General features: G+C 46.7%; 1 long non-coding RNA gene across 1 annotated transcript; it reads left to right on the forward strand.

The window, feature by feature from the left end:
- Positions 1-2,710: 2,710 nt before the first annotated feature.
- On the forward strand, positions 2,711-52,736 carry LOC138258638 (uncharacterized). The gene is made up of 2 exons (XR_011198475.1): positions 2,711-2,833; positions 52,336-52,736. It is a non-coding gene; the product is annotated as an uncharacterized lncRNA (long non-coding RNA).
- The last annotated feature ends 19,353 nt before the right edge of the window (positions 52,737-72,089 follow it).

Here is a 72,089-nt window from a genome sequence, read left to right on the forward strand (position 1 = left end):
GAAATCTCTGACTGAAGCTTGGTTACCTTCCTATCCGAATTCTCTATTAGAATGTTCATCAATCTCATAGAACTTGAAATCAGTTCCTGTTCCCAGCTATCCAACAGGTCTGGGTCCAAATCATCAAAAGTGGGGAAGATATGAGATCTTAATCCCCTGGGTATCCTATTCAGTTTAACATAATGTTTCAATGTGGCTCCATCCCACCATTTCGAAACCTCTTTCTTCTTTATTTTTTCAAGTTTAATAAATTTGTCACGTAAGCCTACCTTCACCTGGCGAGTGCCAGAAGAGTTGGATGTCTGAACATTCCCTATTGATTCAGAATTCCCAAATAAATCTGCTGCTAACTTGTCACGATCCATATTTCACAATGTGGGGATAAGTGTAGAAGCCTAAAAATCAAGGTGTTTGGAGCTGCTTGCCCTTATACATAACTAGTAGAACAAACAACAGCAATGGGAAGAAGATTAAAGGGAAAAAGCACTCACAAAATTCACCAAGCTAGTAAACAAATTCAAACAATTTTAAGCACGGTGTTCCTGGCAAGAGGATCTTCCCCCTCCTCCAACATAATCTCAAGAGAGACAACAGCAAGCTCAACAGAAGTCAAGGCACTCGTGAATAAATAATGTGGAGTCAGTAGTCCATGTGTACTGGATTCCAAATCAACTTCCAAATCAAAGTAGACCGTAAAGGTTAGCAAAACTCCAATTTATTCTTGGAATGGAATATTCATCTTTTGTTAGAACAGAAAACAGCCAACACGTGTTTCGTCGTAGGAGAAAGTGATCCCCGCAACTTCCTCAGGGCTGTAAAAGATACCAGAATTCCAATGATCTGAATATTAGATTTACCTGGGAACAGAGCACTACTAATATCACCTTTTTGGACGTGGAACTCTTTATCCACAATGATCGAATTGAGAGTTGCTTTTTCAGAAAAAGTACAGTCTGCAATTCAATACTGCATGCAACAAGTTCACATCCCAGACACCAGATCAACTCGATTCCATATGGTGAAATGGTGTGAGCAAGAAGAAATTGCAGCTTGAATATGGATTTTAAGAATAGCATTGAGGACATGGAAGTTAGGTTCAAATCACGGGGCTATCCGTCATGCATTTTGGACAAAGCACACAGTAGAGCCATGCGCTTAACTAGGGAGGACACCCTTAGACACAAAGCCAGATCTACCAACACCAATTTGCGATGTATAGTCAACTAAACACACACCTCAGCAATTTTACGGAAATGTATGACCAAACACTGGCATGTACTAAAAGCTGATATAAACCTTAAGAGCTTAATTATTTTGGATTCCCCCGACCTTTACTTATCGCAGGGGAAGAACCCTTAAGAACATATTGTGCCCCAGTTATCCAGTTGCACACCAACATGAAGATTGGCTTACAAGTCGTAACAAAGGGTTCTACAAATGTGGACACTGCGGCATGTGCAAATGGACTAGATCAGGGATATCTACCTTTAACAGCCAGGCGGGCGATCAATTCCGCAATACTTCAAATATTACATGCAATAACAGTTATGTTATATATATGATTGTCTGCAAGTGCAGACTTTACTATGTGGGCAGTACTATCAGATCGCTAAGAAATTAGAGTGAGTGAACATTATAGGGCTCTCAGACAGAGGGATGATCGATATTCCATTGTAATACACATGAGTCAGTGACCCAAGCAGGGCCAAACCCAGAGTTTTTAATTTTTTGGCTTTGAGATTGTACATAGAGATCCCCGGGGAGGAAATAGGAATTAGCACTCAGGAAGCGTGAATGCTATTGGATTCTCAAGTTGAGGGCAGTGGAAGCAGGCCTCAATATAAACCATGAAATTGAGTATTTTTGGGTTAACATTGATTTGTCCCTTGTATTGATTATATATGTGACTGGGAGTGAGTTATACAATTATTTCTGTTTCTGCACTGTATGTTGATATAACAGACGAATGCTAATTGTATACTATCGCCAACTTTCCCAGTCAATGCTCTATATGCATCAATGAATCTGTTATTTGTATTGGTTTACTTAAGCTCCTATGAGCAGACCATGGAGTTATATGGATAATCGTCTGACCTCATTCATTTCTGGTATTGCGATGTTGCAATTATCTTAGAATTGATACTGTGTACTGTTGTAATGGACGTTGATTTTTCTTTACACCATTGTTAATTTTCTCCAAATAAGGTGATGTGTACATTTATGGCTTTCTGTGCGGAGGGCAATTCTTGTACATTATGCGGAGCTCTCTGAGTTGGAACTTGCGGTGAATGTCATGACACAAACATGAAAAGGGTAGCCTACTACATGAATGGGTACAATTATTTACTTTATGATGCTAAACAGACGTATTCTTTGATGGTTTTTCTGTCGTTATATAACTTTACCGCTTGTACTTTTCATTTTGGCTGGTGGATGGGGATGTTTAACTTCTCATCACCCATCTGTACTTTTCTGCATTTCATTAACAAAGCGACCTCGGGTCGGCATTCTGTAATTTCGTGCATACAATTGACATTTTATTAGTTTCAACACAACATTACTTCTTCTTTCGTAATGTTGACGAAAGGTCACACTTTATGAATGGGTCTCATAATCCTTACAAGATGGTGCCTGTGATTTTAGTTCCAATACGGGACATGTAACAAATATGGCGACCGGGATTTTGTGAGCGTTGTCCTTTTTTGCTGTTGTTTACTCCGACTGCCACCTTTATAAACGCAAGGCAGAGGGGTGCCGGTTGCGCTACATGCCGACCGGAGTTTTGAAACTTGGCTCCACGACACGCTATCACGTGTCACCTCAATAACGCCAGGTAAGCAAGGGTTTTATTTCCATTGCGATCGCGTTAAAACGCGTGTTGTGGCCATTTTACAGCAGTTTATCCCATAATTCTCAATATATGGTTTCTCTTTCTTTCAGTTAAGGTGGTGTTTACACACACACCCCTTACGAGTTTCTTTTTTGGATTTCCCTACACCGAGCTACTTATTTGGTAGATGTCTGTGTTCATTGGTTTGTTCAATTTTATTAGGGTCACCACCTTGGCTCCTTTTTCATTACTTTTCACATACCACTTTGGTTCTTTCACAGTTCACTAATTATAGGCGGCCTCAGAGGGATTATATTGCTACTCGGTTTCTAGAATCTTTGCATAATATCATATTGAGGTATGTTCCTCTATTCTGGAATTATATGTTGTTTTTTATTGCACGACCTACTTGGAATTTGGTTTTTAATACTTGTTAAGAACCTGGAGTTTAGTTTTGGGTTTTGATATTTCCATGGATTTCTTTCTCTTCACGTGGGTGTCTTGGTTTTCATGCTTTTTCCAATTTAGATTAAATAAATAATAGAATGTCTCTTTGAATTTTGTGATGTAAGTTTATAATTAATCAATAATTTAATTGTGGCCTATGTACTTTTAGATACACACAGGTTGTCACAGGGTCTTTTTGGCATATTAAGTTATTTGATTTCACAAAGTCACGTGGGTTGTTTTTTTTGCTGTATATTAATCTTATTGTAAAAACATTATTTCCTTGTATTATGTATATAATATATTATTTACGTCTTATCTAGAGTCATTTTGGTATCTTTTCCAGCCCTGAGGAAGTCGCGGGGATCAGTTTCTCCTACGACGAAAAACGTGTTGGCTGTTTTCTGTTCTAACAAAAGATGAATATTCCATTCCAAGAATAAATTGGAGTTTTGCTAACCTTTACGGTCTACTTTGATTTGGAAGTTGATTTGGAATCCAGTTCACATGAACTACTGACTCCACATTATTAAATCACGAGTGCCTTGACTTCTGTTGAGCTTGCTGTTGTCTCTCTTGAGATTATGTTGGAGGAGGGGGAAGATCCTCTTGCCAGGAGCACCGTGCTTAAAATTGTTTGAATTTTTTTACTAGCTTGGTGAATTTTGTGAGCGCTTTTTCCCTTTAATCTTCTTCCCATTGCTGTTGTTTGTTCCACAGTATCATTCTCCTTTTAACAATTATAATTTTTAGAACTGTGTGGGTTATCTTCAATATTGCATAATTTCTATTTTTAAACAATAGAAGACATAGCATTTAGGATATACTATCTGGGGCCTCTATGGGGCAGAAGGACTCTTTGCATGCATTTAACTGAACTGTGTTATACTTATCCCTTTGTTTCCACTTCCCTTCCACAACAGATTGATAATGGTGTGCTGCTCAGCGCAGCTAAGAATATTGCTGCGGTTTCTTTTGTGCAGTGTTTGTCTATGTCACACCTTTCCCCAATTCCCCTTTCCCATCCATTTATCGAGCCTGTAACCCTCTTCCTCTGGGCTGTGTGATTTATTGAGGTGTCACTTAATTTTACACCATAAATGAATCACACACTTGCTGGGGCAGGTGTGGTTGAAGCAACACCAACTCACTGCATGACCTTCTGCCTTCTTCTACTGGAGCAATACTCCACACCAGATCAATTAAATCATCATCATTCAGGCCTTGTGTGTGTGTTCTGGAAATGCTTAACCTGGTTCAACCACTTGAAACTGAGCCCACTTCTGACTCCATGATTTAGTTTCCGATGTTTAGTTTTTATATCTCCCCACCATTGCTCAGAAGAAATTGACATTGCTAAATGTTATTATCATATCAGGTCTGATTCTTCTTTGCTGTATGACAAATAGGGGGTTATTCTAACTTTGGAGGAGGTGTTAATCCGTCCCAAAAGTGACGGAAAAGTGACGGATTTACCACCAGCCGTATTACGAGTCCATTATATCCTATGGAACTCGTAATACGGCTGGTGGTATATCCGTCACTTTACCGTCACTTTTGGGACGGATTAACACTCCTCCAAAGTTAGAATAACCCCCATAGTGTCTATTAGAAATGGTGTCTCTGGTTGGCAGTCAGTTTGTACCCTGTCCAAGCAGGGACCCTCACTCTAGTCAGAGCAATGGAGAAACACACTTAGATAACCCCTACTTACCCCCTTTGGTAGCTTGGCACAAGCAGTCAAGCTTATCTCAGAAGCAATGTGTAAAGTATTTGTACAAACACACACAGTAATACAGCGAAAACACTACAAAATGGACACCACACCAGTTTAGAAAAATAGATAATATTTATCTAAATCGAACAAGACCAAAATGACTTACTAGCGCCTGTCCCTGCTGCCACCTGTTCTCCACCTCCAACTACTGCTGTGTCTAGTGCACTAGATCCTACAAAATAAATACAGCCACAATAGATCATTACAGTTCTATCTTCTATCATTCACTGCAAGAATTATGTTGTTTGTTAGAAAAGCAAGGTAGACAAATGATCAACCCCAAACGTTTCACAATGGAGGGGCCGAGTGAGCTAAGTCACTGAAGTGCAATAAAGGGGTGGAATACTTTGGTTAATCCAGGAGAACATCTGATTAAGTCTTGGTTCTTAGTTGGCAAATGCAATGGGCATGAGTAAGTCAAAGAAAACCTTCACGAACATGTGTAGGAAAGCTGACTTGGGCATACAATCTTATCGGTAGGGTACCTGTCCTAAAAATCTGTCATCTTAGTATCAAGTACCAGTCCGCAAGATATATAGTAGTAGAAGGGAAAGCTAAGCTTAAATAGTAACAAAGCAGAAGAAAGCTAATACAGACTGAAGACAGGAGGAAGTCAGGTACAGAAGAAACATGTAAATAGATAAATGCAGGGTTAACAAGAATTTAACAAAGCTTACATAGAATGAAAATAAGTACAAAAAAGTAAATAGGCACAGTTAAGCTAAAAGAAAAATTATATGAAATGAAGAGAGGTAAAAATAAAAATAAAAGTAGGTAAATAAAAGTAATATAACAGGAAGACCTAGTGGGGCCAGCTGATCCGCCAGCATCCGCACTGGTGGTGGCACTGGAAGTACTGGCACCCTCTCCTTCCAGACCCGTTGACGCTGTTGCTCTCTTGTTTCCTTTGGGTGCTGTGGTAAGACATAAAGAAGATAAAAATAAAAGATTAGTGGTACAGTTAATCCCCCCCCAAAATATTCGGACATATACAGTAATGTTGTACTTTCCTATATCAGATTGCCTTGCATGATGGACTCAACTCAAGTTGACCTATTACTTTTACTTTCCTAATTCCTACACCTAAGCCCTACTCCAAATTTCCTAACCTACAAGCCATATTATTGGTTACAAACGTTTGATGCAGGGCAGAGTGCAAGCCTTCTTACAGCACTTTCCTGCGTCAAAAGGAAAGGGCAGGAATGTGCTGTATCTACAATAGATATGGTGCATTCCTGTCCTCCTTTTCACCTGCAGTGGCGCACAGTGGGGTGCCATGAGCCAAAGCAGGCGCCTTGCACCATGATGCAAGGGTGCCTGCATAGAGGGAATGATTGTTCAAGGAAGTGACACCTTCCCATAAAAAATAATTGCAAGAGTAGTTTTCCACCGTAACAACCATGATACGCCTGCCTGTCACAGGGTGAGTCAATGCAGCGACTTGCATTGTGGAACAGCAACACACACAATAATAAATACAAATGAAGAACTATTACTCACCAAGCCCCAACACCTTGACTTCCAGCAGGTCGAGCAGATCCTGTACGTGGTTGATGATGTCCACCCAACTGTGCATCAACTGCTGCTTGGTGTACTGGCTCCCAGTGTGCCAACAAACCAGTCGGCTCACCCTCCCCACAGCAGTCCACGCTCCCAAAGGGAGTACCCCGAAATAGGCCTGCTGTCAGCAAAGAGGGAAGGTGGTGCTGCACAAAAAAAACTAGTCCTGCCACCTCCTCCTTGTTGAAGATGGGGCGAGGCTGCACCCCTTGTTAGCACTACCAACCACAAGGTAGGCGGCTGCTGCTTCCATCATCTGTCATGTGTTGGGTGGGGTGGGGTGAAAAGCTAAGAGAATGAAGGAAGGAAGAAATAGGAAAAATACACAAAAAGACAAAAAGTTAGAAAAAAATGAATTTTTTTTAATAGTAAAAATATAGGTTCAATAAAAATGAAAAAATATAAAATATACATAAATATATAAAAAACTAAAATAAAATAAAAATACAAAAAATATGTAAAAAAATAATAAATAAAAAAATATATTTAGAAAAATATATAAAACAAAATATAGGTTCAAAAACTAAAATATAATATATAAAATATAATAAATACAAAAAATTAAAATAAAATATAAAATAATGTATACAAAAAATATATATATTAAAATATAAAAAATATATTTATATATAAAACATAAAAAAATATATAGGTTAAAAAAAGAGGGTATTCAAATAAATAAAAATGTGGGATGAATAGTTTAGGAGGGTGGAGCATTAAATGGATAAATAAGGGATGGAGCGTGGTGCCATTTGTGCATAAATTTGATCTCAAATGCAATGCGAATGGGCCCTACAGAGAACTCCACCCACTCGTGGAACTCTGTGTTGCACAGATGGGTATTTTTGCAACTTTGCAGATTACTGAGCAGCACACCTCTGTGCACTCCACATACTCCTAGTACTCACCCTCCTGTGGCTGCTGTGCTGCCTTCAAATGCTAGGGTAATGGTAATAAGGGGGGTCATGGTCCGATGTGCACTCTGCCCACATAGGGAGGACAGTCCCAGTTGGGCCTCCACGATCTTCCAGGCCCAGCGTCTCAGGTCCTCCTACCTTTTTCTGCAGAAGGGTGCGCTGCCGGCTGTGGACCCCCAGGGTCCGCACCTTCTTGGCAATAGCTCTCCATATCCTCTTCTTTTGATGGGCATTGACCTGCATGGGTGCAAAAGACAAATCAAGAGATCATGTTCCCAAGTTTCATCACAAATGGTTGAGTCACATACATGTCAGTAACATCAAGCTAGAACTTTCCTATATGTCAATACTCCCCAAGACACATACACGCCAATAAGTACAGGGCCATGACTACAGACATTAATTTCCCAATCTGTAGAATAACCCACCACCCTGCTGAGGCCAAGCAATGACTAAGCAAGCTTACTGATCTCATGTGGGACCTGCTCTGGCAACCTGACTGACATGTGAGCCACCATGAGACACATAGGTGGTCATTATGACATTGGCGGTGACTGTTAAAGTGGCTGCAATACCGCCAACAGGCTGGTGGTAATTACCCCAAATTAAGGCCATGGCGGTGATAACTCCCATAGACAGCCAATGTACCACACCAACTGCCAGGGCGTTAATGCCACGCACCATGGCACTAGATAGCAACAGCCAGGCGGAAGACAAGGTACTGCCCACCATATCATGACACAGCAAACCGCCACGATTTCCGGGGCGGTACCAACGCCATCAAAAGCTTGGGGGAACACATCACAGGAGACCAAAGACTCTCCAACAGAGACACAAAGAAGATCAACACCGCCATGGGACCAGAACTTCAAGTGTTCCCAATGCTCTTCTATGCCATGCTCCACCTGGAACACCAATGCAGACGAAGATGACGATGGTGAGTACAGCCCCCTAGCACACAAGGGAGGAAAAGGAGAGTGACACACACACGCACGACACACACCATTCACACACACACCATACACACAACCAGCTGCAGACGTAAACCAATGGCACAGGACACACGGCATAATAATACAAGGGCTACAGGTTGGCAGTACTGTGATTGTAATTGCATGGCAGCAGCCACCATATGAACCAATTGGAGAACAAAGATAGATGAACAATTGTCCAGAAAGGACCAATGCCCAGTCCAAAGTACAAAAGGCCCACATGGCCACAGGGCACAGTCCGAACCCCAACTTTATCCTGACTAACTCTGCACAAAACTGTGCAGGGGCAACATCTTGGAAGTGGACAGGCACCTCAGGGGGAAGGTGGGGTGGAGGCACCTCAGCTGAAGTCGGGAACTTGCCCAATGGTTCTGGAGGGGGCTCCTTGCCCATTAGCCTATGCTGGGGAGTGCAAGGTCACAGTCTCTGAGGTGGAGAACTTGCCCACTGGTTCTGGAAGGGGCTCCTTGTACATCAGTCCCTGGAGGGTGGCCTACATGCCCTCTGCTGCAGGTGAGGGCTGCTGTGTCTCAGCAGGATATAATCTCCCCGTGCCCGGTGGTGGTGGTGGTGTTGGTACCCTGCCAGCCTCTGAAGGGGGTGAGGGCTGCTGTGTCTCAGCAGTGGATGAGGGCTTCTTCCCTTTCCTGGCTGGTGCAGTGGGATCCCTCCCTTTCCTGGCTGGTGGAGTGGGGTCCTTCCCTTTCCTGGCTGGTGGAGTGGGATCCTCATCTTTCCGGGCTAGTGGACTGGGATCCTCATCTTTCCTGGCTAGTGGACTGGGATCCTTCCCTTTCCTGGCTGGTGGACTGGAATGCTTCACTGTCTTGCCTCCACCACTAGGAGGTGCCTCCACTGTCCCCGTGGACTGTTTGGCTGAGGTGCTGGGCTGGGTATTTGGGACCTCGCTCTTACGGGCAGGACAGGGGGAGAGGGAGGGAAGAGGTCAAGTTGGGCAAAGAAAAGCTTCTTAGGGACAGTGGGGCAGGATGAGGGAGGAGGGATGGGAGTGGAGGTTGCAGGAGTGGTTGTTGGAGGAGTACGTCTACTGGACTTGGGTGCAGGTGCATGGGCAGTGTGCTGATGTGAGATGGATGGCTGATGGGTGTCTGCGTTTGTGTTCTTTAGGAGGGGGGCAGACAGGCTGGGAGAGGACACAGCGGATGCGTGGATGGATGTTGTGGAGGTGTCTGCTGATGAGGTGTGTGTGCTGCTTGGTGTGGTGAAGCTGGTGGTGGCTGTTGGAGCAGTGCATGCAGGTGTGAGTGTGGGTGTGACTGTGAGGGAGGTGGAGGAGGAGGGGGAGACAGTGGATATGATGTGGATGTGTGGGCAACTGTCTGTTGTTTGTGTAAGTGCTTGTGGACTGTAGTGTGATGCCTGGGTTTGAGTGTGCCACTCTTGTGTGATGTCTTGTGTGCATGCTCGTCTGTATGTGTGCATGGGATGGGTTGGGGTTGAGGAGACTGGGACTGGGAAGTGGTAGTTGGAGGGAGGATGGTAGGAACAGGGACAATGGCTGCCATCAGAGACGAGACCAGAGCCTGAATAGATCTCTGTTGGACTGTCAATCCACTGTGAATGCCCTCCAGGAATGCATTGCATTGCTGCATCTGGGATGCCAGCCCCTGGATGGCATTCACAATGGTTTACTGCCCTACAGAGATGGATCTCAGGAGGTCAATAGCCTCCTCACTCAGGGCAGCAGGGCTCTCTGGGGCAGGGCTTGAGGTGACTGGGGCGAAGGAGATGTCCACCCTCCTGGGTGAGCGGACACGGGCAGCTCACTGAGGAGCTACTGGGAGGGCGGTGCTGGTACGGGGGTGGCAGCTTCACCTGCAGCTGGGGTGGTCACAGAGGTGTCCGCCACCACCAGGGAGCTTCCATCGGAGGAGGAATCAGAGTCTGTTTTGTCACCTCCTGTCTCCGGCGTGGTGCTCCCCTCGCCCTTCGTCCCACTGATTCCCTCGGTGTCGGTAGACTCTGCCTCCTGGGTCCTATGGGATGCAGCTCCCTCTGTCACCGGTGCCCCTGCTCCTCCGCCAGATGATGCTAATGTACACATGAACAAGATGACAGAAGTAGAAAGATGAGGAAGGAGAGAAAGGGAACACTGGGTCAATTACAGCACCAAGACCACAGTTGGCATACACAGTACCATCACACACAGGGCTCAGGATTGAACACTATGCATTGCACTGGCATTCAATTGGCTATATGCCACGGCAAGATGAGGGCCAAACACCGCCCACTGCACCCCTCCTGGGACCCATAAAGCCCTGACTGACATGGAATGCAACCGAGCTAGGTTACCTGCATTTGCCATACACCATTACCCTTGAGCTGGATCACGCTGCCATGTCTATCCTGGCATTAAGGGGCACCCACTAACTCACACCCACCCCCCGGATCCCATGCCACCTACCAATTATTGTAGTAATGCCCACTGTACTCAACTCCTTATGCTGCTGTGATGCCCTCAAGTGCCCATCCAGCTCTGGGTAGGCCACTGCCAATATGCAGGCCATCAGGGGGGGTCTGGTTCTGAGGGGCACCCCTTCCTCGTTGGGAGGCTATCCCCAGCTGGGCCTCCGTGGTCTTCCATGCCCAGCATCTCAGGTCCTCCCACAGTTTCCTGCAGTGGGTGCTCTTCCTGCTGTAGATCCCCAGGGTCCTCACGTCCTTGGAGATGGCACACCACAATCCCTTCTTTTGATGGGTGCTGACCTGCAGAGGTGACACAGGAGGACAGCATTACACATACAATCCAGCCTGTCACACATATAGCCCACAAATCTCGTTTCCAACTCCATTGGCACACTCATCGCCCAGCGCACACCATGTACACTACCACTAAACATCCTCCCCCACAAATGACACGATGCCTGTACACACATCTCCATGCAACCTTCCCACATGCATCGTGCCCAAGGTGTACTCAGCTGTTGGTCTGGAGGTTCCTACAGCTGTTCATACTGGGGTAGGGCCCCATCCACCAAGCGCTCGAACTCCATCAAAGTGAAGGCAGGGGCCCTTTTCCTGGTCACACAGTCCATGGTAGGTTCCAGACACAGGTCACAGCAGCACACGCAGTGTAGGTGTTGTCCTGTGGAAAGTCAGGAATCAAATGATGTTATAGACAGGAAATGGCAGTCACGTCCGCAGCAGTGTACACCGTCACTGCCGCAGCTTATCCCCTTTGGCCACTGTACTCCATAGACCCCCATATTAGCCAATGAGGAATTGCACGGAGGTGCAAGACTGCCTTCTGCCATGATGCCCAACGACGGCGGAGTTATCTCACTTCCACCTGTCCCTAGATATAGGACAGGTGGTCACCATTTCATGGTGGTGGACAACATTCAGATCTTCCATAACTGCGTCATTGCCGAAAATTGCACATATATTGCCATTTCCACTGTCCCATTACATAAATGCTGAATGCACACTGAGGTGGTGGTTACATTGTTCAAATTGTGACAGTCTACTCACCATTGTGCCCCTTGTGTCCCTTACATACTATTGCGGATGAATAGGAGGAGGAGACAAACCCATGTGTTCAGCCCCCTTGTGGACTTGGCTACACTGGAGGACAGGCACACAATACTCACCTATGGACTGGACAGGGCCACAATCACAGAGCTGTGTGCCCAATTGGAGCTTGACCTGATATTAGCTACCGGTCATCCCACTGGGATCCCCCCTCTTGTGCAGGTTCTATCAGTGCTCCATTTCCTAGCAACTAGTTCTTTCCAAGTGACAGTGGGTGTGGCAGCAGGAATGTCACAGCCAATGTTCTCAATCGTGCTGGCAAGGCTATTGTCTGCCTTGGTGAAACACATGTGCAGCTGCATTGCTTAACGCCAGGTGGAAGATTTGGCCACTGTGAAGGCAGGATTCTATGCAATGGGACATATACCCAACATTATTGGGGCGATTGATGGGACACATATTACGTTTGTACCCCCACCAGAATGAACAGGTGTTCAGGAATCAGAAGAGTTTCCACTCACTCAATGTGCAAATGGTGTGCCTGGCAGACCAGTACATCTCCCACGTCACTGTCAAGTATCCTGCGTCAGTGCATGACACCTTCGTTCTGAGGAATAGCAGCATCCCAAATGTGATGGCCCAACTACAGAGGCACAAGGTGTGACTAATAGGTGAGCCAGAGTCCCCACCCACTGTATGTCAGTGTATGCCTTCAGGTATTATCCCCATGGCATTGTGTAAGGCTAATATTTGATCCTTAATACTCAATAGGTGACTCTGGTTACTCAAATATATTGTGGCTCCTGCCCCCTGTGAGGAATGCCAGGACAGAGGCTGAGAACCATTATAATGATGCACCTGGGCGAACCAGGAGAATAATCGAAAGGACCTTCGGCCTCCTGAAGGCCAGGTTCAGATGCCTGCATTTTACAGGTGAATCCCTGTGCTACTCACCCGAGAAGGTCTGCCAGATAGTAGTGGCATGCTGCATGTTGCACAACCTGGCCCTCAGATGACATGTGCCTTTTCTGCAGGGAGAGGAGACTGGAGATGACCCTGTGGCAGCAGTGGACCCTGAGAACAGTGAGAATGAGGAGGCAGAAGATGAGGATGTGGACAACAGAACATCAGTTATATGTCAATACTTCCAATGACACACAGGTGAAACAGTGGAACTGACCATTACTCTGACTATATATTTGTCTGTGTGGCTGTGGCATGAAGGCATTCACTTCCTTTGCATCTCAACTTACTGTCACCTATGGCTTGTCATTTTACAGATGTTGGTGATATGACAACAGTGTCCTGATGTGTTTACTACAGACAGCTACATGTCATTATTTGTATGCTATCACACTGTTCAGATCATTTGCACTTGATGTGACTGCTCCCATAAATGCACCTATTCAACACATAAAACAGTCTCACTCAAGTTGTGTTTAAGGGTGTTTATTGTAGTGCAAATAATTTGTGGGAAAGGTGCAATGGAAATGGGGTGTTGGTAGAGGAAAGTATTGTTCCAGTCTGTTTGTAGCACAGGTCCAGTGTCCAAGGGGCCATAGGGAGGGGAGCAAAGGTACTTCAAAGTGGACAAGGTGACAGGGTGGGACACAAGGGGGCAATTAGGAGAGTCTCATTTCCTGCCGGTGGTCTTGGCAAGTGTCTATGGCTTCTGCCTGGGTCGCAGGGAACGTTTGCGGGGTGGTTCACCTTCTGCAGGGGGAAGGGTGCTGGTGGCCTGTGGGTCCTGTGGAGGGGCTTTCTGCCCACTAGCTGCAGCGGAAGTGGAGGGCTGGTCAATAGACTGGCTAGTGGTAGGGGCCCGCTGGTGTGCTGTTGATTCCCACATGATGTTGGCCATATCTATCAGAATCCCTGATCATGGTGGTGTTGAGGGCCTGCAAGTCCTCCCTCATCTCCTGATGGTCTTCCTCCTTCAGCCGCTTGTTCGCCTACATGTTGGTAAGGATTTGGCCCATCGTGTCCTGGGATTGCAGGTAGGCCCCCGGGATCTTGGTGAGTGCCTCCTGGAGAGTCGGTTCACCCAGTGTCCCTGTTGACCTGTGCCTGTGTCTCCTGAATGGTGTGCCCACTGCCACTGTGCCCAGGTCCCTGATTGTCTTGGGGGTGAGGTGTAGACTGGGGTCCCTGTACAGGTAGGCACACTGCTGATTGACGTGTCCTGGGGACAGAGACTTGGGGACACTGGGTGGGTGCTGTGGTGTTGGATACTGATGGGGGAGGCTCTGTGGTTGACTGGGAGTGGGCTTGGGTGACCGACTGAGCAGTGGTCCCTAATGGGCGAGGTAGTTCATCAAGATCCAGACGTCCAGAGTTACTGTCATCACTGGGGCATCTTCTGTTGGGGGATTGGTTTGTTGTGGCACCTCCTCTCCACAGACATTTGCTGGGGCCCCTGTGGGGATGTAAGTGATGTATTATGCTTCATGTCTGTGACATATTGCACATCCCTAGCTTCCCCTCTATTGTTGCTGTTGCCCTGCCATCTTTGTTTGTGTATGGTGATGTATTGTGGGATTGTTAGTTCCCCTATGCTGTGCATGCATTTGTGATGGGTGTCCATGCAGGGCTGGGAGGGCTGTCCATACATTGGTATAGCATGCAGGGCTTGGCATTGGGGTTAGTTATATGTGTAGGTGCGGGATAAAGTTGAGTGATGGGAGTGAGGGTGAGGGGATGTGATGGCATGCAGGTATGGGGGTGATAAGTAGCAAATATTGACTCACCAGGGTCCAGTCCTCTGGCAACTCCAGTGAGTCCCTCATGATGCAGGATTTCCAGGACTTGCTCCTCCCATGCTGTGAGCTGCGGGGGAGGAGGTGGGAGTCCACCGCCAGTCCTCTGGATGGTGAGCTGGTGCCTTGCTGCTATGGAACATTCCTTCCCCTGTAGGTTTCATCTCTTCCTGATGTCATCCCTTGTTCTTGGATGCCGTCCCACGGCGTTCACTCTGTCCACGATTCTCCGTCATCGCTCCATCTTCCTGGCAATGGATATCTGCTGTACCTGTGCTCCAAACAGCTGTGGCTCTATCCTGACTATTTCCTCCATCATGACCCGCAACTCCTCATCTGTGAAACAGGGGTGCCTTTGTAAGGACATGGGTGCCGTGTGGTGTGTGTAGGTGTGTGTTGGGTACTGTGTTTGGGTGTGTGAAGTGGGGTGCGTGAAGGATGTATGGGTGTATGTGGTGTGTGTGTCTATTTGTTGCAGTGGTCTTGGTGTCAGTCTTGTGGCAATAATTTGTATTCGTAAAGGGTTGTGGGTAATGTGGGGAGGTGTTTTATAGTGCTGTGGGTGTGTGATTGTGGTGTGTGCATTAGTTTCAGGTGTGTGTTTTTGGTATTGGTCAATGTTGTGTAATTTTGTATTTGGGTGTCCATTCTGAGCACGCCGGTGTGCACCGCCACTGGTTTACCTCCATTGAATGTCCGCCGTGGTGATTCATGGGTCATTATTTGGGGGGTGTTGTTTTGTTGACGTAACTGTATGGGTGTTCCTACTGCTGCTTTAGCACTGACCTTTGGGCTGGCGGATTTGTGTTTGTTGCAGATTTCTGTCGGATTGGTGTGTGTGTCATAATTTGGGAACGGATGTTCACCTTTGCGGCGGTATGTTGTCGGCTGTGTCATGATGAGGGCCATCACACCTCTGTGACTTCTGAAAGGTAAATTCCTAAGGCATGAGCGGACCAACCCATTCATACTCTGTGAGAATGACTCTCTGCATACAGTCCCTACAGGCTACTGGCAGAGGACAAACTTCAACATTACACATGAGTAACAATGAAAAGACTGGCATGGTGGGTACCGAAAGTGTCTAGCTTGTCCATATGTGGACATTTGCAATGACAAATGCAGACTCATGTCCCTGCAGGGGGTGAGGTTCTGTGTTATGTGTCTGTATCACAGAACATGCTTTTGGATTGTTGTGTATGTGAGACAACATGTATGTGCATGGCAGCATGAGCTGAGTATGCATGTTGTATGTGTCTGTTGTGAGTAATGTGAGCCTTGTGTATGTTGCCTCTGAGATTTCTTCACACATCTGTCCATGCTAGACTGCTGTTCCCAAGGCATGTCATCACTCTCTCTGCTCTTCAGATTTCCACACACACCACATGCCAATTAGCTGTTGGCTACATGATGTACTGTCATGCATGAATGTGATAGGAATGTAGGCCCTCATTACGACCCTGGCGGTTGGCAGAAAAGTGGCAGTCTTACCTCCAACAGGCTGGCGGTAAAAAAAAATGGAATTATGACCATGGCGGTTTGACCGCCATGGTCATTCACCACTTCTCCGTTCCGACCGCCAGGGCGGAGACGACCGCTGGGCTGGAGACTTGGGTCTCCAGCCCGGTGGCCATCACAAGACCACCGGCGGTATCACATCCCGGCTGACCGCCATGGATTTCATGGTATTGGGAACCGCCATGAAATCCATGGCGGTAAGCACTATCAGTGCCAGGGAATTCCTTCCCTGACACTGATAGGGGTCTCTCCCCCACACCCCCACGTCCTCCCCCCACTCCCCTCACCCCCCTGCCACCCCCCAAAGGTGGCAGGACCCCCCTCCACACCCCTACCCCCAACATCGCAACCCAGACACACACTATACACGCATGCATACACCACCAACACACATACCCGCACAGATATCAACAAACATGCCAACAGCCACACACACAGTCATACACGCACACCCACATACAGACATACAAGTACACATCCATTCAGACATATAGGCAGATAGACATGCACACATTTCCAAACACAACACACCCCCGCATGCATACACGCACTCACACACCCCCTCTACATACTCACAGGCACACCTCCATGCACGAACACAACACACAACACCCCCCTCCCCTAACGGACGTTCAACTTACCTGTACCGTTGATCCTCCGGGAAGGGAGGGGATCCATGGGGGCTGCTTTGCCACCAGCACCCCGTCAACAGAACACCGCCACGCTGAATCACGGATCGTGATTCGGTGGGCGGTGTTCTGTTGACGGGGTGGTGGAGGTGGAGCAACCTCCACTTCCCCACCGACCGCTAGTATGGCTGCTGGCGGCTCTCCGTTTGGAAAAGGACGGAGGGCTGCCAGCAGTCACAATTCGCCGAGCGGAAAACCGCCTTGCAAAAAGACCCCTGAGGTTGTAATGACCACCGTAGTGCCATGTAGGTTCTGTCTGCTCAGCCTGCAGCGACCATGGCCTGTCACATGGATCTCCCAGTATGAGTCCTAGTCTACTCTGGGGGTGGAGTCACTGTGGCTATGCAACTGTGGCACCATGCCCTTCCTGTACCCCAACAGATCCTGTCATGTAGCCAATTTGAGGCTCTAGTGTAATATTCTGCCCAGATGTGTGTCTCTGACTCATGACAGGTCCCTTACTCCCACAGCCCTGTTGTCACCTTCACACAGGCCGTAATGTCCTGTGCAGGCTTATTGCATAACTGACATTTCCACAGTGCGGACAGTGTTTTGATTCCTGGGAGAGATGATATGTTACTCTGTAGCTTGGCCACATAACAGAAAATAGACAGTAAATGCCTTTGCTTGTTGGATGCCATCCCTGTAGGATGAACACATGTGTCCATAAGCATTTCCTGTGGTACAGATTTAACACAGAACCTCATCCCTTGAAGTGGCACTAGTCTGCATTTGTCACTATTGTGAGTCCGAAGTTGAGTGTACTCCTCCCACAGGAAATGGAAGGTGGCTGAAGAACAGCCAACAGAGTGAATATGTGGCACGCAGAGGAGTTCATTTAGGAAGAGGTCACTTGCTAGTAGTGGTGGGTGCCTTGCCTTCAGCACCTCCTGGATTCTTTGCTGGACTTCCCCGCTTGCATGTGGGATGATCTGCTGCTACAGAGGCAGGGGTCTCTGTGGTGCATTCTTCCCTCTGCAGCTGCTTGATCTCCCGGAGTTCTGCAAGTACCAGGCCCATCACGCCTTGGGACTCCTGACAGACCCCCAAGACTTGGCAGATGGTGTTATGGCAAGGACCATCCCCAGTGGCCTCACCCTGCTGGCCCACAACATCCCTCCCATACACCCTACCCCCATGGGCCTGTGTCCTTGCCACAGGGTGGCCCCTATTAGTGGTTCCAGGGCCATCATTATCTGAGGTGTCGTGCTGCGACTCAGGATCCTGGACTGGGGGCATAAGATGGTTTCCACTGTTCTAGGGACACAGATTAGGGGCAAATTGGTGCCTGTGATGTTCAATCTAACAATCAGTTTTTGTAAAGCGCAACTACTCACCCATGAGGGTCTCAAGGCTCTGGTGGTGGGTCTGGGTCTCATCCAAAGACCCATGTTTTGAGGTTTTTCCTGAAGATGGTGAGAGATGGGCTTTGTCTGAGGTGCGTGGGCAGGTTGTTCCAGCTCCTAGCTGCGAGGCATGTGAAAGCTCTTCCTCTGGCAGTGGTTTTCCAGATGCATTGGATGGTAGCTAGCGCCTGCTGGACAGAGCGGAGGGGTCTGGCAGTGTTATGGAACGAGATGCAAGGGTTCAGGTATGCCGGTCCGATGTTGTGCAGGCCTTGTAGGTGTGGGTGAGTAGTTTGAAGTAGATCACTTCTCTACTGGGAACCAATGGAGCGTCCTCAGGTTTGGGAGATTTGTTCTTGGAGGGGGATGTTTAGGATGAGTCTTGAGGCGGTGTTGGATGATTTGTAGTTTCCTGATGTTCTCTTTTGTGGTGCTGGCATACAGTACGTAGCCGTAGTTGAGCTTGCTAGTCAGTAGGGCGTGGGTGAATTTTTTGCGGCAGTCGACTGGGATCCATTTGAAGATTTTGTGGAGTTGGCAGAGGGTGTGCCAGCAGGAAGAGGTGACTGCGTTTACCTGTAGGGTCATTGATAGGGAAGAGTCAAGGATGATTCCTAGGTTGCGGGGGTGGTCGTAGTCAGAGTGGGTGATGCGCTGAGCGATGTGGGCCACCAGGAGTCGTCCCAGGCTGAGGTGGAGTTTCTGAAGATGATAAGCTTGGTCTTGTCTGAGTGAGCTTGAGGCAGCTCTCCCTCATCCAAGCAGCGACAGCTTTCATCCCAGTGTGAAAGTTCCTCTTAGCTTTGTCCGGGTCTTCAGTGAGGGATATGATGAGTTGTGTGTCATCGGCTGCCAGTGGGGCCATGTATATGTTGAAGAGCGTTGGGCTCAGGGAGGATCCCTCAGGGACTCCGCAGCTGACTTCTGTTGGTTTGGATATGTAGGGTAGGAGCCTGATGCTCTGTGGTCGTCCGGTGAGGAAGGAGTGGATCCATTGCAAGGGTTTTCTGCAGATTCCTGCATCGTGGAGTCTGGTGCATAAGGTGCTGTGGGTGACTGTGTCGAAGGCTGCTGAGAGGTCGAGGAGTATGAGTGCTGCAATGTGTTCGCAGTTGAGGAGTGTGCGGATGTCATTGATGGGTGCAAGAAGAGCTGTCTCTGTGCTATGGCTGCTGCGGAATCCAGACTGAGAGGAATCCAGAGAGTTATTGTCCTTAAGGAATTGGTGCAGCTGTAAGTTTATGGCTTTTTCCAGGACTTTGGCTGGCTAGGGTAGCAGCGAGATGGGTCGGAAGTTCTGGAGCTCTGATGGGTCGGCTGTGTTCTTCAGGAGGAGGCGGACATCGGCGTGTTTCCAGTCTTCGGGGAAGGTGGCTGTTGTGATGGAGCAGTTCAGCATCTTGCGGAGTTTGGGGGCAATGGATGCACTGGCTCTGTTATAGATGTGGTAAGGACAGGTGTCTGTTGGAGCTCCGGAGTGAATGCTATTCATGATGATTTCAGTCTCTTCTGTGGTGAGCGTGGACCAGCTGTGGATAGTTTGGGTGGGCTCTCAGGGCTGGATCGGTCATAGGTTCTGACGCTGGGTGGGTTCTGAGGGAGGAAGCTGTTGTGGATGTTCTTAGTCTTGCAGTGGAAGAAAGTGTCCAGTTTGTCGCAGTGGTCTTGCGATTGGGGGATGTTGGTGGATTTGGAGGGAGTATTGGTGAATTCGTAGATTACCATGAAGAGTTTTCTCATGTTGTGTGGGGAGGTGTTAATACATTCATGGAGTGTGGCTTTTTTTGCGTTCTTGATGCGTTGGTGATGGGTTGCAATAGCGGCTCTGAAAGAGGTAAGGTCTTTGCTGGTTTAGCTGGTTTTCCATTTCTTCTCTAGGCACCTGCAGGTGCGCTTGGATTCTTGGAGTTCAGAGGTGGACCAGGTGTTTTTTTTTGGGACACGCTTAACCAAAGTTGATCGGAGGGGGGCTAAGGAGTTGGTGAATTCAGTGATCCAGATTTGAGGTTGCGTGCAGCGGCATTGGCATCGTCAGTGGGGGTGATTTGGCGAGGGTCGTGTTGAGTTGGTCGTCGGTGATTCTGTTCCATTTATTGTGGGGGGCCCTGGGGATGTGGAGGCGACTGTTGGGTGTGGTGATGGAGAAGTGTATGCATTGATGGTCAGTCCAGTCAGGAGTAGAGGTATTCTTGAAGGTGATCCGGTTGCTTGAGGTAAAAATGTGGTCTAGTGTGTGTCCTGCGGCGTGCATGGGCATTGTGATCAGTTGTTTGAGGCCGAGGGTGGTGAGATTGTCGAGTAGGGAAGTAGTGTTTCGGTCATTACGGTCCTCAGAGTGGAAATTCAAGTTGCCCAGGAGGAGGTATTTGGTGGATGCCATGGCGTGGGGGCCGGCGATGTCTACAATGGCATTGATGAAGGCTGGGTGGGGGCCAGGCGGTCTGTAGACCAGGGTGCTGTGGAGGGAGGAGTTGTGAGTGGCGTGGATCAGGAAGTGTAGGTGTTCCATTGTGGCACAGTGTTCCTACGGCCGGGAGGATCAAGCCTTCCTTAGGAAGTTGTAGCTGTCTGGGATTGCGATGTCGATATCTGGTCCGGAGGTAGGGTTGGTGCAGGTCTCGGTTAGGAAGGCGATGTCTGGATGGGTGGAGTCGATCAAGTCCCAGAGGTCGGTGGTGTGCTTGTGGATGGAGCGTGTATTCAGAATAAAGCAGTCGATGAGGCTGTGGCGGGAGTCAGTGGCCTCAGGTTTGGAGTGTTTCCGGTTGTCTGTTGTGGCTGAAACTGAGGTTGCAGTTCCAGCAGGAAAAAGGTCCATGGGTGTCCTTAGGAAATGCGGTGCAGCAGGAGCTGAGATGTCCTATGTTAAGGTGTGGAGGGTCTTGGCATCGTAATGGAGGGTGGCCAGGGAATGGCTTGTCGGAGATCCAGGGTTCCTGGTGCTGGGCGAGGTCCAGGCCGGACGGGCGCAGACTGGCTTGCCTTTGGCTGCGGCCGCCAGTAAGAAAGGGAGGGAGGTGTGGGTTCTGGTCAGCTGGGAGGCGGGAGGGCCGGAAAAGCAATTTGCGGGGGGCAGAGAGGTGGGGCCTCAGGGGCAGCAGTGGCAAGGGGTAATGCGGGAGGGAGAAAGGGGAAGAGGTAATAAAAAATAATAAGAGCCAGAAAAAGTTAAAAACAAAGTGAAAGATAAAGGCAGGTGTAAAAGGCAGGGGTAAAGAGAGACAGAGAGAGACAGAGGATACTTACTTGCAGGTGGCCACTAGGCCACCAGGGATGAGGAGCAAGCAGGAGCCTGCAGGTGGAGGAGGGCCTTGAACTGAGAGTAAGGCAGACTCTTAGTTCATTCCCTGAGGCAGAGGCGGCAGCAGTAGTAGCAGCAGGAGGTGCTGGGGAGGGCAACAGACCATGGACAGGACGTCAGTGGAGTCGCCCTCTCACAGCGCTGCTGTCGCCATTAAAAAGGGAAGGAAGGTGGAGGGTCCGGTCACCTGGGAGGTGGAAGGGCAGGAAAAGCACTTCACAGGGGCAGAGGGGTGGGGCCATGGGGGAACGCGGGAGGGAGAAGGGGAAAGAGGGAATAAAAAATATTAAGAGCCAGAAAAAATGAAAAATGAAGTAAAAGTAGAAAGGCAGTAGTAAAAGGCACGAGTAAAGAGACACAGAGGATACTTATTTGCAGGTGGCCAGTAGGCCACCAGGGATGAGGTGCAGGCATGAGCCTGCGGGTAGAGGAGGGCCTCAAACTGAAAGTCAGGCAGACTGGTAACCAGGCTGGGAGGTATTGGTGTGGCCACAGTGAGATTCACTGTTGGGGTCTGACCAGGTTGTCCAGATGGGCCTGAACCATCCTCCACATCCAGAGATCCAGGAGTGTCTTCTTCACTGAGGGCTTCATCCATGGGGGTAGTGACAATCCTGTCTGTGGCCTCTCTATGCTCAGTGGCAGCTCGACTTGTTGATGTGAAAGATACAATGTTACAGGTTGTATTGTGATATCTATCGCCAAAGGTTTACAGTGACATTTTGTAAAGTCTGTGTACATAGCTGATTTGCAGGTTATCCTATTGTGACTGGTACCCGCGCTATTGGTTTCATTGACCGGACATTTGTGAAGCATGCTAATTCGAGGTAAGGCAAGCAGCTGCTGCATTTTAACAGGTCATTATCACGTGGGAGGATGGACAGATATTTACATCTTGCCACCAGTGCAGGTAAAACAGTGGATGTGGCTTTGACCATTTTGAGGGCTAGGTGATTGTGATTTAGGCAGACCCAAGACTTTGTGATTCGAGTCTTCATGTGGTCAGTGCTTTGTGAATGTGTCTGCTGCCAATAACATTCTGGTGATGCATCTTGAGGCCTTGGTAATCATTTTTGTTGTACACTAGGTGAGCTGTCTTTCCTGTCCTGAATGGTTTCATCTTGGCTTAGCAGTTCAAGAGGGAGCTAGGTGGCCAGACACATCTGTGAGTTGAGCATGATCTGCATCTTGGTCCCTCTCAGGTGAGTAAACATCTTTTGAGAGTGAGCGGGCAAGTGTTTTTGGACAAGTGACCACTGTTCTGCGATCTGTAGTCACTTGAACAGTGCCCCATGGGTACTGCATTCAGGTCATTACCTCCAGTTCCCAAAACTTGACAATGGTATCCTCCCAAGTAAGTAGACATCAAATGAGAGTTCATAAATAGGTGGCTTTGGGCAACTGAACATTATTTTTGTGGTTGGAGTTAGTGACCTAGGGCCATTTGGGCTTTACATTCAGGTCACTCCCTCTACTTCCCAACAGTTGGAAAATGTTATCCTCCCAGGTGAGTACACTTCATTTGAGAGTTCACTAATGGATGCTTTGGGGCAAGTGCACACTGGGGTGGTGATTGGATTCACAGGGACACGCCCTTCTGGGTGTTACAGTCATGTTACTCCCTGTACTACACAAAGTAAACAAAAGTTATTCTCCCAGGTGAGTTGCGAGTTAACGAACACTGAGCTTGTGTTCGACGTTGCAGAGACAGAGCCTCCTGGCCTTGGCAGTCATGTCACTCCCTCTACTTCATACACTTGATAAATGTCATCCCCCAGGTGTGTGCACTTCATATGTGATTTCCCAAACATGAGTCTTTGGAGAAGAGCACACTTGACTCATGGTTGGAGTGACAGTAAGAGAGCCTCCTGGGAGTTCCAGTCATGTAACTCTCTGTACTACATACACAATACTAATAGTTTCCTCCCAGGTGAGTACACTTCAATAGAGAGTTAAGACACAGGGGTCTTTTGAGGAGAGAACACTGGTCTAGTGTTTGGAGTTAAAGGAACAGTGCCTCCTGGGAGTTGCAGTCCTGACACTTTCACTACTCCCCAATACTTGACAAATGTTATCTTCCCAGATGAGCAAACTTAATTTGGGAATTGAAAATAAGTGGTCTCTGGACAAGAGAACACTGTGCTGGTGTTTGGAGTTACAGATACAGGGCCTGCTGGGAGTTGCAGTCCTGTCACTCTCACTACTCACCATACTTGACAAATGTTATCTTCCCAGGTGAGTAAACTTTATTTGGGAATTGACAAACAGTGGTCTTTGGAGAAGAGAACAGTGTTCTGGTGTTTGGAGTTACAGATACAGTGCCTGCTGGGAGTTGCAGTCCTGTCCCCAATATTTGGGGACACTGGTCTAGTGTTTGGAGTTAAAGGAACAGTGCCTCCTGGGAGTTGCAGTCCTGACACTTTCACTACTCCCCAATACTTGACAAATGTTATCTTCCCAGATGAGCAAAATTAATTTGGGAATTGAAAATAAGTGGTCTCTGGACAAGAGAACACTGTGCTGGTGTTTGGAGTTACAGATACAGGGCCTGCTGGGAGTTGCAGTCCTGTCACTTTCACTACTCGCCATACTTGACAAATGTTATCTTCCCAGGTGAGTAAACTTTATTTGGGAATTGACAAACAGTGGTCTTTGGAGAAGAGAACAGTGTTCTGGTGTTTGGAGTTACAGATACAGGGGGTCATTCCAACCCTGGCGGGATGACCACGGAAGCACCGCCAACAGGCTGGCGGTGCTTCCCTGCCCATTCTGACCGCGGCAGTAAAGCCGCGGTCAGAAAAGGGGATCCGGCGGTTTCCCACCTGATTTCCCCTGTCTGGGCTGAATCTCCATGGCGGCGCTGGAGATTCCGACCCCCTTCCCGCCACCCTGTTTCTGGCGGTTTTTACCGCCAGGAACAGGATGGCGGGAACGGGTGTCGTGGGGCCCCTGGGGGCCCCTGCACTGCCCATGCCACTGGCATGGGCAGTGCAGGGCCCCCCTAACAGGGCCCCAGCATGATTTTCTCTGTCTGCATAGCAGACAGTGAAAATCGCGACAGGTGCAACTGCACCCGTCGCACCCCTGCAACACCGCCGGCTCCATTCGGAGCCGGCTTCTATGTTGCAGTAACTTTCCCGCTGGGCCGGTGGGCGCTCCTTTGGCGGGCGCCCGCCTGCCCAGCGGGAAAGCCAGAATGGCCTCCGCGGTCTTTTGACCGCGGAGCGGCCAAATGGTGGTGACCGCATGCCGGGCGGCTACCGCCGCCAGCCGCGGTCAGAATGACCGCCACAGTGCCTGCTGGGAGTTGCAGTCCTGTCCCCAATATTTGACAAACGTTATCCTCCCAGGTGAGTAAACTTCATTTGGGAATTGACAGTGGTCTTTGAACAAAATAACTGTGCTGGTGTTTGGCATTACAGATAGAGGGGCCTGCTGTGAGTTGTAGTCCTGTCACTCCCACTACTCCACAATACTTGACAAATGTTAACCCGCCAGGTGAGTAAACTTCATTTGGGAATTGAAAAACAGTGTTTTTTGGTCAAGAGAACACTGTGCTGATGTTCACTAACAGATATGTTTGAGCAAGTGACCAATGGTCTGGTGCTTCGAGTTATAGGAACACAGCCTGCTCGGAGTTACACTTATGTCAGTCCCTGTACTACACACACCATACAAATGTAATCCTCACAAGAAAGTACACTACAAATGGGAGTTACCAGACAAGGGTATTTGCTGGTGGTTTGATAAACAGTGACAGTGCCTCCTGGCCTTAGCAGTCATGTCAGTCCATGTTCTGCATAACATTACAATTGACATCCTCTCAGGTGGGTACTATTCAATTTAGAGCTGAGACAAAGGGGTCTTTTGAGGAGAGAACACTGGTCTGGTGTTTGGAGTTAGAGGAACAGTGCCACCTGGGAGTTGCAGTCCTGTCAGTCTCACTACTCCCCAATACATGACAAATTTGATCCCCCCAGGTGAGTAAACATCATATGGGAATTGAGAAACAACGGTCTTTGGACAAAATCAATCAATCAATCAGGGATTTGTAAAGCGCACTACTCACCAGGGTTTCAAGGCGCTGAGGAGGTGAGGGAGGAGAAGACGTGAGGGGGGGAGGTGCTGCTACTGCTCGAACAGCCAGGTCTTGAGAAGTTTCCTGAAGGTAAGGAGGTCTTTGGTCTGGTGCAGGTAGGTGGGAAGAGTGTTCCACGTTTTGGTAGCGAGGTGCGAGAATGATCTATTGCCAATTGTAGTTCTGCGGACGTGTGGGACCGTTGCGAGGGCGAGGTCGGCGGACCAAAGATGCCAAGTCGGGGTGTAGAAGGAGAGTCGTCTGTTGAGGTATTCTGGTCTGGTGTTGTGCAGTGCTTTGTGAGCGTGGGTGAGGAGTTTGAAGGTGATTCTCTTGTTGAGTGGGAGCCAGTGCAGGTTTTTCAGGTGGTCTGTGATGTGGCAGTGGTGGGGGATGTCCAGGATGAGGCGTGCGGAGGTGTTCTGGATGCGCTGCTGCCTCTTCTGGAGTTTGGCTGTGGTTCCTGCGTAGAGGGCATTGCCGTAGTCCAGCTTGCTGCTTATAAGGGCTTGGGTGACTGTTCTTCTGGTTTCAGTGGGTATTCATTTGTAGATCTTTCGGAGCATGCAGAGGGTGTTGGAGAAGGAGGAGAAGATGGTGTTGACTTGCTGGGTCATGGATAGTGAGGGGTTCAAGATGTATCCTAGGTTGCGTGCGTGGTCGGTGGGAGTCTGAGCGGTTCGGAGAGTGGCAGGCCACCAGGAGTCATCCCATGCGGAGGGGGTGGGACCAAAGATGAGGACTTCCGTTTTTTCAGAATTGAGTTTGAGAAAGCTGCTCTTTCTCCATTTGGCGATGGCCTTCATTCCTTCATGGAGGTAGGTCTTGGCAGAGTCCTTGGTAAGGTAGAGGATCAGCTGGGTGTCGTCGGCATATAAGATGATGTTGAGGTTGTGGGATCGGGCGATGTGAGTGGGGCCATGTAGACATTGAAGAGGGTCAGGCTGAGAGACGAACTCTGTTTTACGCCACAGATGATTTTGGTGGCTTCCGAGTGGAATGGGGGGAGGCGGACTCTCTGGGTTCTGCTGGTGAGAAAGGCGGTGACCCAGTCCAGGGCTCTGTCGCGGATTCCAGCATTGCTGAGGCGTGAGCGGAGGGTATGCTGGCAGACAGTGTCAAATGCGGCCGAGAGGTCCAGGAGGATGAAGGCCGTGATTTTGCCGCTGTTCAATATGGTTCTGATGTCGTTTGTGGCGGCGATAAGGGGGGTTTCGGTGCTGTGGTTGCTGCTGAATCCAGATTGGGAAGGGTCCAGGGTGCGGTTCTCCTTTAGGAAGTGGGTTAGTTGTCTGTTGATGGCCAAAAGAACACAGTGCTGGTGTTTGGAGTTACAGATACCATGCAGGGCCTGCTGGTAGTTGCAGTCAGTTCCTCCTCCCTAGTACACACACTTGACCAATGTTCTCCCCCCTGGTGAGTACATTTCAATTGAGAGTTCACTGACAGATGTATTTGGGCAAGTGAACACTGTTGGAGTTAGAGAAACAGGACCTGTTGGGAGTTGTAGACATGTCACTCCCTCTACTTCCCAACACTTGACAAACCGGTATCCTCCCAGGTGAGTAAACTTCATTTGTAAGTTTATAAACATGGGTATTTGGAGAAGGCAACATTGTGATGGTGCTTGTAGTTACAGAAACTGGGCCTTCTGGGAGTTACAGGCTTGTCACTCACTCTAGTACACACACTATACATATGTCATGTCATCCTCCCAGGTAAGTACACTTCATGTGTGACTTCACAAACATGTGTCTTTGGAGAAGAGGAGACTGAGCTGGCTGAGCGGAGTAACAGTAACTACTAATACAAACTAACAGAGCACTCTAGTAAGCAAGTATTAATGGTCAAATTCCATCAAAAATGTATAAAGAAAATTTCAAATTTTGCCTGTCTTTTAATTTCACATACATTGAATAAGAATGGACACATCGATATAGGACAGTGGAGATACATCAATACGCATAGAACCCAAATTTATACTGCATGGAATAAATGATAATTTGTATCCATCCAATTATATCTACTAATACTTGCTTACTAGAGTGCACTGTTACTGCGTGCTAGTAGTATTTATCTAAACAGAATCTTTGTGACTAGAGTTACATATCCGGGCAACAGGTATGTTGTAACGTGTAAGCACGGAAATGTTGTAAACAATTTAGGTACACAAACTGGATGTGCATTACCATAAACCATTGGTGCCTTTCTGTGATAGTGGAGTAACAGTAACAATGCTTCCTGGTCTTGGCAGTCATGTCAGTCCCTGTACTACACAGACTATTCATATGTTCTCCCATATAAGTACACTAAAATTGGGGGCTAACAAACAAGGGTATTTGGTGAAGAGGGCGCTGGGCTGGCTGAGTGGAATAACAGTAACAGCACCTCCTGGCCTTGGCAGAACTGTACTACACCTACTTGACAAATTTTATCCTCCTAGGTGAGTACAATTTGGCGTTGACATACAAGAGTATTTGGAGAAGTGATCACTTGTCTGGTGTTTGGAGTTATAGAACAGTGCCTGCTGGGAGTTGTAGTCATGTCAGACCCTGTACTATACACACTTTACAAATGTCATCTCCCCAAGTGAGTACACTTCAAATGTGAATTGCCAAACAGAGGTCTTTGGACTGGTGGACACTGGGCTGGTGAGTGGAGTGACAGTAAAAGTGGCAAAAGCTGATCTATAAGCATGCATGTCAGAGCATTTTGGTGACATTTTTAGTGTTGTGACTTTACAGACTCCGCTCCCCCAGGTATTCCTCTCAAGTCTTCAGGATGCAGTATGGCCAAGACCTTCTCCTCCCAGGAATAGAGTTGTAAGGGAAGAGTGGGAGTCCCTAGAGACCAGGTAACAGACCTTGCGTCTGAGGTCGTTCCACCTCTTCCTTATGTCCTCCTTTGTGTGCAGGGTGGTGCCTAAAATATTCACTCTGTCGACTATTCTCTCCCACATTTCCATTTTCCTACTAACAGGAGTGTGCTAGACTTGTGCTCCAAACAGTTGTGGCTCTACTCTAATGATTTCATCCACCATGACTCTTAACTCTTCATCAGTGTATCTGGGATTTTTAATAAGTGCCATAATAGAAAACAAATATGGGTAACAGTGACTTACTAAAGGGGGTAGTGCAAAAGGGAGTGTGCTGGGTGTGAAACAAGGTGATGAGGAAAAGGTGGTGCTGTATGATCAAGAATTCGCTCTGACTTCTGTGTGTTGTAGTGTAAATGCAAAGAATTGGGGGTGTGCGAAGGGGTGTGTTGTCCTTTGCAGGTGTGTCCAGTGTGGCAATGTGTGTCGGCTGTGTTGTTTTCAGATCCATCCAATGTGCTGTTGTATATTACTTTGGTGACTGCAGTCCGGCATGGTTCGGACCGCCATTGGCTGACCGCTATGGGCATACATCATTGAGACTTTGGACTTGTAATATGATTAGCTGCTGTGCTGTTGGTGCTGGAGTTTGAACTGCCTGTTTCTGCCTCCCCATGCCGCTGTAGTCTGCCTTTTTTGTTTGGTGGTCCTGCTGGTATAACTCGTAATATAGTGGTCTGTAAGACCGCCAACATGGCGGTCTTTTTGGGAATGCCAAAATGGCGATATGAAGGTCCGACTGCCAAACTCGTAATGAGGCCCTCTAGGTCTTCCTATGACAGTGATGAGGTATTGGGAAGTCATGGTTAGACACACCCGACAGTAATTGTCTCTTAAGTCATGCAATTTGTAGAAAAGCTTGCTTGCAAAGATGGAACTGAATACGCAAATGCAGCAATGGTTTCCAAGGACCCTGCATCCTGCATCAACCACTGAAAAATATCTTGCCTATACTGGAGTTTTGTTTTCAGGATTTTTCTCCAAGGGCTCCTATTCAGCGTGTTCAACAACATAGAGGTTGTTCAGTATGCAGCTTGTAGTCTTGGCCAGTTGGATTACTCATTATCAAAGTCTGAGACTAAAACATCAATCGGTCCTAAAATCTAGCTCTATCAATTTTGAATACATGAGTCAGCCTCTCCTGAGTTCTGTGTCTGTTGAAATCCCCTAGAAAGGAGCTATCCATTTTTTAAAAACTTCCCTAAGGAGTAGAAAGAACTTGTATTTACCTCTGTAGTGGATAAGTACAGATAATTGCATGGTCTGCTGCTTCACGTCCTCACTAGTGCAGAAATGTTGGCCAAGTGGGGTGGAGTTTCACACTGTGGTTGATCTAAAAAAGAATGTGACATATGAAAGAAGTCAGGTAAAGAATGGGATTTTCAGGATGTAAATGTCAAAGGCACTGCATGCAGGTAGAGCAGGATGTCACTTCTGTCTTTCCCACTTTGTTGAGTGTATGCCCTCCACTATTCACTGTGATTTTCTGCATGGTCAACCTGTACCATATATGAGTGGAATATCTCTATTTTTCAATTAGACTCTGACTCCCCTCTCATGTCACGCTGTCCTCAAACAGCAGATATTTCTCCCTTTACATATAGGCAACGGAATATATGGCACCTCCTATATTAACTTTGTAAGGTATCCATGGTGTCTGTATCACAGGTGGTAGCTGAAGTAGCAACAGTTCTTTTGCAATAGGACCTTTTGATGGAATAGTCTTCAGGCCAAAGTGTAACACAGCACAGCTTTAATGATGGATCTCCAAAACATTTATCCAGTGGTGAAACCTGGGCACTTGTAACAGTACAAGTAAACATGCACTTTGCTACAGTTGTGCTACGGTTTATGGATTGGATCCAGTAAGGTGATATACCATATACTCAGGGCTTGTAAATTTTATGGCAAGACCGGAGGCTCCTATTATGCGTTTCTTTTCTTACTTTAATAATAGCAGCAGTCAAGAAATATACTACAATTCCCAGAAGGCAAAGGAACAACAGCCAATGGGAATAAAAACGTAGTCAGAACAGAGTACACCAATCACATGTAAACAAGGGTATTATGACATCACTTGACTGTGAACAGTCCTCTTTTCTTGCTGCTCGCAGTCAAGTTAAGTACCCTTTTATCCTTCTCTCTGTAAAATTTTTTTATTGTCTGATAGTTATTTCGTATTTTCAATAATATATCTTCATGTTTACTCATTAGTGTTTCTGCTGCATTAACGCGCTGTTTTCATAGTTTATTTCCCCTGTTGTCAGCCGGCATGTTGCCGCATTTTATTCAGCGCTCCGCGCGCTCAGTTTAACGAACATTTCCTTTCTGCGCGTGTCACCCGCGCGCTCTGTTTTCATTGCCGTGCTCCCTCAGGCGGCAGTTTGCAGCCCCGCGCTTGAGGAATTCCGGCGCCTCGCATTCCTCTTCACAAATTTGGCATTCTCCTGCGCTCATTGGCCCCAGCGCTCGTTTTTACATTCATTAGGACAGCTTTGCCCTGTATTTTCCGCGTTGCCCCTTACCTGCTTGGAGATATCGAGGCTCCGGTCATTCCTGCTCCTTTCTTCCCTCTCGACTGGCAGGTTTGGCGACGCTCACAGGCGGGGCTTTGGTAGCTTGTTCCTTCCTGGGTTTTCTTCCTGGTTTTTGTTAACCCCTCACTTCCCAGCCCTTTTTATCACCATAAAGGATTCAGACAACTCTCCTTCACATGATGTTGAGGACATCAGGCAGAAATTGTCTGCTTTTATAAAATCCTCTGTCCAACAGGCAGTTTCATCCTCTATGCAAAAAAATTCTAAAAACCTAGAACTTTCTTTTTCTGACATGATATCTAGGTCCATGTCGGCCCAGACTGCGGGGGAATGCAGTCAGCGCCTTTCTCCCATTAAAAATCCCCCAAAATCAAAAAAATTGGTGCAAAAGAAAAGTGAGACCTTCTCACATGTGGCAGAGGACGCGGTTCCTCAAAAGGCTCCCTCCAAGGAGTATAAACATTTGGACATTGGGAAACCTGGTTTAAAACACAAATCCAAGCAAAAGAATGTTATTGCTCCCTTGATAATATCGTCCATCCCCGACACAGATGACGATCTCCCTGACTTGGACTCTAACTACAATGTGTCCTCTAATGGGGATGATGTTTCTCCTTCTCCCCCCCCCCCAAGAAATCCAAACCATCCTCCCTTCAAACTTTCAATATTTTAGACCCCGAAGGTTTCCCGATGTTTGACCCTTCCAACATACTTCACCCCAACTCTACTGAGTGGGTTCCTGCTGACCATGTTGCACAATATGTCTCGGCTAAAATTAATTGTCCCTTAGATAAACAAACTAGAGCTAAATTAAAATCAGAGGGGCATATTTATACTCCGTTTGCGCCGAATTTGCGTCAAAAATCTTGACGCACATTCAGCGCAAACGTTGCCCCATATTTAAACCCTGACGCCCGAGCCAGCGTACAAGGGAAATGGCGCTATGTGCGTCAGTTTCTGGAAGCGGCACCCCGCCCTGCGTTAATGACATACAGGGTAGGCGTTCCCGTCCAAAAACAGGCGCACACAGCGGTGCGTCGTATTTATGCTTCCGTGCAAAAATGTCTCCCGCGCGGCAGGCGGTGCAAAAAAATGACGCAAAGCACGAATATCGTGAAATTTTAACGCCTGGGTCAGGGCAGGCGTTAAAATGGGGCAAACACACAGAACAAATCACAGGGCAAATCAGAACACACAGAACAAACAACAGAGCAGCAGAGCAGCAGAGCAGCAGAGCAGCAACAGGGAGACATGGAGGTGCTTTTTCTTCAGCGTGCACGTAGACGCAGAGCCCTGCAGCAACAACAGCAGCCACAACAACAACAGCAGGGACCCCAAAGACAGCGCAGAAGGCAGGAGAGGGTATTCCGCCCAATAACAACCCTGCATGGCCTCAGGGAACGAGACATCATCCAGAGGTAGCGGTTGAACTGGCAGGCCATTCAGCAGCTGCTGACAAATATTGAACAGCAGTTGGCCCCCACTTTAGTGACTCTCCGCACTATCCCAACCGAAACAAAGCTGCTTGCCGTACTTCACCTGCTGGCAAGTGGCTCGTTTCAGACAACTGGTGCCCTGGTTGGTGGAATATCACAACCATCTTTCTCCGCATTCCTGCCTAAAGTACTGGATGCCATCATTCGCCTGACACCCCGCCACATCTGCTTCCCTAACACACTGCAGATGCAGCAGGAAACTAAACAGGGGTTCTACGCCATCAGTGGCTTCCCGCACGTCCTTGGTGCAATTGACTGCACACACGTACGCCTTGTGCCACCTGCTGCGAGTGAACACCTCTACCACAACAGGAAGCACACACATTCAATCAACGTGCAGGCCATAGTCGATCACCAAGGACTGATCAGCAACATTGTGGCTAAATATCCTGGGAGTGTACATGACGCATTCATCTTCCGTCACTCCACCATCAACCAACACTTCCAGGATGGACGGTATGGCAATGGACTACTTGTTGGTAAGGACAAAAAACAAAGTCATATACACACTGCTCAGAAACCCTCTAGGATAAACAACACATACACCACAATAGCAACACCTAGCCAGGAACACACTGAGGTACTCACATCACTAGCCATGTATCACAAGTCACCATTGAACCTCTCACACATTGGAATTTACTCTACAGCTTAGTGTGAAGACATTAATAACTGTGGTTGCCTAAATGTCACCTTGCAAATTGGAAGTCTCACAATAACCTGTACACTAATACAATGCATACGTTTAAAGGTATGGGATGGCCTGGGTATGTTCATATGAACGTTTCTAATACACTTTCATGTTTCAACTCTACATGGAACTATCATCACACCCCCAGTGAGGACACACGGACACCTGTATCACAAGTCACAATGCAAGGGAGGGCACACTGTACTGGAGAAACCAATACATCCTGCTGACAAACAGTTAGCCAACCAACACTTGCTCAGCCAAGGAAAAAAAATCAATGCAATAGTTTTCACCAACAACCATAGGTTGTCACATTAGTACACAAAATAGTCACAGACAACACAACACAACTACTGCCATCAAAGATACGTACAACAGTGCCTCCTACATATAATTGATACCATTCTGTGTTTCTCTTTCAGCTGATCAGGGGTATGGCATCCAGCCTTGGATAATGACACCATATGGGAACCCAAATACTGCTGCTGAGCGGGCATACAATGACGCCCACAAGAGGACACGCAGCATTGTGGAGCGGACCTTTGGGATCCTAAAGTCAAGGTTCCGCTGCCTTGACATAACTGGCGGTAGCCTACTCTATTCCCCAGAGATGGTCTGTAAGATCATACTCACTTGTGCCATATTACACAATATTTGTGTTAAAAGGAATATTCCCCTTCTTGACCTGGACCCAGACATGCCTGAGAATGACGAAGAGGAGGATGCTGGCCTGCAACAGGAGGGGGAACAACCTAACACGGCAGCAGGAGTGCGTAGGCGCCAACAGCTTGTCAATAATTTTTTTTCTTAATTTAATATAATAACTTGTATTCCACACTTGTAAATAAACACAGATAACCAACACCACATCATGCTTTTGCCTATGCATTTCTGACCACCTTTAGTTTGAAATTGCTGAAGAAGAATGTCGTCTCATTGAGCAAGAATGCTATGACAGTCATCACACCAAAAATTAACATCACAAATGTATGCACAGAGGGTAGGATGTGACATGATACATTACCATACACAGAGCCCAACAGGAGTACAAATGTGGCAATTACACATGCCGGATCCAAACACCTGAAACAGTCTCTCATCCAGCCCAAAATTTGAGATCATTTGAAAGTCACATCACACGTGTTCAGAGACAGGGTGGGACCATCCATGTGTACGTGACCATGTCATCAATGGCTTCTCTCAAGTGTGTGATATGAGCAATACACAATTGGAACAACATCAGCTGCCACTAACTCAGGAGGAGACCTTGAAGTCACAGTGACAACATACACCCAGACAGGTGATAGTGGATCCACATTCCAACACACATGTACACATATGTCATACAATCAACCTAATATTTGAAAGTAGACCATCACAGTTGTGTCCCAGTTTGTACCTAGCAGGAAGAATGTAACATGCCACTTGTAGGAGGCTGGACTGGCTTGTAGTGAGTACCAAGGGGTACTTGCACCTTGCACCAGGCCCAGTTATCCCTTATTAGTGTATAGGGTGTCTAGCAGCTTAGGCTGATAGATAATGGTAGCTTAGCAGAGCAGCTTAGGCTGAACTAGGAGACGTGTGAAGCTACTACAGTACCACTTAGTGTCATATGCACAATATCATAAGAAAACACAATACACAGTTATACTAAAAATAAAGGTACTTTATTTTTATGACAATATGCCAAAGTATCTCAGAGTGTACCCTCAGTGAGAGGATAGGAAATATACACAAGATATATATACACAATACCATAAATATGCAGTATAGTCTTAGAAAACAGTGCAAACAATGTATAGTTACAATAGGATGCAATGGGGACACATAGGGATAGGGGCAACACAAACCATATACTCCAAAAGTGGAATGCGAACCACGAATGGACCCCAAACCTATGTGACCTTGTAGAGGGTCGCTGGGACTATTAGAAAATAGTGAGGGTTAGAAAAATAGCCCACCCCAAGACCCTGAAAAGTGAGTGCAAAGTAAACTATAGTTCCCCAAAGGACAAAGAAGTCGTGATAGGGGAATAAGGCAGGAAAGACACAAACCAACAATGCAACAACGCTGGATTTCCAATCTGGGGTACCTGTGGAACAAGGGGACCAAGTCCAATAGTCACAAGCAAGTCGGAGATGGGCAGATGCCCAGGAAATGCCAGCTGCGGGTGCAAAGAAGCTTCTACTGGACAGAAGAAGCTGCGGTTTTTGCAGGAACGCAAAGGGTTAGAGACTTCCCCTTTGGAGGACGGATCACTCTCGCCTTGTAGAATTGTGCAGAAGTGTTTTCCCGCCGAAAGAACGCCAACAAGCCTTGCTAGCTGCAAATTGTGTGGTTAGCGTTTTTGGATGCTGCTGTGGCCTAGGAGGGACCAGGAGGTCGCAAATTGGACCAGGAGGTAGAGGGGACGTCGAGCAAGACAAGGAGCCCTCTTAGCAGCAGGTAGCACCCGGAGAAGTGCCAGAAACAGGCACTACGAGGATGCATGAAACAGTGCTCACCCGAAGTTGCACAAAGGAGTCCCACGTCGCCGGAGACCAACTTAGAAAGTCGTGCAATGCAGGTTAGAGTGCCGTGGACCCAGGCTTGGCTGTGCACAAAGGATTTCCGCCGGAAGTGCACAGGGGCCGAAGTAGCTGCAAAAGTCGCGGTTCCCAGCAATGCAGTCTAGCGAGGTGAGGCAAGGACTTACCTCCACCAAACTTGGACTGAAGAGTCACTGGACTGTGGGAGTCACTTGGACAGAGTTGCTGGATTCGAGGGACCTCGCTCGTCGTGCTGAGAGGAGACACAAGGGACCGGTAATGCAGCTTTTTGGTGCCTGCGGTTGCAGGGGGACGATTCCGTCGACCCACGGGAGATTTCTTCGGAGCTTCTAGTGCAGAGAGGAGGCAGACTACTACCCACAGCATGCACCACCAGGAAAATGAGAAGGCGGCAGGATCAGCGTTACAGAGTTGCAGTAGTCGTCTTTGCTACTATGTTGCAGTTTTGCAGGCTTCCAGTACGGTCAGCAGTCGATTCCTTGGCAGAAGGTGAAGAGAGAGATGCAGAGGAACTCGGATGAGCTCTTGCATTCGTTATCTAAAGAATCCCAAGAGACAGAGACCCTAAATAGCCAGAAAAGAGGGTTTGGCTACCTAGGAGAGAGGATAGGCTAGCAACACCTGAAGGAGCCTATCACAAGGAGTCTCTGACGTCACCTGGTGGCACTGGCCACTCAGAGCAGTCCAGTGTGCCAGCAGCACCTCTGTTTCTAAGATGGCAGAGGTCTGGAGCACACTGGAGGAGCTCTGGGCACCTCCCAGGGGAGGTACAGGTCAGGGTAGTGGTCACTCCCCTTTCCTTTGTCCAGTTTCGCGCCAGAGCAGGGCTAAGGGGTCCCTGAACCGGTGTAGACTGGCTTGTGCAGAAATGGGCACCAAATGTGCCCATGAAAGCATTTCCAGAGGCTGGGGAAGGCTACTCCTCCCCTGCCTTCACACCATTTTCCAAAGGGAGAGGGTGTAACACCCTCTCTCAGAGGAAGTCCTTTGTTCTGCCATCCTGGGCCAGGCCTGGCTGGACCCCAGGAGGGCAGATGCCTGTCTGAGGGGTTGGCAGCAGCAGCAGCTGCAGTGAAACCCCGGGAAAGGCAGTTTGGCAGTACCAGGGTCTGTGCTACAGACCACTGGGATCATGGGATTGTGCCAACTATGCCAGGATGGTATAGAGGGGGCAATTCCATGATCATAGACATATTACATGGCCATATTCGGAGTTACCATTGTGAAGCTACATATAGGTAGTGACCTATATGTAGTGCACGCGTGTAATGGTGTCCCCGCACTCACAAAGTCCGGGGAATTGGCCCTGAACAATGTGGGGGCACCTTGGCTAGTGCCAGGGTGCCCTCACACTAAGTAACTTAGCACCCAACCTTTACCAGGTAAAGGTTAGACATATAGGTGACTTATAAGTCACTTAAGTGCAGTGTAAAATGGCTGTGAAATAACGTGGACGTCATTTCACTCAGGCTGCAGTGGCAGGCCTGTGTAAGAATTGTCAGAGCTCCCTATGGGTGGCAAAAGAAATGCTGCAGCCCATAGGGATCTCCTGGAACCCCAATACCTTGGGTACCTCAGTACCATATACTAGGGAATTGTAAGGGTGTTCCAGTAAGCCAATGTAAATTGGTAAAATTAGTCACTAGCCTGTTAGTGACAATTTGAAAGAAATGAGAGAGCATAACCACTGAGGTTCTGATTAGCAGAGCCTCAGTGAGACAGTTAGGCATCACACAGGGAACACATACCTATAGGTCACAAACTTATGAGCACTGGGGTCCTGACTAGCAGGGTCCCAGTGACACATAACAAACATACTGAAAACATAGGGTTTTCACTATGAGCACTGGGCCCTGGCAAGCAGGATACCAGTGAGACAGTGAAAACACCCTGACATACACTCACAAACAGGCCCAAAGTGGGGGTAACAAGGCTAGAAAGAGGCTACTTTCTCACACCACTAAACCAGTTTATGCAGAAAGGGACACAGACAACAACAAAATTATTCTCATTATCACATCGGGAACGCTGAGAGTCTTGCAAACATAGTCATTGGAAAATGGTATGCAAGTTTACTCCAATTCATCATTCCAGCAAACGTCAAATGGGCTAATGAGATGAATGAATGGTCAACAGTCATTCATACCATATGGCCTTACATTAGCCTGCTGCTGCAGGTTTGCCATGATATAATAAATATACTCCATGGATACAGTAGCTATTATGGATGGTCAAAACCTAGGGTGCTGGGGGCGTAAGTCCACCTCTACCGCCCCCAAAACATACAAGAATCTTGTACTTGTGAACTAAACACATGCATAAGGCACATGTGTTGGCTACATGTCAAAAGTCCAACACAAATCTGAAACACAAAATCATAATGGGACATGGTTACCCCCATAAAAACTGTAAGTGACTATTGCACTCCCTGTTAGGACTACAGATAAAAGCATCACCATCATAATTGTGGACACATTTTGGAGAAGGAATACATCATGGTATCCCATCCATCATTTCAAAATAGCCATCAGCAATTACCCCAAATATGTTGACAAATATGATCAATACATTAGTTAACGTATCCAAAACATGACAGTGTGAATGCCTTCTATACATACAACAACGTACATGTGTCATATACAAACACAAATGTGTATCACATAACACCGTTTGACCATGACAAATCACCTTTCCAAAGTTAAAAACATGAAGACATAAGGATACATTTTCTCCAAATTCTACGCATACAGCATGGGCGTCATAATTTGTTCACGTACATGAGTGCACAGAATGCAGAGTCAAATAGAAATGTATCCAAAAGTGTCACATATTTAGCCATCAAAGTATAATTTACATAATCCATTTTTTTGACTCAGCATCATGTGCACTACTGTACGTGGAAAAAAATGACGCCCATGATGTATGCGTGGTAAAATTGACGCTACATGGACAATATGTTGGTCATCTCATGTACATTAAAATTTATTAATATTCATATCATATTTTTTGACTCAGCATCATGTGCACTACTGTACGTGGAAAAAAATGACGCCCATGATGTATGCGTGGTAAAATTGACGCTACATGGACAATATGTTGGTCATCTCATGTACATTAAAAATTATTAATATTCATATCATATTTTTTGACTCAGCATCATGTGCACTACTGTACGTGGAAAAAAATGCCGCCCATGATGTATGCGTGGTAAACTTGACGCAACATGGACAATATGTTGGTCATCTCATGTACATTAAAAATTATTAATATTCATATCATAATTTTTGACTCGGCATCATGTGCAATGTAATGCGTAAAAAAAAAATGACGCACAATTGTGTATGCGTGAAAATATGACGCATAACGGGAAAATAAAAACGGCGGCCATTTTATGCAGGAAGTGATGTAATAGGATATCCTGTTTACAAAATCTGTACTGGGAGTTAACTTTCACTTTCACTTTACAGTCTCAGATTTATCTAGACTGTGTGGTTGTGTGAAAGGTGTTGTCCTGTGTTTTACTGCTTTAGTGTCCTGTGTCCCTTGTATTTTGTCTTTTTGTCAATCTATTCTTGTTGTATAACATTGTCTCAGTCTGTTTAGTCTTGTTTTGTCTATTCCTGTGATTGTTTGTATTGTCTGTGGGAGTCTGTTGTGGGTAGCATAGTTTGGGGGTTAGTTGGGCTATTTTTCTCCTTTTTCATTTTCTTTCACACCTCTACCTTTCCCCATTTCCCACTTTTACTTTCTTATTTCATTTGTCCATTTTTCTAGCTGTCAATATGTCAGGTAGGCCTCGCCTGTCCAGGATGGGTGAAGATGAATTGGGGGGGTTCATATGGCTAGTTAGCCATTTCCTCCCACTGATGCTGGAGGCTGGGGGCCGTGTGATACAGGGGTATCACACGGAGGCTAGGAAAATCCGGTGGGAGAAGGTGCGCCATCACCTGGTCCGAGTCTACGGGAGCATGCGAAATGTCCATCAATTGAAGCACCGCTGGGCAGATCTGATCACCAGGGAACAGGACCTGCTGGACCACCTGGGACTCAGGATTGGTGGCCATGTTGGTGAGTACAAATCAATTACATGGGAATAATCGAAATCTGTGTGGGAACATGTGATGATTGTTAGCCAATCTGCTAAATAAGTAGCTGACTGTGTGTAATGCTAGGGAAGCCTAGGCCCATGTTTATACACATATATCCCCATTTTTGCAACACATTTTCACGCAATAACAGCAGCAAATTGCAACATCTATCTGTATTTTGCTAATTAGCCCCCTCTCTGCGTCACAAAATGATGCAAATGATGCGCTACAAAGGTATCCATATGTGCCCTAATGTGTATTTGTTGCAGAATGTGTAGGAAGACCAATGCTACCAGTCCGATGGCTCATTTTTGCAACACATACCAGATGGCTATAGCTGTATGTAATGTAGTGTTGCATTTGTGTCAGACAAGCAACACGTGAACGGCTCTATTTGTACTCTAGTGGTCATAATGGCCAGTGAGTAAGTCATGAAGAAACAACATACCTACATATGTAGACGCCATAGCTAGACAGAAAATTAGAAACACATGATGATGCTATACATGTGTGTTGCCTTCACGTCACATGAAGTTAGTTATGTTGTCCACACATATGTCACATGTGTGTGTGGTTGCTGTGTGTTGAACATGTCCACCTAGCCTGTTTGATTGTGAGTGGTCATGCAGTCCTCATGGAACCAGTTTTGGAATGTCTCTCTGGGATGCACATGCTGAGATGTATGTATAACATTATTGTTGGGGCATACTAATGGAGGGTTAACTTGGACGACACATGACTGTCCTGGCCACTGCATGTGTGTAGTAGGGTGTGTCACTGTAGCAGGAGACTCATCCAATGATAATGTTGAATACAAAGTCATCCATGCAGTATGAGCATGTGGGAAAGTCTATCATTACCATGTCATATTCACACAGTGTCATTGTAACTGAAATTATTTGTCAGTTCACCCAGTCTGAGTATATTCTTCCTTTCATGCTTTACAGGTGGACCAGCCCCGTACACCGTGGGAGAGGTGGCACATTTTGACGACCCCGATACCTACAGTGAGTGTCGCCTGAGTGCTATTTTCACTGTTTGGTAATGAAGCATGATGGATTACTGTGTGTTCAAGAGAATTCATGATTTGATGCGCTCGCCGTTCATTGGCATTGTTGTTTTAGTGTGATATCAAATAGGACTTATGTTTCTGTAAAGCAATACCTAGCCATCTCTCAGATTGAGGGGCTGTAGGTCATTCCAGTTGTGCGGCAATGGGGAATGGGATGACTCATTTGGAATACACTGGTCAATGTTAGACTTGGTCAGGGACTTGCCATGAACTGAGTCTGCATATCAGACTGACAGTCTCCCAGATAGCTTAGGCACATGGCTCTGATGACAAGTGCTTCTTCCTAGTTGAGGATGGACTGTGTACACTGTAGGTCGGATCTTCTGGGGGCATGTACTTCCACAAAGTGAACTAGAAGTGTGTGTGACTTGAGTGCAATGGCCTAGGTGTTCTGTCGAATCATGAGAATGGGTGTTCTACCTCCTCTGTGTGTGTTGTAAAACATGCCTCACTGATAGTATGTCATGTTGGCCTAAGTCATATCATTTTGACATGTGTGGACCTGGGATGTGACAATGTTTGGCTGACTACAACGTGTTGCTAGCCCTTCATAGGTGTTGTGTGTGAAGGCACATACTTGTTGAACTTTCTATACACTCCTGGGTGTGCATTGAACATGGGATTGTTGGTTGTTCTTCCCACACCACCCACAAAGACTGGGATGTTACTGTGAAACAGGGTACCTAGGACTGTAGCAACCAGTATGTTACACGTACTTGACACCTTTTGTGACTTGAGTTAGTACCTAGGGCCAGATGTAGCAAAGTGTGTACACGTTGCAAATGGCATAAATTTCTGTTTGTGAGTTGCAAACGTCTGTTTCCTATTCCGAAATGTATTTGGTGGTCATGAACATATTAGCTAAATGCTTTTCAAAATGCAAAATATAAAGGGGTTTTCCAGACCTACTTGCAACTCACATTGGTAGGCAATCCCATTTGCAACCGAGTACGTGGTTGCAAAGTGAGTCGCAGTTATCATCCACTTGAAGTGGATCGTAACCCACTTGCTAACTGGAAGGGGTCCCCATTGTAATCCTTCACCTTTGTGAGTGGACCAAAATAATCCTGTACAAAACAGCCAGTGGTCTAAGGGACCACTAATTACCGTGAAATATTCCAAGATTGAAGTTGTTGTGATTTTTTACTCATTGCAGCTCATTTTCCTTTCAGGTAAACAGCCTACACTTGGGGCTAAATAAACAGCTTTATTTAAAAGCAGTCACGTCCATGGAGGTCGGCTGTTCCCAGCAGGCCTCCATCCCCGTGAGTGCCCATAGTCGCTAAGGTGGCGCAACTTGGAACCCACATCATTGATGTTCATGAGGTGGGTCTTAGCGACCCCATAGCGACTCGCAGACGGTGTCAGAGACACCGTTCTGCATTGCAAATTGCTAGTTGCATTTTCCAAATTCCTACATCTGGCCCCTAGTGTTGACATTTGATTCTGGCCCATGGGTTCAATCTTAGCACACAACTAATTCCAAATGCCATTGAGTGAGGAGTGTGATTGTTATCACATAGAATGACATATGTAGTGAAGTCAGTATGCAGAAGAGGTGCTGCCATGATGTCAAATGCCTTAGGTATGATTTGGATGAGTAGTTTAGGGTGATGCCATCCATCATGTAGAGACATGGATATGCTAGGTGTGATATGCCCTTATGTATGCATGTTTCACATGTACTTCCTCTGAGCCTTTCCGTGAACTATGTTGTGACAATTGCTGCAACCAATACATTTCTAGTAATGGACAAATGACCCACTGTGGTATTCCACCCAATGCAAATCCAAAGCTAAATATTTGCCTTTTCTCTTCACAGCTGCAAACCTGAGTGCCGCAGATCGCAACCATTTTGAGCGCCGTGCGATGAGATACAGGCACATCCTGCAGGTGCAGTGTGGGTATCGGAGGATGGCCCGCAAGTACCATTCAGATCGGGCCTCCGGGGCGTGGTGGGCCACACCACAGGCTCCCCCTACAGTGCCACCAACAACCACCGACACCACATCCACCAGGTCTGCCCAAGTGGACCCAGCAACGGACCAAGCAACTTCCTCCAGACCTGGACCCAGCCTTGTGGTGGTAGCAGGACTGTCCCGTGGCCACACAACTCCTGCCACAACATCCACCTCCGCCGACCCACAAACCAGCACAGACCCTCCTGTCGACCCAGCTGCCTTCCTGGCATTGTCCCGAAAATTGGACAAGTTGGTTAAAAAGGTGGACAACCTGAGGGAGGACATGAGTTATGTGAAAAAGAAGGTCCACTCCATCAGGCGCACACTACGGAGGGCAAATCTGTAGTACTTTTGCCCTCCTGAACTTTTACCCCTCTCCTCTCACCTCTTTCCTATTTTATACTGTTAGTTGGGTTTTGGGGGTTAGTTATAGGATAAGTATAGGTAATTAGCTTAGTTAGTGTTAGGGAAGAGGGTGGGGGGTCCTTATTCTTTCTATCTTATATTTTTGTGTTGGTGGGTCGGTGGGGGGCAATGTTGGGATTCCTGTTTAAAAAAAAAAAAAAAAAAAAAATTATTAAAAAAATATTACCAAAAAAATATATGTTTGTTTAGGATAGTATAGTATGTGTGTAGGTTAGTAAGTGTTGTCCTGCATGTATCTTGTCTCATAATGGTGGGTGGGGGGTTGATGTTTAGATCGTTTCGTTACATGTGTAGAGTAAGTTTAGCTTAGGTTAGTTAGGGACAGTTGTGGGTTAGTAGTAGTCAGGTTAGATTAGTGTAGGTTTACCTTTCCCTTAGTTGCCTCTTTTATTACTTCATTGAAATAAAAATTTAGTTAACCCTTTACATGATGCGTTAGGTGCTACATTATCATGGCCTTGACATCAGTGTAGCAGAATGTTTTAGTATGACATTTGTGTCCTATGCTCGCTATCCCCAGGATATTGAGGTTTAACATGCCAGCTACCCGTGTGCTAACTTGGTAAGTATCCACCATGTGGGAGACCCACCATTGGAAGTGTGCATTGATCATCAAGGTTTTGGGTTGGCATGTATCCTACTTCACAAAGAGTGCTTCCAGACTTGTTATTGTGGGTAAATAGATAGGTCGGACAGCAGTGTGAAGTTCAGGGAGATCTTTGTAGATGAGGAATTGTTCACACTCTTTTCTTGTTGCTGTCATTGCTGACCTACATCATGTGTGTACTGATTCAGCATGACTTTCCTTCATGGAAGTATACTCCGTAAGGGTGATTGATGCAGTGTAATTTGTTAATGATTCCTTACATTTTACAGCATTATTTCTTATTTAAGTATTGCATGGTGCCTACATTTCTCAGCCACCATTAGTTGTCTAGAATAGCTATAGATGGTGCATCATTCTGTCCAACACAGCATGATTGTGTGTGCTTAGTCCCTTAATCAGTTATTTTCCTCAGTATAGTAAGGCTATGATGCATTCCTGGCCACTGCAGAGATGTTTCAGTATACATGAAATCAGGACAGTAGTATAGAGAATCGACATGGTTGCCACACAGCCAATTTGGAGTTATGTACTGCACAGTTGGAGTGTGAAATAACACAGAGACACAATAGGTGTGCAAGTGATATTTATTTATAGGTGCTGTAGTGCAAACTGTCCATTCACAATGTTAGCTGAGTCCGTGCAGGTGCATTCTTACATAGTGATCCTACAGACGGGGTGTGGATGATGCTCCTGACATGCTGGGGTGATGTCACAGACAGTGCAGAGGAACAGGAATTGCCAAATAGTAGGAGAGAGACATTCACTGGCAATGGGGACAAGTCATACAGTGGATTGCCAAACAGTAATTGAGTGTAGTAGTAGTGAGACTGGCATTTGTCAAAACGTAGGACCTTGGTCAGAGTAGGCCATGGTGCAGGGACTAGGGCTTTCGGGTACTCTTGCGTGTGAATGTTATCTGTTCCATGTCTTCTTCTTCTGATGTGTGTGTTGCCTGGTGTGTCCTTCTTGTTGTTGGTTGTGAAGGGGCAACACACACCTCAGTGTTAGAAGACATGGAAGCAGACATCCCGGGGGCTGCTCCCTGTCGAGTTATGAAGGGCAGTACTGCAGCAAGGAGGGCCTGCTGGTTTTTCAGAATGGCAGCCACATCACGATGGTAGGCAGCCAGGTCGGCCCTGAGGGGTTCTATGTTGCATTCGTGCACACGTTGACTGGCTTGCAGTTGTAGTTGTTGTGTCAACTGGATGACAGCTGTGCAGATTTCCTTCCGTGTTTTTAAAAGTTCCTCCAAGAGCGATGTTCGGGCTTGCATTGCAGCTGCCTGATCAGCAGTTGACAACATGCACGAACGCACCCCCTCAAGGCTAGCTGCCATAGTTTGCATCCCCACCCGCACCTCCTTGGCCAGCTCCCGCTGGACCCCAACGACAGTTCTTTCAAAGCTGGTGCCAGTGTCGTCAGAGTCCTCAGCTGTGTTGGAGCTGGCAGGTCTTACAATTGGGGTGGCGGGTGGTTCTCCTGGGGTGGCTGCTTCTTCTGTGCTCCTCCTTGTGACTGAAGGTGGGGTTTGGAGGCTTTCAAGGACCATTTGAATGGTCTCTTGTGGGAGGTTTATGGGCTCGTCATCCATGTCATCAGGGAACTCATGGACAGGCATATCGGCAGGAGATCCGTGTTCCTCTGCAATGAAACAGGGTACAATTAGTGTGTCTGTGTTGTGACAATTTTGCACTAAGATACAAGCCTTGGTATGCCTTAACTTTGTGCTCTGTGTTTGTCTTGGTATCTGCTGTCCGTCATAGGGCATTGTTGTAGGCCTATGGCCCACCTGTGTGTCGCATGTATGATATGGAGCTATCAGACATGTCTGCCAGATCTCCTCTAGGTGTTGCTTTGTAATTATTTAGGAATAGGCGTCTTTTGGTCCTACTCCTCCCTCGGTGTTTAACTATTGTTATGGAGGGACATTTTGTTGGGTGGGCTCTCATTATCCTACATGTGATTACTGGCTTTCTAGGCAGCAGGATAGCTAATGGTGTGGGGGACTAAGTCTGACCCACTTGTAAATAACTCTGTCACCGTGATATTTCATTTTGCTCAGACTAACTAGCAGTGCCTCTGGTCTCCCACATCAAAGGAATGTTTAGACATCCGAGCGCATGACATCTTTGGAACTTCTCAGGCAAGTCGTGGTCACTCAGATCCTACACTATTATGTCTTTTCCGGTATGTTACCATACACAAATGACAAAGACAGTATTTGTTTAATATGAGGTTTCATTGTACAACTGACTTGTAGAAATTTAGGTGTGAGCCACAATAACCCAAACAATACACACTGTTAGAATTGAAATAGTCCGCAGGAGAGTAATACATTAGTACACAGCTATCATGGTGCCTAACAGTTTCTACTCTCCCTCTGCTTGTTCTATGTATAGCACAGCATGTTAAGTTTGGAGCTTGCCTGTCTGAATCACAGGGGAGACATCATCCCTCATATCAGAGGAATGGGCTGTGATCTGGTTGTGCATCAGCAGCAAGGCAGGCAGCATCTAGTTGTGTTTCTCTGTTTGGAAACTCCCTCTTGCATATCTTGGGACAAGGAAGTGATTTTATAAGTCATATGTCATCGTGATGACAAAGTTTCCCTACGCAGGAATGCCAAACCTTAACCCCTACCACATCTATCAGCAACATACCAGACTGTATCCTTGACTGGGGCACAGAGTGAATATGTTCTGGCAAACTCCAGTGCAGAAGTAGGCAAAACAGTGTGATTTGACTAATTGACAACACCTTAGAACTGGCTATTTGCTAAATTAACTGATAGGAAGGGCAATGAGAATCATTTAGTGCAAAGTGCTCTGAGGCTCTTAGATGTGAGCAAATGAGTATAAGTACATTCAGGGTAAGATGCACAAAGGCCTCCAGCCTGAGGCTAATGCGCAAAGTATACGTTACACTTGCCACAATACACTTTGACTGACTGTGGGTGTTGTGACTGCCCTGCCAGCACACTTGCCTCTCAGGCCCTGCCCCATACACTTTTTATTCACATTGCATGAACTGTACATGTTACGTGGCATTACCTATGCATGTCAATGTTAGGAGGTGGTATGGATGTAAACATTGTTGATGTTTGAAGATGATGTTGGGTCATGTGTGTCTTACTGGATTGGCCTGTTTATCGTATGAATGTCCTATTTGTTTGTCAGACTTTGCAGGTGTGTTTCAGTGACCAGTTGCCTGTGTCCCCTCCTCAATGTTGTTGTCTGAGCAGTATGACATTAGTGATGTAGCCTTGTTAGCCAGGCACGCGAGGGACCGTGACGTATGCAGCATGTGTGTGTCGTTAGTGCTGTGTGGCTCCTATTACTGTTTACTTAGGCTTATGTATGTGTCAGGTATGGACATTCGGCATTTGAGTGTACTGGTGCCTTTGTCTTATTTCTATGAATAGTTGCGGATGTCATCCTCACCCCCTAATTTAGGTATGTATGTTCCATGGGGAGGTTCCTGCCATTTGGTACTATAGCTGCACAGAGATGAGAGGTGTTATTGTCAACTGTTGTGGCAGTTACATTGCAGTTGTTGTTTTGCCTACTGCATTACTGATAGGGACCTAGTTGATGTAGGATAGATTTTGCAATACAAGTGCCTGGCTGTGGATTTGAGGTAGTGGCCTTCCCACCTATCGCTGCTTTCCCTTGGCTCTATTGTTGTCATTACAGGATGTCCCCATGGGACTGTTGTTGTTGCTGTATTTTGTCGTGCCCCAGCTTCGGTCTGTGCTGGGCATGCCCCCCTGCCGTACCCCTTTACCCATGCCACTTCATATATGTGCTGACTTACATGCATTGTGTAGTAGGTATCCCCCCCGCTTACAGTCCCCATTATTGCATTTGAATTCCCCATGCGACTTACCCTGCATGTGCGTTGTGTCGTGGTAGTCTGCGCTGTCCAGTCCTTGAATCCCTGTGACGATCTCCTCCGGGATGACGGCTGCGACCATCTCCTCCATGTGGTACAGGGCCTCCTGTTGTGCTGGACTCCCCCCTCCAGTCTGCATTGCTGCCTTCCTGTTCCTGGCCATTTTCTCTTTTGTCCTACGTTTGCAGTCATGCCAGCGTTTCTTACACTCAGTGACTGTGCAGCGTTCTTCAGCCACACTGTTGATCTTGTCCACTATTTGTTTCCATATGGCCTCTCTCCTACTGAGTGGCAATTTAGAGGAGATGAAAAGTTGGTGCTGGTGTTCCGTCACCTCTTTCACCAGGATTTCCTGCTCCTCTTCACTGAAGCGACACTTTCTTTTTTTTTTTTTAAATGTCCTGGTTCCTGTATGGATCCTCCTGGCTGGTTCCTGGTCTGCTCTCATCCTCCTGGGGTCTGTTGTGGCATCTGGGATCCATTTTGGGTCTCCTCTGCTGACAGGGCAGTTTTCGCGCAAAAATTTACCGCAATAGCGTGACGAAAACCAGCGCTTTCCGAATTGCACTGTCGTAAATCGACCCACAGTGATGTGCGTCGCCTTTACGTTGGTTTCCTTTACGACAGACCGACGCTGTGTGCGTCACGAAATAATGACTCCCACCTGTTGGTTGCGCCGCCGTATGTCAAAGTATAAATTTGACACCCGCATGGCGCTTCGAAATGGCGTTAGACGGCGCTAATTTTTTTGACGCTAAACTGCGTTGGCGCAGTTTTGCGTCAAAAAGTATAAATATGGCCCAGAGTGTCCTCACCCCTCCCTTTCCCGTAATCTCTCAGTTACTCCCTCCATTGACCAACCCCTCTTGACTTTCTTCACGAAATTAGGCAAGGATCCACGCAAAGGAGTGGATAAGGCGTGGGCGTCTTGTCAGGACAATTTGCTTGATATTATGGGTCCTCTAACTCGTATATTTGACATTGAAGAGGCAGCTAGAATTGACGGCTCTTTCATAGACCCTGAAGAGCTTACCCTTTGGGTTCAACTGACATTTTGCCTTTTAGGCAATGCAAATTCTGCTCTTATGCATGAGAGACGCAAGGGTCTACTCCTGAAACTCGACCCTCAACTAATCGACCTGGCGTCTGTCCAACCTAATGGTCACACCGACGGTGCGCTATTTGGAGAGTCTTTTATCAAAGACTTAAGTAAATACGTGGCGACTTTCACGTCGCTGGACAAAGCGCAACAATCGCTAAAAAAGATGTTTGCCCAGCGGGTTTTTGCAAGGGCTGGCAGAGGAAGGACCCGCTTTGCCGGCCGTCCATACTACTACCAAGGTTCCAGGGGATACCACAACGCGTCCTACCAAGAGTATAGGCCGCAATTTTATCCCCAGAGAGCAAGAGGTTTCCGCTCCAGACGCTTCAGGAACTCGAGATCCTCTTCCCTGCCAAGTAAGTCTTATACCTTCTTCTATACCTGTAGGAGGACGTCTACGTTTTTTTCTACCAAAATGGTCGGAGATCACGGCAGATCCCTGGGTTCTTTACACTGTTCAAGGTTATTCCATAGAACTTTACGCAACCCCTGTTCAGACTCAGTTACCCTCCCTTCCACGTTTTTCCTCAGACATGGCATCTCTCATTACCTCAGAAGTACAATCCCTATTACAAAAGCAAGCCATCGCTCCTGCCCTTCCCGATCCAACAGGTTTTACCAGCTCAATTTTCCTGGTTCTAAAGAAAAACAAAAAAATGCGGCCTGTGTAAACCTCAAGGGTTTCAACCATTTTGTAGTCTATCACCATTTCAAGATGGAAACCATCCTCCATCTCAGAGATACTCTTCTTCAACAGGATTGGATGGTATGATTGGATCTTCAAGATGCGTACCTAGTAGTTCCAATCCACCCTCATTTCAGGAAGTTTCTCCAATTTCAATGGTCAGACCAGTACTTTCATTTTACCTCTCTACCCTTCGGTCTCTCTTCCGCCCGTGGTGTTTCACCAAACTCATGAAACCAGTGGTAGCCTTTCTCAGAGCTCAAGGTGTCAGACTGATCATATACCTCGACGATATCCAAATAATGAACCAGTCTCCACAATCCCTATTGTCTCATCTATCCCTCACGTGCTCACTCCTTTCAGATTTAGGTTTTATCATAAACAGAGAAAAAACTATCCTAACCCCTTCACAAATTATAGAATTCTTAGGTTTCCAAATAAACTCAATTTCTGCCATTCTTTTGCTTCCCTCTGCAAAGATCAAGACCATAAAGTCAGAAATTCTTCAAGTCCTAAGCAGTTCTCAGATCTCTCTCAGAACGTTAGCGCAAATTGTGGGTCTTCTCTCATCCTCAATCCAAGCCATTTTTCCAGGCCCTCTTCACTACAGAGCCCTTCAAAGGTTAAAAATTCGTCACTTAAGAAAAGGACTCTCATACGCAGATATTATTCCATTAGACGTCGATTCTCGCACAGAACTTCAGAGTTGGATAGACCATTTAGAGGCCTGGAACGGAAGGAGTATCTTTGCATCAGCCCCAGATCTAGAATTAGAATCAGATGCAAGCCGAACCGGCTGTGGGGCTCGGTGTGGACCAATCTCGACGTGAGGCACATGGTCGTCAGAGGAGTCCAAAATGCACATCAATTGTTTAGAGATGCTTGCCGGTTCCTTTGCGATCAGAAGCCTTGCAAAAAACAGAGTTTGCTATGCCATTCTCCTCAGAATGGGCAACATCTCTGCTGTCCGTTATATAAATCACCTCGGGGGCACAAGATCCAAGCCTCTGGCGGAACTAGCCAAGGGGTTCTGGAAATTTTGCCTTTCAAACCACATTTCGGTTCATGCAGAGTACCTTCCGGGCTCTCAAAATTCGGTAGCACATTGGCATTCTCGTCATCTTCGAGATTCAAGCGATTGGAGATTCCACACTTTAATTTTCCAGATCATTTGGAACAAATGGGGTCCTATACAAATCGATCTTTTTGCATCTTGCCTCAATTCTCAGCTTCCACAATTTTACAGCTGGCGTCAAGATCCATTGGCCTTGGCATCAGATGCCTTTTTACAGGACTGGTCCCTTTCCCTCAATTACGCCTTTCCCCCTTTCCTCATGATCAGCAGGGTGCTGGCCCATATCAGGTGTCAACAAGCCTCTTTAATTCTCATAACTCCCTTTTGGCAATCACAAACGTGGTTCCCGGGCTCTTCTGGAACTTTCAATAGATTTCCCGATTTTGATTCCTTCCTTCCCGGAACTGCTTCTCGACCCGCTAGGCCGATCTCATCCTCTCATCCTGGACAATTTATTAACTCTCTCGGCATGGAAACTCTCTGGCAATCTCAATCTTTCCCGTGCATTTCGACAGAAGCTTCCCAATACATCTCACGGTCCTGGGCCCCAGGCACAAAAAAGGCTTACACGTCAGCCTGGTCTATTTGGCACAGCTGGTGTCTGGGAAAACACATTGATTCCTTTTCAGCGGATTTGATTTATATTATCAACTTCTTAGCGGCTAAAGCCAGCAAAGCAAAAGCCTTCCGTACGATCAACCTATATCGATCAGCTATATCTGCCAATCATACCCTAGTCAATGGAAAACCCGTGGGAGAACATCCTCTGATTTGCCGCTTACTAAAGGGAGTAAAGTTTTCCAATCCTCCTTTGCCTAAATACAGTCAATTATGGGATGTTAACATTGTTTTAAAATTTGTTCTGTCATGGCCTGATAATCTCATGCTTTCATTAAAAATTTTATCTGCAAAGTTGACTATGTTATTGTGTCTTGTTTCTATTAAACCTCTCTCAGATGTTAAAGCTCTTGATATTTCTAATCAACAATTTACACCTAGAGGGGTTTTGTTTACTGTGGTTCGTCGAACCAAAACCAATTTATCCTCAGTCTTTTATCCATATTTTCCTGACCATCCGAAACTATGTGTTGGACAAGGTTTAAAAGCGTACGAATTAAAGACTGCAGATTTAAGATCTTCTTCTCATTCCCAATTATTAATCTCATTTAGGAAACCCCACTCTCCCGTTTCTGCTGCTACCCTAGCTAGATGGGTTAAATGGTTGATGTCTCTGGCGGGCATAGATACTTTTATGTTCGGAGCTCATTCCTCCAGAGGGGCAATGGCTTCTAAAGCGTTCTGGGCAGGCTCCTGTTTAGAAGATATTCTTAAATCTGCAGACTGGTCGAATGATAATGTATTTAAAGTTTTCTACTGCAAACCTATCAATAACGTGTCTCTAAATGTAATTAATATGCTTTAAACTCGCATAATAGGAGCCTCCGGTCTTGCCATAAAATGTAGATTTTCCTAGTCCCATGATGGAAAGTCTTAATTTTATTAAAGACACGGAGGCGAGTATTATCCCTCCACTTTTATTAACTTTGTTCTTTATTTTTTCCCTCCCTTCTTTTCAGCACCGCTAACCTTCCACTTAAGTCTCTGACTTCAGCTTGGTTTTCTTCTCTTCAAACTTCCATGACACCGTTCAAAGCTGGTCTTTCCGCTGGAGCTACTTACCGGAATCCATTTTGGCTACCTTGGATTTTGAACTTTTGTTCCGATGTTTTCTCTTTCATTATGGCAATTCTCATTTTGTTTTCCATTGTTCCATTGTTTAATTTTAACTGACTCTCTCGCAAGAAAAGAGGGCTGTTCGCAGTCAAGTGATGTCATAATACCCTTGTTTACATGTGATTGGTGTACTCTGTTCTGACTACGTTTTTATTCCCATTGGCTGTTGTTCCTTTGCCTTCTGGGAATTGTAGTATATTTCTTGACTGCTGCTATTTATTAAAGTAAGAAAAGAAACGCATAATACTCGCCTCCGTGTCTTTAATAAAATTAAGACTTTACGTCATGGGACTAGGAAAATCTACATTAAATGCTGCTACTGGTCCTGCAGCACTGACTGTGCCACCCAGTTAAGTAGCCCTTTAAAGATGTCTGAAGCCTGCCATTGCAGGGACTGTGTGTGCAGTTTTCACTGCCATTTCGACTTGGCAATTAAAACCTCTTTCCATGCCTTTACCTCTCCTTTTGACATATGTCACCCCTAACGTAAGCCTTAGGTCACCAATAGGGCAGGATGCCATGTAAGTGAAAGGCAGGCCATGTACTTTTAAGTTTTACATGTCCTGGTAGTCAAAAACTTCCAAAGACGTTTTACGGTACTGTGAGGCCTACTCCTCTCATAGACCAATGGTTCAATGACATAGGGCGCGATTACGGTGGCAGTCAGGACCACTGCTGCTCTGAGTACCGCCGTCTCCGCCGGGATCAGTGATCCCGACGGGTTGACGACAGGTGCAGGTGCAGGTCACAATCAGCCAGGGTGAGGCTGTATGCAGCTTGCCCTGCTGATCACGACCTGCTTCTCCGCCATGAAAAGGCTGGCGGAGAACAGGTGCAGGGGGTTACAGGGGGGCAACTTTAGCAGCATTTACTTGGCATGGGCAGTGCAGGGCTCCCTCTGCCTAGCGACACACACTGAAAATATACCATAAAAACTATGATAATTTCACAATTAACATAATGATAAATTAAACAATAATTAATAATAAATTGATAATTCATCATCAATATAGCAATACATTATTGTATAATTACCTTTCCACCCTTTATCCCTACAAACCCAGGAACCTGCACCTGAAATATAACTTAAAACATATCTAAATTACATAATTTACATAATTATCAATTAAATAATTGATAATATTTAAAATTAATTGTTACTTAATTATAATTACCTCCCATGCTTTACCCCTACAAACACCACAACCCACGCCTAAAATATAAATAAAAAAATAATTATACAATTTACACAATAATCAATTACATAATTAATATTATTTAAAATTGAATTATTAACTTATTATAATTAATTAACTTCTAACCCTTTACCCCTACAATCCCCACAACCCGCACCTAAAACATAACTTGAAACATAAATTAATCACACAATGTAGATAATTCATTATCAATTAATACTAATTAAAATGAATTATGAATTACTTATAATTAATGCTTTTCCCACCTTTTACCCCTACGGACCCCACAACCCGCACCTAACACATAACTAAAGAATAAATTAATCACACAATTTACTTATTTAATGATCAATTACGTTACTCATAATATTTAACATTAATTATAATTAATTTACTCCCCACCCTGTACCTCTACAATCCCCACTACCGGCTACGACACCATAAATTACATTTAATAATTACATTAAAAGCAAAAACAAATTTATGAACTATATTAAAAACATTAACAATGATTATACAAACAATTTATAACATAGACAATTAAAAGATATACTAAAATACATAAAGATAATAAAAAAACGATATTCTATACAACAATATTTTTGTAAATGATATTAAGAACATAGATATTTTTAACATCGATATTACTTACCTTATGGAATCGATATTTTTGTCAATGATATTCCTGCATAACAATATTAAGTACCACATTATTAAAAACTCAATATTTTCTCCGAATACCAGACCAGCATTAGGCATTCCTTAATGTACCTTTAAGCTCTAATTCATGATCAGAAAGAAGTAGCTACATCATGTTTCATATAATGGAATGACAACGACAAATCCTCTTTAATGGTAAAGTGCTTACTGCTCTGTGTGTCTTGCAGTCTGTCTCCAATACACGTCTGGGCAAGATGACAGCTACACTTGTGTGTTCCCTGTAGACAGCCACAAACACAGGAAGGGTGGGTGTGACAAAGGACCCATCTGCATTCATTTGCATTCTGATGGGCCTTCCTGGGTAGGAAGGGTAGCGGGGAGCTGAAACACTTCAATAGGGAAGTGCCTGTCCCCACACAAAGGGCTGATTACCCTCTACTGAGCCAGGGCTGGGACGAAAGGGGGACCTGTGCACTTCAAGGAGCTGCTTTGAAGTCACCTCCACTTTAAAGGCATATTTGGGCATTATGTACTGGGTCTCTGGCCCCACCAAATCAGTACAATACTGGATCTGGGAAGAACTCTGCTGGAGTAAGGGCTGCTGTGCTGTAAGGATTGTCACTTTGCTTGGACTGACTGTTCTGAGGATCTGGTTCTCTGCTTTGCTGAGCTGCCCTGCTGCCTGCGGATCTCTCAATTACCTTTTCTGTCTTTCACTAACTTCTATACGTACACTGCATAGAAAGGTGGAGTGGAGGAGGATGTCTCTGCCTCCACTACGTAGACTTACAACTATGTCTCAAGGCTGGAGTTCTGCGCCAACTGTGATAAACAGGAATTCACATAGCAGAAGTGGATGTATGGCCATTTCTGAACCACCCTTGCACCGCATCACAATCCACCTCAAGCCTGCTTTTGAATCTGTATCAGAAATTCTCAAACTAGAGGAGGACTGTGATCAAAATAGAACCCCAAATTTGCCCCAGAGGAAGCATAAGTCATTAGGGAGGAATCTTTGTGAACTATCCTGTGCTGTACGGGGGCCTGAAATACAAAGCTGAACAATGAAGCATGCTTGGAAATTTGGACAGGCATTTTCACGCTTTGCAGTGCAGGGTGATTTACTAGCTATCAAACAAAGGAGTGCTAAAGCAATTAAAGCACCTCTTGCACTGGGCATATCTCAAGGCACAAGATGTGCAGGGGTTATCTTCCCAAGAAAATGTTCACCATCCTTGGCTCAGTCCACTGCACTGAAGGGCCCTTCAAACTGCTTGATTGCTCTTCCATGCTCAGTTGGACATAATCGTGATGGTAAGTGTAGGAGGCTGGCCTGGCTTATAGGGGGTGCCTGATGGTACTTACACCTTGTGCCAGGTCCAGTTATCCCTTATTAGTAGATTAGTAGTGTTCTAGCAGCTTAGGCTGATAGAGGTAGCTATAGCAGAGCAGCTTAGGCTGAACTAGCAGACATGCAAAGCTCCTACTATACCACTTATATCATATAGCACTATATCATAAGAACCACAATACTCAGAGTTACTAAAAATATAGGTACTTTATTTTAGTGAGAATATGCCAAAAGTATCTCAGAGGATATACTCCCTTAGGAAGTAAGTAAAATACACAAAATATACTCACAAACCAAAATCAGGTAAGTAAAACACTTAGAAAAGTAGTGCAAACACTGTAGAACACAATAGAATGCAACAGGAGAAAATAGGCCTAGGTGCAACACAAACCATACACTCCAAAAGTGGAATGCGAACCACGAATGGGCCTCAGGCCTAGTGTAGTGTGTAGAGGGTCGCTGGGAGTGTAAGAAAACACTAAGGGTGTCCAAGATACCCCACCCCAAGATCCTGAAAAGTAGGAGTAAAGTTACCCTACTACCCCAGAAAGACAGTAAAGTTGAGATAGGGGATTCTGCAATAGCAACAACTGACTGCAAAGCACTGAAGACGGATTCCTGGACCTGAGGACCTGTAAAGGAAGGGGACCAAGTCCAAGAGTCACGCAAGTGTCCAGGGGGGCAGGGGCCCACTAAACCCCGGATGAAGGTGCAAAAGGGTTCTGCAACAACGGAAGGTGCCAGGAACTTCTCCTTTGGTCAGAAGATGTCCCATGGTGAGCTAGAGGATGCAGAGTTGTCTCCACGCAGGAAGGCTGCAAACAAGTCTTGCTAGCTGCAAGAGTCAATGTTGAAGGTTTTGGGTGCTGCCAGGGCCCAGGAAGGACCAGGAGGTTGCCCTTTGGAGGAGGAGACAGAGGGGGCGCTCAACAACAGAGAGAGCCCATGCAGAAGCAGGCAGCACCCGCAGAAGCACCTGAACAGGCATTCAGAAGATCTGAGCACGGCAGTCATCTCAGCACAACAAAAGAGGGTACCACGAAGTCAGAGGTCAACTCAGCGAGTTGGGCAATGCAGGACAGAGTGCTGGGGACTTGGGCTGTGCTGTGCACGAAGGAAGTCTTGCAAAAGTGCACAGAAGTCCTAGCAGCTGCAGTTCACGCAGTACACAGGATTACTGTCTGGTGTGGGGAGGCAAGGACTTATCTCCACCAAATTTGGACAGAAGGACCACTGGACTGTTGGGGACACTTGGATCCAGATCCTGTGTTCCAGGGACCACACTCGTCAAGATGAGAGGGGACCCAGAGGACCGGTGATGCAGAAGTTTGGTGCCTGCGTTAGCAGGGGGAAGATTCCATCAACCCACAAGAGATTTCTTCTTGGCTTCCAGTGCAGGGTGAAGGCAGACAGCCCTCAGAGCATGCACCACCAGGAAACAGACGAGAAAGCCGTCACTCCCCTTTCCTTTGTCCAGTTTCGCACCAGAGCAGGGGTGTAGACTGGTTTATGCAAGGAGGGCACCATCTGTGCCCTTCAAAGCATTTCCAGAGGCCAGGAGAGGCTACTCCTCTGAGGCCCTTAACACCTATTTCCAAAGGAAGAGGGTGTAACACCCTCTCTCAGAGGAAATCCTTTGTTCTGCCTTCCTGGGACTGGGCTGCCCAGGCCCCAGGGGGGCAGAAACCTGTCTGAGGGTTGGCAGCAGCGGTAGCTGCAGAGAAAACCCCAGAGAGCTAGTTTGTCAGTACCCGGGGTCCATGCTGGAGCCCCGGGGATGCATAGTATTGTCCCCCCAATACCAAAATGGTATTTGGGGGACAATTCCATGATCCTAGACATGTTACATGGCCATGTTCGAAGTTACCATTGTGACGCTACACATAGGTATTGACCTATGTGTAGTTCACGCGTGTAATGGTGTCCCCGCACTCAGAAAGTCTGGGGAAATTGTCCTGAACAAAGTGGGGGCACCTTGGCTAGTGCCAGGGTGCCCTTACACTAAGTAACTTTGCACTTAACCTTCACTAAGTGAGGGTTAGACATATAGGTGACTTATAAGTTACTTAAGTGCAGTGTAAAATGGCTGTAAAATAACGTGGACGTTATTTCACTCAGGCTGCAGTGGCAGTCCTGTGTAAGAATTGTCTGAGCTCCCTATGGTTGGCAAAAGAAATGCTGCAGCCCATAGGGATCTCCTGGAACCCCAATACCCTGGGTACCTAGATACCATATACTAGGGAATTATAAGGGTGTTCCAGTGTGCCAATCAGAATTGATAAAATTAGTCACTAGCCTGTAGTGACAATTTTAACAGCAGAGAGAGCATAAACACTGAGGTTCTGGTTAGCAGAGCCTCAGTGATACAGTTAGGCACCACACAGGGAACACATACAGGGCACAAACCTATGAGCGCTGGGGTCCTGGCTAGCAGGATCCCAGTGACACATATCAAACACACTGACAACATAGGGTTTCCACTATGAGCTCTGGGGCCCTGGCTAGCAGGATCCCAGTGAGACAGTAAACACACCCTGACATATACTCATAAACAGGCCAAAAGTGGAGGTAACAAGGCTAGAAAGAGGCTACCTTCCTACAGTAAGTCAATGCATAGGCAAAGGATACACTGTTTTCATTGGATTGCAAGAGTTGTTGGGTTATGTCTGCTGTTCAGTGGTTCTTTTCATGTCCATATGCCCATGTCATCTATATGCCATGGTGTTATGCACAAAGTGTAACCAAGAGGACATGCTCAATGTAACTATTGTTGAGATTTGTAACAATTACCTATACCCACGTACTACATGCTGTTTTATTACATATTGGCATACAGAAGGTTGATCATGGCAGACCATGTGTAGGTTTCAAAGGACTGTCAATCCTATCATTCACATATTTGCCAATGACGGGCCTTCAGCACTTTGTTGTGCTAAATCCTCATGGGACAATGCCCATGTCAACTTTTCTTATGTCAGAGATTACCATAGACAGTGTGAACCTTACATCATTGTGACATAATAATATTGAACAAACAATGTACATTTTGAAGTAGCAGTCCAGCAAACAGCCATGCATGCCCACCCGTCACCTTTTGCAAACTGAACCAGCCTTATGCTACATTCATTTGTACCATCATGAGGGAACAACCTCCCTCTCCAGATCAGATCTTCCTCCTCTCTTCTTGAATTCTGCAAAAGGCTGAAGACCTGGCTATTCAATTAACCAACATACTATAGGTAGGGCTTGGCACACACACCTACTCAACGCTATGATACCCTCGCAGGTGATAGTACCCTTTACAAGCACAAATAACATAACATACAAGAGTGATATGGCTTCTGTAAATTGAGCCATCCCATGAGTATATGTGTAGTGCCTGTTAATATATATCTCTGACAAAGGTGTATATTGGAGGTGGAAGAACCATGTGAAAATAATGTCATGTAGCGCCACCCTGGCTGATTCCCTCAGCCCATCGGGATCACTAATCCTGGTGCAGACGGAGGTACCCTAGAGGTCTGTCCGTCAGGGTCTTAATGTGGCCATCGGGCCACCACAGCAGCAGCGGTCTTAAGACCGCCAGTCTTGTAATGAGGCCCTTTTATGTTTCCCTATGACAGTGATGAGGTATTGGGTAGCCATGGTCAAATATACTCCTCAGTAATTGTCCCTTAAATCATGCATTCTGTAGAAAAGCATACATGCAAAGATGAACTGAATACACAAATGCAGCAATGGTTTCCAGGGCCCCTTCATCAGTCATTGAAAAATATCTTGCCTCTGATGAAGGTTTCTTTTCAGGATTTTTCTCCAAGGGCTCCTATTCAGCATATTCAACAGCATAGAGGTTGTTCTGTATGATGCCCAGAGACTTGTCCAGCTGGATTATTCATTGTCAGAGTCTGAGAGTAAAACATCACTCAGCTCTAGATCTAGCTCTATCAATTGTGAATACATGTTAGTCAGACTTTCCTGAGTTCTGTGTCCGTTGAAATCCCTAGATTGGACCTATCCATTTTTTGAAAAATTCATACTCTCTGCTTCTTTGTAAACTGTTTCCATGGTAATGCTGCAACTTCGGGCCTGATTCACAAAGGAAATCTATAATCAGAGAGCTCCATACATGCAGATATTCAGCAACTGCAGATGGAGATTTATGTCCATTAGTAGGAGTAGGTGTCCCCACTCCCTTATACAAATGAGCGGGCCACATATGACTCAAAATATGACCATAAACTCCTAGTAATTTCACATACATATTTTAAGCATACACCAATAAGCATAGTTCTTAGTAGTGTAGGTAGAGATATCAGCCCAAGCTGTATAATTGAAAAGAACAGGAAAACGGTCATCACTTGTGAGAAATCACACAGACACACTCACACACACACACACACACACACACACACACACCACTTTTGGAAAGTGAGAATTTCTCTGTACTTAAATCCTTCTGTGCCTTACACCCTGTCTCCAATCCACATCTGGGCTGGGCTGGTTGACAGCTCCCTTGTGCATTTCACCCAGACAACCCCAAACACAGGATGCTCAGTCACACCTGCACACATCTACATACTGAATGGGTCTTCGTGGGCTGGAAGGATGGAGGGCCTAACACTTATATTTCAAAGGACAGTGGCCTGCCCTCATTAAAAAGACTGCCAAACCCCCTATTGGGACCCTGGCAGACAGGGTTGTACTGAAAGGGGACCTTGTTCACTTCAAAACCGCTCTTTAAAGTCTCCCTCACTTCAAAGGCACTTTTGGGTATATAAACTGGGTCCCTGACCCTACCAAATAAGACACTTCTTGGAACAGACACTCTGCACCAGAACCTGCAACCTGCCAAGAGAAGCTGCCTGGCTGCCCAATGGACTCACCTGGACTGCTTTGCTGTAAAGGACTGCTGCCTTGCTGTTGTCCTGCTGCCTTGTTGGCCTCTGGCTCTGCTGAGAAGTGCTCTCCAAGGGCATGGATTGAGCTTGCCTCCTGAAGTCTTAGGGCCATAAAGACTTCATCTTTGCAAAGAAACTCCTTGTGTGGCAAAAATTGACACACAGCCTGCCGGAATTGACGCAAAGCCTGTCCAGCAGTGAGAATATACCCGCATCACCGAACCGGAACGATGCAGCTCGGCTCCCCAAGTGGAGATCGACGCAGCACCAACCTTGCGACTGGAACTTCGACGCACAGCCCACCGGATTGAGGCATTTCGAGCAGGAACGACGCAACCTGACTTCCTGCAAGAGGAATTGATGCAGCACGAGCCTTGCGGCAGAAATTCCGCTGCATCACACACAGGAGCGATGCAATAGCTGAGACTTCGCCCCACATGCCCAGGATTTCCACGCATCGTCCCTGGGCGTCAAAAGACCCCACATTGCCAAGAGGATTCCAGCCTGTGTGCCAAAATTCAACGCAAAGCCCTTGCCGTGTGAAAAAGAATCGATGCATTGTCTGTGTGCGACCGGAAAACCAACACACACCTATCTTTTTCCATGCATCTCTTCTTCTATCGTCTTTGTGCATGTAATTTTGACACAAACCAGGTACTTTGTGCTTGCAAGAGACAATTGTTGCTTTTAAGAACTAAAGACCATTCTTATCATTACCAAAGTGATATTTCAACCTGTGATTACCAAATCTTGATAGTTTTGACCTTAATATAATCAGATAAATGTCTTATATTTTTCGAAATCTGTGTGGTATCTTTTTGTAGTGTTCTCACTGTGTTATTGCATGATTTATTGCACATTGCCTTCTAAGTTAAGCCTGACTGCTCAGTGCCGAGCTATCAGAGGGTGGGCACAGGATAATTTGGAATGTGTGTGACTTAACTCTGACTAGGATTGTGGCCCCTACTTGGACAAGGGAGTATACCTCTGCTAACTAGAGACCCCATTTCTAATACCACACATTTGGCATGGTAATGTACACTGTATGCATCATGTGCAAATTGTCACAGATATATGTCCCTAAAATCCACAACACACTGAATCAGCAAGCCCCAACGAAATCACCACTAATATCTTACAATTGCATACGCTAATGGCATCAATATAAGACATTAGTCCTTTATATGCTGGAGCGACACAGAAATTAGTAAATACCCATAGAAGGCCCTCAACATGTTGCCCAATAGAAAGCTATGTCACTGTCTCATTTTTGGTCCTGCAAACCCAGATGTCTGTGGATGTATGGTTGTAGCCAACCACATGTGATTTCAAGAAATCTGAAAGTCATTTCATGATGCATGCCAACAGTCAGGTAAAAAGCCTTCCCCACCACACATGTGCAGTGCACTTTGGTACATGATGCAACATCAATGGCCTTGAAGTGCGCATATTGGCTAAAGAAATCTAGTCATACATGTCTTGTCCCTCATTGCTACTGCAGTTGAACATGCCCAATGACATGCAATGACGGCTGAGGGTATGTGTGAGCCAAGAATCATCCCTGTCTGTCGCTCCACATGAAATGTAATCACTTTGCAAATGTCCTATTCAGCACACAGGTTGGGATGCACCTATATGAGAAGGAATACAGGAATCATCCCATGAACACAGGTAGACTATGTATGAAACAACAGTGTACGTTCTTTATCAAAAGAGACAGGGATACATGCCAACATGTAAGCAAAAGGAATGTTTGCAACAGTGATGGCACACAAACCATGCCCATGGACATTCCCCACTTATCGAAGGAAAGAATTGATATGTAGCAGCACCCAAAGAACAATGTATGCTAGGTCACATGTATGATGAGCATCTTCACTTTACAGAGAGTAGTGAGGCCTCAACATCTGCCACAAGCTGAAGACAAGTAGTCTCTGGGTGGCAGATGCCAATATACTTGTTTAACCAGACACATGGTTGAGGACAGTGATCCATCACTTCCTTTCATTTGGCCTGTAACAATGAATGAGTAGTGGTCTGTTGCACAGAATTTACACTCACTACGACAACAAACAGTATTTGATTGATCAATGTACACAGCCATTGGTGGTCCCTGGGGAGCAAAACTTTTGTGCATTGTACACAGTTGTGTCCTAGGTCCCTGCCACTAGGCAAGGCACAACAGTATGCACCACATCGCATATCTGCACAAACAGTCACTCATCTACTGTCTCACAAATGGTACATCCCTAGTCGTCAGGGGGAGAAATCAGAACCAAACGCCTTAACATGGCAATGTGACTGGCAGTGTTATGACCTGTACTCACCCCCTTGTGGCTGCTGTGCTCCCCTGCAATGCCCATCAAGGTGTGGGTACGCCACCGCCAATTTGTATGAAATTAGGGAAGTTCATGATACGACTTGCATCCTGCCGTCATTGGGAGGACAACCTGAGCTGGACCTCTCCTCTCTTCCGGACCCAGCATCTCAGGTCCTCCCACCTCTTGCGACTGGGCGCTCCGCTGGCTGTGGACCCGCAGGGTCTGCACTTTCCGGGCAATGGCTCTCCAGATCTCCTTCTTCTGATAGGTGTTGACCTGCATAGATGCAAAAGACAAATCAAGAGGTTACAATCACAAGTTTGGGCACACATGGTTGAGACACACACCTGTCAGAATCTCTAAACTCAAACTTTTAATTTGGTTAACACACCACAAGTGTCCATAACTACAGGGACATGAATACAGACATGTATATCCATCTTCAGACTAATCCACAACCCTGCTCAGGTCCTACAATGACTAAGGAGGCCTAATAACATCAGGTAGCCCATGCTCCAGCATCATGTACTGTGATGTGAGCCATAATGAAACACTACATGCATGTAGCTTCTGAAGGGTAAAGTCCTGTGACCTGACTGGACCAACACATACACACTCTGTGAGACTGAGTCATACAGTTCCTACAAGCAACTGCCATAGTATAGACTTCACTCTTACACTTGAGTGACAATGAAGGGGCTGGCATGGTGGGTACAGAACATGTATTCCTTGTGCATGTGTGGACATGTGACCTATCAAATGCTGACTAATGCCACTTCAGGGGGTGGGTTCTGTTGTATGTACCTGTACCACAGAACACTCCTTTGGACATATGTGCCTATCCTACAGAGATGTCATCCAACATACAAAGGTATACATTGTACAATTTCTGCTATGTGACTAAGCTACTGAGTTACATGTCATGGCCTCCCTGGAATCAACACACTATCTGCACTGTGGGACTGTCATTAGTGCAATAAGCTTGTACAGGACAAATGTGACTTCTGTGAAGGTGACAACAGAGCTGTGGGAATAAGGGACCTGTCATGAGTCTAAGACACGCATTGACAATGATGCTAAATGCACATATGGACTAGTTAATGGATTTATCTCAGTACCTATACCTAATCTAGTCAATGGGCTGAGGCATACAGGGCAGGTTTTGTCACTAGGGCCTCATATTGGCCACATGACAGGATTTGCTGTTGTACAGGGATTGGGCACAGTGACACAGTTGCATGGCCACAGTGACTCTCCCACAGCCTGGACTATGTCCCATACTGGGAGATACCTTTGACAGGCCCTGGTCTCTTCAGGGTGAACATACAGAACCTACATGGCAATCAGATTTCCATCACTTCCATGCATGATAGTACATCATGTTGCCATCATCAAATTGGCATGTGGTGTGTGTGGCAACCTGAAGGGCAGAGTGAGTCAGTTTGGGAAGGCTGGATGTGGGGTGAAAGATATGTGGTACGATACACATTACTTACATGATACTCAAATAAAATGCTTACATAGCTCATGCAGTCATGCACATACATTTTGTCTGACATTTACAAACATTCTGAAGAAAAAGATGTCATTGGATGACAGTAAATTCTCTTCACCTAGTTATGTGCATCCAACACAAGAAGGATCTAGGACCCAATAAACCTCACACAATACAATGTGACTGAACTTAACATATAGTACTGGCCACCAATACCTGCACCATGTACATCCCAGTGATGCCACACAGACTGCAACAACAGGCACACCATAAGTCTAACTGGCACACAGGGGCACATTGTAGCCTGTGAGGAGGAAAAGGATGTTGTTGAACAGTATCAATTGTCCCTATGAGATTCTTACCTGCTCCTCTGGTGAGCCATAGAGCTGTGTATACAGGGGTAGGAACTGATCAACTAGCCTCTTCATCTCTTCTGGAGAGAAGTCAAGGGCCCTATCACCTGCTAGACGTGGCATGATTGGTCCAAGAGGCAGCACACAGCAGCTCATTGATGGAGGTGTTGCTGGCAGCAATGTCAGGAGTCAAGTATGTGCACAAAATGGTGGTCACGTCTGCCACATACGTGGCCATCACCGCCGGCGGACACAGCCATTGGGCCGCAACCGCCACAGGCAATACTGTCAGCCTATGGCTGTGTCCTCTGTGGATGCAACTGCCTACTGCCATGATGACTTCCGCCAGCAGTCTTGGGTGGTTTCTAATGTCTAGTGGAGTAGGTCAGTTATCCACCATTTTTGCAGCCTAAAATGCTGTATTAGACTTCATAAACTGCGTCACACCCACAATATGTGCATTGTTGCATCACAACCATGCTTATTCCGTCTTGTCATGTAGGTCCTCTTACTCAACGACCATTGCAGTTTGTTGCAGGGCACAGATGGCTTTTAACAGCAGTGCATGGGCCACCACTGCCGATGGTCGTTTTGGCGGTTGGAATATACAGTCACATTCGGAGGGGCAATTGTGCAGCACATCTTTGAGTTTTGTTGAAATACATGCTGTGGGCACATGATGAAAACCATGGGGGTCACATGTGACCCTTCCATAGTTGCCAGTTGTGATGTGTACTGAGTGCCATGTCTAACCAGTCAGAAATTCTTTGTCACATGATATTTGTTGAACCTGGCTCTTTTGACAGGGTCATCTCCAAACTTTTTGCCTCCTTCCTCCTATTTTTTCTGACCTGTTGTTGTTGGCTTTTGAACTCTGAGCACTTTACCACTGCTAACCAGTGCTAAAGTGCCTATGCTCTCTGTGTAAATTGTACTGTTGATTGGTTTATCCATGATTGGCATATTTAATTTACTTATAAGTCCCTAGTAATGTGCACTATATGTGCCTAGGGCCTGTAGATTAAGTGCTACTAGTGGGCCTGCAGCACTGGTTGTGCCACCCACTTAAGTAGCCCCTTTACCTTGTATCAGGCCTGCCATTGCAAGTCCTGTGTGTGCAGTTTCACTGTCACCTCGACTTGGCATTTAAAACTACTTGCCAAGCCCAAACCTCCCCTTTCTATACATATAGGTCACCTCTAATGTGTGCCCTAGGTAACCCCTAGAGCAGGGTGCTATGTGGGTGAAAGGCAGGACATGTACCTGTGTAGTTTACATGTCCTGGTAGTGTAAAACTCCTAAATTTGTTTTTACACTACTGTGAGGCCTACTCCCTTCATAGGCTAACATTGGGGCTGCCCTCATACATTATTGAAGTGGTAGCTGCTGATCTGAAAGAAGTAGGAAGGTCATATTTAGTATGGCCAGAATGGTAATACAAAATCCTGCTGACTGGTGAAGTTAGATTTAATATTACTATTCTAGAAATGCCACTTTTAGAAAGTGAGCATTTCTTTGCACTTAAATCTTTCTGTGCCTTACAATCCATGTCTGGCTGGGTTTAGTTGACAGCTCCTTGTGCATTCACTCAGACACACCCCAAACACAGGGTACTCAGCCTCACTTGCATACATCTGCATTTTGAATGGGTCTTCCTGGGCTGGGAGGGTGGAGGGCCTGCTCTCACACAAAGGACTGCCACACCCCCTACTGGGACCCTGGCAGACAGGATTGAACTGAAAGGGGACCTGGTGCAATTCTTAGCCACTCTTTGAAGTCTCCCCCACTTCAAAGGTACTTTGGGTATAAAACAGGGCCTCTGCCCTACCACCTCAGACACTTGCTGGAGAAGAAACCTGAACCAGAACCTGCACCCTGACCAGAAGAACTGCCTGGCTGCCTAAAGGACTCTCCTGACTGCTTTCTACAAAGGACTGCTGCCTTGCTGTTGCCCTGCTGCCTTGCTGAACTCTTGCCTTGCTGCAGAAGTGCTCTCCAAGGGCTTGGATAGAGCTTGCCTCCTGTTCCCTGAAGTCTCAGGACCAAAAAGACTTCTCTTTTTCAACTGGACTCCTTGTGCAGCGAACAATTCGACGTACAGCTTGCTCCGCCGTGAAAAATTCACTGCACGCCGGACCGGAAAGACGCCACTCGACTTCGCGAGGAAAAGATCGACGCGGCGCCTGTGGTGCGACCGGAACTTCGACGCACGGCCCGCCTGGACAACGCCGCCCGACTTCCAGAGAGGAAATTGACGCAGCGCCTGCCGTGAGGGAGAAAATTCCACGCACAGCCCACTGGAACGACGTGCAGCCGGACTACAAGCCCAGGATTCCACGCACAGACCCCGGGGTGTCTGAAAACTCCACAACCCACGGAGGAGACCTGTCTGCGTGCCGGAAATCGATGCAACGTCTTCCCCGCATGAAAAATAACGACGCAAGCCCGTGTGTGACGGGGCGAAACCGACGCACACACCATTTTCCACACATCTTCTCCTCTGCAGCGATTTGCGGAGATTTTTCACTCCAAACCAGGTACTTTGCGCTTGAAAGAGACTTTGGGGGTCATTCTGACCCCGGCGGGCGGCGGAAGCTGCCTGCCTGGCGGGAACCGCCAGAAGACCGTACCGCGGTCAAATGACCGCGGCGGTCATTCTGACTTTCCCGCTGGGCCGGCAGGCGACCGCCAGAAGGCCGCCCGCCGACCCAGCGGGAAAGCCCCTTCAACAATGAAGCTGGTTCCGAATGGAGCCGGTGGAGTTGAAGGGGTGCAACGGGTGCAGTGGCACCCGTCGCGATTTTCAGTGTCTGCTAGGCAGACACTGAAAATCATTATGGGGCCCTGTTAGGGGGCCCCTGCACTGCCCATGCCTGTGGCATGGGCAGTGCAGGGGCCCCCAGGGGCCCCACGACACCCGTTCCCGCCATCCTGTTCCTGGCGGTTTTTACCACCAGGACCAGGATGGCGGGAAGGGGGTCGGAATCCCCATGGCGGTGCTGCGAGCAGCGCCGCCATGGAGGATACTTTGGGGCAGGGGTAAACCGGCGGGAAACCGCCGCGGTCAGAATTGCCCATGAAGCACCGCCAGCCTGTTGCCGGTGCTTCCTCCGTCACCGGCCCTGGCGGTCCATGACCGCCAGGGTCGGAATGGTGCCCTTTGTTTGCTTTTTAAAGACTTAAGACACTTTATATCACTTTCCAGTGATATCTTTACAATCGCTTATTGCATCTTTTATCGTTTTGACCTACAAATATCCAGATAAATATTATATATTTTTCTAAACACTGTGTGGTGTATTTTTGTGGTGCTATATTGTGTTATTGTATGATCTATTGCACAAATACTTTACACATTGCCTTCTAAGTTAAGCCTGACTGCTCAGTGCCAAGCTACCAGAGGGTGGGCACAGGATAATTTGGATTGTGTGTGACTTACCCTGACTAGAGTGAGGGTCCTTGCTTGGTTAGGGGGTAACCTGACTGCCAACCAAAGACCCCATTTCTAACAATATTGTTGGCATGTATCATGTATGTTGCTGTGGACACACTGACTAAGGTTACAAATCATGTCTTGTCACTCATAGGTACCGTGGAAGAGGGAGGATGCAACAACCTTATGCCTACCATCCTCTGCCAGACCTTCAGACCATGGAAGAATGCCACGTCATACATCTCTACCTTCTGAATAGGCAAACAATATTGGACTTATGCTGTCAGTTGGAGCCAGATCTGATGCCAGCTATTAACTATCCAACCAGCATACCACCCATGGTACAAGGATGTCAGTATTGCACTTCCTAGCCACAGGGTCCATCCAACATATAGGCCCTCATTTGGACCTCGGCGGTCTTTTGGCAAGACCGCTGAGGTTACTCTGGGCCGAAGACCGCCAGTGCAGGCGGTCTCCCGCCAACCGTATTGTGACTGCTGGCAGCCCTCCACCCTTTTTCGGACGGAGAGCCGCCAGCAGCCATACTGGCGGTCGGCGGTGAAGTGGAGGCTGCTCCACCTCCCCGTCATCAGAACACCGCCCACCGAATCACAACCCAGGATTCGGTGTGGCGGTGTTCTGGTGATGGGGTGCTGGCGGCAGAGCAGCCCCCATGGATCCTGTTCCCTCCCGGAGGATCACCGGAACAGGTAAGGTGGTCGTCCGTTAGGGGAGGGGGGTGTTTGGTGTTGTGTGTTGTATGCGTGCATGGGGGTGTGCGTATGAGTGTGTAGAGGGGTTGTGTGAGTGCGTGTATGCATGCAGGGGTGTATTGTGTGTATGGGAAATGTGACAAATATGTCTGTGTGCATGTGTGCATGTATGTGTGCGTGTATGTGTGCGTGTATGTGTATGAGTGGTGTGAGCATGCAAGTAGGGGGGTGTGGAGGGTGTGTGTGGGTGTTTCTGGGGGGGCGGGGGAAGTCCTACCACCTTTGAGGGGTGGTAGGGGGGTCGTGGGTATTGGGGAGGACTCAGGGTAGGGGGAGTGTGGAGGGGGAGTCCCCAATCAGTGCCAGGGAACGTATTCCTTGGCACTGATAGTGCCCACCGCCATGGATTTTGTGGCGGTACAAAACCCCACAAAATCCATGGCGGTATGCTGGGTCTTGATACCGCCGGTGGTCTAGTGATGGGCGCCGGGCTGGAGACCGAAGTCTCCAGCCCAGCGGTCGTTACCACCCTGGCGGTCGGAGTGTAAAAGTGGCAGTTTGGCATGGCGGTAACCGCCATGGCCTTAATTCCATTTTTTTTCCGCAGGCCTGTTGGCAGTATTGCTGCCACTTTTACACCGACTGCAAAGGTTGTAATGAGGGCTATAGTGGCCCTATCTGCTGGTATGTCCCAACCTATGTTCAGTCTGGTGTTGAAGGATTTCCACTCAGCAATGTTGAAACACATTGGCAGCTATATAAGGTTTCCCCAACATGAGGATTTAGCCAATGTGAATGCTAACTTTTATGGTTTTGGCTGCCTCCCCCATGTGGTGCGGGCTATTGATGGCACAAATGTTGGCTTGGTGCCACTGCAGGCCACTGAACAAGTCTACCCCAACAGAAAAAATGTCCATTCCATCAACGTCTAAGTTGTCTGTTTGGTGGATCTCTACATATCACATGACAGTGCCCTTATCCGGGCTCAGCCTAAGATTCCTTCTTAATGCAGAACAGCACTATACACCAGCTGATTGGTAAGTCACATCCGTCCTGATTGTGTGTGTGCAAGGTCAGGTGCTAGTGAGGGACTCTTTGTTGCACTTATGTCCCATTCCTTGACAGGAGGCTCAGCATATCCAAACCATCCTTGGTTGTTGACATCGCTGAGGAATAAAACTACGCCAGGGGAAGTCCACTTCATTGAGGCCCATGGAAGAACACTGCGGCCAGTGGAGCAGGCTTTAGGGCTCCTGAAGGCCACATTCTGCTGTCTTGACCAGACTGGTGGAGCCCTCCTCTACTTACTGGAGAAGTGTGTCAGATCACTGTTCTATGGTTTCATGTGACTTGTGTCATATGTATGGTTTCAAGCCTATACTCCTTGTTTTGTTCTTTGAACAGGCACCTTCACCATATCATCTTCATTTTGGGCATTTCAGAGTTGTGACATTGGCAGGTATCTGATGCTGTTCTGACATACATAGTGGGCGTGGACTGTTCCAGGTAATATAGGTCACAGAGTTTGGATGTATGAAACCTGTGCCAAGACAGTTTGCATAGCGGTTGGGTGGAGGTACAGAAGTGCCCATTGCCCTTTTTTGGTGTGTTGTGGTGGGCCTGATGCATCATGTGTGTCATCATATGGTCATAAAAAAGGTAGACTTAGCTTTTGACAAAGTCATGTTTCCTTCACATTGGCTCACCACTCTTTTTGTATGACCTGTACTTAGCTGTGGATGTTTTTCATCATTGCAGACCACAGTGCCTGTGCCACAACACTGATATATGTATGTGTCATACCACCAGGTGCATGGGCATTGGATTATGATGGGCCTGTGATCTGGGACTTTTGTACTGCCATCTGTCTGTATCTTGGATTATGTGATGTTGGATTAATTTGGTGTGGTATGTGATAAGGCTCAAGTTGCTGACATCAACTACTGTGGTGTTTGCTTATTCTACAGGTCAATGTCTGAAAAATCCCTTTCTTCCATGGTCTGGGGTTCTGTACCTTGAAATATGTACTTTGACTCAGTATGAGCCCCACGTTCTTGTTTCTAAAAGTCTAGACATATTGACAGCCTATGTGCTGTTTGACCAGACACCTGTACTAATGTGTTGGTGTATAATGGTTGTAATCCTGAGCTGGACAATGTGTACCTGTAACATATCTCTGCTTGCACAAGTAGCTTGTGTCTTCATTGTATGGTTCACATGGCCTTACATCTCTACATAGTGTAATGTGAAAATTATCAAGCAGACAATGAGTTTGTGACAGGTGAACTTATCACAATGCAAATGCAGAAAATACATTTGGTACAGAAAGTAACAAAAGATGTAAAGTGAAGGGGTCAGTCATGGTGAATGAAATCATTGAAGTAGATGCCACATCATTGGGAGTCCAAAGTCCAGAATTATTCACCCATTGGAACTGGTAGGTGGTTGAGGATCAGTCTATAGAGTGAATGTATGGTAGTGGTGGGTGTTTTGCCATCTGTACCTCCTAGATTTTTTGCTGGACGTCCATGCTTGCTGGGGGGAAGGGGGAGGGGTGTGCTGCTACAGAGGCATGGGTGTCTGGGGCTGGTTCTTCCTCTGGCAGGGCCTCCCTTCCAGTGGCTGGCACCGATGTTGATAGGCCTGGTGTTGATGAGCCAAAGGAAGGGGTAGACTGTTGTTGAAAAGCCCTGCTCAGGTTGTGTGAATGTCCCTCGCACCCCTGTTAGGGAGACCATATTGTTAATGTGGGCCTCTATCTGTTCCTGCATGTCCGTCTGTAGCTGCTTGATTTCTTAGAGTTCAGTCAACACCTGGCTCATCACACCTTGGGACTCCTGATAGACCCCCAAGACATGGCTGGTAATATCCTGGCTGACAGCAGCCCCAGTGACCTCACCCTGCTGACCCACAGCATCCCTCTCATGCACCCTACCCCCACGGGCCTATACCCTTGCCACACGGTGCCCTCTCCAACTTGTTCCTGGAACCTTACTGTCTGAAGTGCTGCATTGCAAATCACCATTCAGGACTGGGGCACGAGATGGTAGACACTATGCTAAGTACACAGGACGAGGGGCGAATGGTTGCCTGTGATGTTGAGGCAACTGAGCTGGGTGGTGCATTTGTGGCCTCCGTGAGACTCACTGTTAGCATCTAATCATGTTGGCCAGATGG

Source organism: Pleurodeles waltl, chromosome 2_1 (assembly GCF_031143425.1).
Source record: "Pleurodeles waltl isolate 20211129_DDA chromosome 2_1, aPleWal1.hap1.20221129, whole genome shotgun sequence".
NCBI lineage: Eukaryota > Metazoa > Chordata > Amphibia > Caudata > Salamandridae > Pleurodeles > Pleurodeles waltl.